This window comes from Cylas formicarius, unplaced genomic scaffold (genome assembly GCF_029955315.1).
Source record: "Cylas formicarius isolate icCylForm1 unplaced genomic scaffold, icCylForm1.1 PGA_scaffold_10__41_contigs__length_53128322, whole genome shotgun sequence".
In the NCBI taxonomy this organism is placed as follows: domain Eukaryota; kingdom Metazoa; phylum Arthropoda; class Insecta; order Coleoptera; family Brentidae; genus Cylas; species Cylas formicarius.
In genome coordinates, this window is record NW_026844214.1 from 33,822,524 (window position 1) to 33,884,086 (window position 61,563).

At 32.9% G+C, this 61,563-nt stretch overlaps 5 protein-coding genes and 1 long non-coding RNA gene across 9 annotated transcripts; 3 read left to right on the plus strand and 3 right to left on the minus strand.

The window, feature by feature from the left end:
• Positions 1-5,942: 5,942 nt before the first annotated feature.
• On the minus strand, positions 5,943-21,491 carry LOC132696361 (piwi-like protein Siwi). 2 transcript variants are annotated; one of them, XM_060661149.1, is made up of 14 exons: positions 21,454-21,491; positions 19,595-19,841; positions 13,429-13,498; positions 12,939-13,061; positions 11,957-12,202; positions 11,687-11,841; positions 10,155-10,440; positions 9,550-9,783; positions 9,059-9,373; positions 8,715-8,942; positions 8,257-8,356; positions 7,595-7,788; positions 7,195-7,444; positions 5,943-6,472 (listed from the first exon to the last, which is right to left on the minus strand). In XM_060661149.1, coding segments are annotated over exons 1-14 (2,715 nt in total). In that variant the 5' UTR covers positions 21,456-21,491; the 3' UTR covers positions 5,943-6,207. The 2 variants fall into 2 exon arrangements, with proteins under 2 accessions (XP_060517132.1, XP_060517141.1); XM_060661158.1 differs by lacking the exon at positions 21,454-21,491 and adding an exon at positions 21,042-21,186.
• An 863-nt stretch (positions 21,492-22,354) lies between these two features.
• On the minus strand, positions 22,355-25,768 carry LOC132697980 (lysM and putative peptidoglycan-binding domain-containing protein 2). The gene is made up of 3 exons (XM_060663792.1): positions 25,312-25,768; positions 24,646-24,956; positions 22,355-23,684 (listed from the first exon to the last, which is right to left on the minus strand). Exons 1-3 carry the CDS (start codon positions 25,510-25,512, stop codon positions 23,447-23,449), a joined length of 750 nt encoding a protein of 249 aa, XP_060519775.1. The 5' UTR covers positions 25,513-25,768; the 3' UTR covers positions 22,355-23,446.
• A 282-nt stretch (positions 25,769-26,050) lies between these two features.
• LOC132697988 (uncharacterized) lies at positions 26,051-35,525 on the plus strand. 2 transcript variants are annotated; one of them, XR_009618327.1, is made up of 3 exons: positions 26,051-26,337; positions 26,382-26,910; positions 35,111-35,525. It is a non-coding gene; the product is annotated as an uncharacterized LOC132697988 (long non-coding RNA). The 2 variants fall into 2 exon arrangements; XR_009618326.1 differs by having other exon boundaries at positions 26,394-26,910.
• Positions 35,526-39,744: 4,219 nt separating this feature from the next.
• On the plus strand, positions 39,745-40,689 carry LOC132699187 (large ribosomal subunit protein uL11m). The gene is made up of 2 exons (XM_060665765.1): positions 39,745-40,132; positions 40,191-40,689. Exons 1-2 carry the CDS (start codon positions 39,998-40,000, stop codon positions 40,644-40,646), a joined length of 591 nt encoding a protein of 196 aa, XP_060521748.1. The 5' UTR covers positions 39,745-39,997; the 3' UTR covers positions 40,647-40,689.
• Positions 40,690-40,712: 23 nt separating this feature from the next.
• Positions 40,713-42,090, minus strand: LOC132699174 (ribosomal RNA processing protein 36 homolog). 2 transcript variants are annotated; one of them, XM_060665753.1, is made up of 5 exons: positions 41,674-42,090; positions 41,454-41,615; positions 41,211-41,396; positions 41,036-41,153; positions 40,713-40,987 (listed from the first exon to the last, which is right to left on the minus strand). In XM_060665753.1, the coding sequence occupies exons 1-5, from the start codon at positions 41,704-41,706 to the stop codon at positions 40,854-40,856; spliced, it is 633 nt and encodes a 210-aa protein (XP_060521736.1). In that variant the 5' UTR covers positions 41,707-42,090; the 3' UTR covers positions 40,713-40,853. The 2 variants fall into 2 exon arrangements, with proteins under 2 accessions (XP_060521736.1, XP_060521727.1); XM_060665744.1 differs by having other exon boundaries at positions 41,211-41,615; positions 41,674-42,084.
• A 4,110-nt stretch (positions 42,091-46,200) lies between these two features.
• On the plus strand, positions 46,201-46,890 carry LOC132698665 (uncharacterized). The gene has a single exon (XM_060664888.1). The coding sequence runs from the start codon at positions 46,201-46,203 to the stop codon at positions 46,888-46,890; it is 690 nt and encodes a 229-aa protein (XP_060520871.1).
• Positions 46,891-61,563: the final 14,673 nt, after the last annotated feature.

A 61,563-nucleotide genomic window follows, 5' to 3' on the forward strand; every position in this document is an offset into this window, starting at 1 on the left:
TTAAATCCATTGGCGTTGATATGTCGTGTTTCCGTAATATTCGGCCGATTTTGTCAGTAACCCCCTTGATGTATGGCAGGACAGCGATCGATCTTCGTTGGGTCTCGTCCTGCACTCTCTGCTGCGGCTGTTGTTGTTTACTGAGTGCCTTGTTGATGGTGCGCCTTTGGTATCCGTTTTGTCGAAGACAGGTACTAATTTTCTTCAGTTCTTTATCTCTGTTCCTCTCGTTTGTGAGCCTGAAGGACCGAGCAATTAATGTATTTGCCACTGCCTGTATCTGTGATGGGTGGTGATGAGATTTAGCGTTCAGATATCTATTAGTGTGTGTTGGTTTTCTATAGACAGTGTGTTCCAAGTGCCCAGCTTCGGTCCTTGTGATGTGTACATCTAAAAAGGGCAGACTGTTATCCTCTTCAAGTTCTATTGTAAATTGAATCCTGGGGTGAATGGAATTCAGATGATCTAGGAATTTCCAGCAATAATGCCAGGAGACAAAGGAAATGCCACTGTCGTCATGAATACGCCGGATTATAATGCAAAATTGGAGGATATTTTGAACGACCCAATATACAAACTAGTCACCAGAGATCAGAGATGTCAAATCCCTCTACCCGAGCATTCCAGTAGAAGAGGCACACTTGCTTATAGAAGAAAACGAAGATCTTCCGCCGTACATAATAGATCTGTCGAGACATTGCCTGAAAAACGCTTACTTTACGTACCACGGGAAAATTTACCGACAAATAGATGGAGCAGCAATGGGATCATCTCTCTCACCTGTGATTGCCAACCTCTTCATGATTTACTTCGAAAAGAAAGCAATAGAGAACGCAAATCTGAAGCCAAAACTCGTTTAGCCATAAGAAACATACAAACAACATCTGCTATATATATATATATATATATATATATATATATATATATATATATATATATATATATATATATATATATATATATATATATATATATATATATATATATATATATATATATATATATATATATACATATACATATATTACAGAATTTGACATATTTTGAATTTAATGTTAAAAGTAACAACACTAACTATGTCTATCGATTTCATCGACTTCGACTTTACCATGTTTGGAGTTGATTTTCTTGTAGATCTGCATTGATATTTTAAAAATAAATAAATACAGAGGGGCCGAGAACTAACAAGTTTTGTGACACCTGGCTAAGTCATTTTTTATGGTTATTGTTCTTCTAGATATTGTGATTTTATTATTTCGATTTATTTTATTGTTATAAAATTTATACCCAAAAAAAACCGATACGCTATATTATTTATCAAGCAATAAAAGCCCAGAGATGGTGATAGAAGTTACGTTACGTTACTGTTACCTTTAAGACGTCAACCAGAAAAAAACTTACTACTTTATTTTATTTGTTTAACACAACAAATATCAACATGTTTTTGGTAAAGCCGGACATGATTTATAAAATTAATACAAAAAAATGTCGTAGGTACCAATTCGGCAGTGGTAATTTATTTTCGCTGTCTAGCTATCTGATATGGACAACTTTCGGATTTTTTTTTATTGCAAATAGTTTTGGTAATAGGGAACGTTATAAAAAGTCTTTTTTTTTAGATATTAAATAGGTTCAACTTATAGAAATATGTTTTTTCAGGTTGAAAAAAAAACTTAGATTTTTTCATTAACACTTTTATTGTTTAGTGTTTCAGTTCCCATAAGACACGAGGGTTGATTTAGGATATTTGTTACTGTGTCAAACTTATTATGTACATATATAAATTATTACACATTTATAAATTATTTAATCCAAACCGTATTGCAACATGCGTAATAATGGAAAAAGTTAGAAAATTCCAGACAATGGATTTCAGTAGTTCCAGAGAAACAAAACGTTAAATTTAAATGTAACACCCAAGATAAACATCAAAATCTCAATCGGATGTACCAAGTTAAACTTCCACTGCCTTTTTAAAATTAATGATCAAATAATTAATGGCCGACTTATAAAATAATTTAGATCCAACTTTACGAAATATGATAAAATCTTTTGTGCACTTTTGAGATATCACTGAACTCTACGCTCTTTCCAAAAATCGAAAAATCCAATATGGCGGCCATAAGAAAAATGAAAGTTAACGGTTTTTCGCTAAAAAATCCAAACCAATTGACCGATCTTAAATCTGAAAGCGATTATCAAATGCACTAAGTTTCCTCTAAAACTTTCAATATTTTATATTTACTGTAGGTATAATAGAAGCGGAGCACCCTGTATAGAGAAGCGAATCTGGGACACATCATTGTATGGAAACGTAAATGATTTAACATGTGCCTGCTAAAGACAATATCAGTGATTACTGATTTCACTTCAAGATCCAAGTTCAAGTTTTGAGGGTGCCATTCACCATCCCAAGAATTTGAATAAGCTATCCGTTCATTATCAGAGAAAAACTGTACTCGTATTAATATCCATGTCAAAGCCTCATCGACTTAAATATATGATGAGCAAGACCTTTCATCAACTCGCATCATCACAATATTAGACAAGTGAGAAACTTTTAACTTTGAATTTTAATATAAATACGCTTCGAAAATGTATTATTTACTTATCAAAACACAAAAGACTGGTTGAACGAACGAACAATTTTTTAATGAATTACAATTGAAATTAAATATTTAATTAAAAACACTGATATAACAGTTTAGATTTTGGTTAGTTACGATGTTTTCAGCTATCACTGAAATGTGCCCAAAATTCTGATTTAAAACATAACATAGGACACATACAAATGCTTCTTGCATTTAGGTGCCACTTATTGTGAGATATATATGATATTGTACTTGTTGCGTTTTGTTTGGTTTCATGTAAATAATGTGGGTAAATAAATAAATAATTAAATAAATGAGCAAAAATATGAATCGTAACGATTAAAGTCAGGATTAAAGTATAGAGATGTTAAAATCACGAAGCAGAAGATTTTCTAGAATAAAGCTTACCTTACTCTTTTTCTACTACTTTAATCCAGGGTCAATAGATTTTCTTACATAGCTACATAACCACAGACGTTCAACTAATGATTATATATGATATATATCTATGTAAATGACATAATAAATAAATGTATAAAAAACATAAGTTAATGAAGAAAAGAAACGAAAAGAAGAGAAAAATTCTAATAGCGCTGTATTTTTGCGATCTAGCTCCGTAAACATATAATACGCATTTTAAAATTTTCCATTCGAGCGATCAAGTAAGTACACTATATGGTTTTCTCAGGCTACAAGCAGTAAATTCCTATCATGCGAGATTCTCGAGCAGGATATTTTGTTGTTTGGGGTTCGTTTTGTTTCTATATTTAATTACTAATTGTTCACTATAAATTGTCGCCATGAGCTATATAAGTATCTTCATAACTCGATTAGGTATCTAATGTAGATTACCCCAGGACTGAAAGTGTCGACAACAGATTACGAAACTTGCTTAAACAAAAATTTAGGATTTCCTAGTGCTATATTATGGAACTGCCTATACTTACAACTTTCAGGTGAAGCAAACACTAGATCGCTTAACTTTTTTTAATCTACTAAAACCTTAAAAACGACATTTGACTCACGAGTTTATTTCACACGAGCGGAGTGATTGTTTAATAAACGAGTGACTTAAAAAGTTTACCGAACGTGTTGCATACTATACCTTGTCTACGACCGTTAGTTTTGGGTACATTTTCGCAAAACAACACGAATACATTCACTGACATGACCGTCAGAACTGACAAACATTAAAATTCAAAGCGTGGGAAATATCTCCGAAATAATCCGATTGCTCCCAAACTCGTGCGGTAAAATAACGGAAATGTCCGAAGTGGCTCGGATCCATGGGAAACGAAACTGACGTGGTAAAGTGACGCTTCCCTCACGCTAGATCGGTGTGTAATTATGTATTTTACAGACGGGAGTAGAAAATTAGATCCATTTCGTTTAGGGTTTGTGGCAACATTAGGCGTTTGTCGACATATATAAAGCATTTGGAGCATTATTTTGGAGGTAGAATATGCTAGTAAAATTTGGTCCTCTAATTTCGGGATATCCTATACTAGGGGGTACAAAAATTAAATTTGTCTACTCCCGTCTGTAAAATACCTAATTACACATCATTCTAGCGTGCGGGAAGAGTTACCGCACGGGTTTGGGAGCCATCGGATGTTTTCGGAGATATTTCCGACGCCGTGAATTTTGACGTTTGTCAATTTTGACGGTTATGTCATGGAATGTATTTGCACTGTTTTGCAAAAACTAACGGTCGTAGAAAAATTATAGTATGCAACACGTTCGGTAAACTTTTTAAGTCACTCGTTTATTAAACCCTCGCTCCGGTCGTATCGAGATACGAACATTACATCAAACATTATTAAAAAAAAAAGAAAAAACAAGGTACTGCACAGTGTGTTCAAAAATATACAGGCAATTTAAAACAAACACGAACCATTCAACAATATTCTTTACGGAAAAAAAGAAAATCCTGTATCTCTGTTCTAGTCCATAGAACGGTAATACCAAGTGAGAGCAAAATAAAAATCAAGAAAAAGGTGTGTGGAATAGACGAGTGTGTCATACAATGCACACTTAAAACGCGGGTCATCGACCAAAACAAAAGTAAGAATTTTGCCTTAAATTCGTCTGCAATTAAGTTTGAAATGGTGTCCGCATTGATGTTATCAGCGTTTTCCGGTTACTTTATAGGATAAGGATCGCGGCATTTTACCGTGGCGTAAATAGAATATGCTAATTGAAAAATTAATAGTCTTGGGCGCCAAAAAAATCTGTCCACACACACATAGAAATTAAATCAAGTTTTACAAATACTCGTTTACAAAATACTCGTACAGACACAAAAATTTTGTCACACCCTAAGACCTGCTGTGTAACAACAGTATGGAATTAGATTTTCGCGCAGCGATATACTAATGCAAGCAGCAAGTCTGTGATGTGCCATGCAGGCAATTTCATACAGCCATTACATAATATACTTGCATAACTACGGTAAATGATGCGCCGCAGGCGGCATCGATGTATTCGTAGAGAATACATACCTCTCTCTACATTTCACCCAAAACTGCGCACTTTGCGCCATTTCATTTCTAAACTGCGATTTCGACACACTTATCTAGGCATATTTTGACAAAATACTGCCGCAAAAAGAGAAATGAGTTCTAAAATCTCGCGCATGGCCATATTGAATACACCTTTTAAATTTTGTTTTCATTGATGCTTCGTAAGTTTCTGTTTTATAACACATGCAGGCCTCTAGTAGCTATATAGGCAATTCATATAAGGTTTGTCAGAAAGGATTGAACCTGTTTTTACATTTTTACAAAATCTTTAGAGTCTAGGACTTTTCCCAATTTTATAAAAAAGCAATAATATACCACGTTGCTGTTTTATTAATTTTGAGAAAGTTCTGTTAATTCAATGGAAGCCACTCTGCGTTTCGGAGATGAGCTTTTTAATCAGCCGTCAACTCTGCCAATATCTTTCCTGCTATAAACAATCACAGCAGTCATATGTGGTGCCTTGTTTTTATGTTTATCGCATTGACGTTCGATTGAAGTATATTTTGTCAATTTACGCCCACCGCTGGTTTCAGTCATTCTTATAAAAAAATAAAATGGCATTGACAAAGAAATCACTAAGACAATAAATAATTAAAAAACGTTGTCTAAGAATTATACCAATAAGCTACAGGAATGTGTAAAATCAACTTTTTGAATTATTTAAATTTTTGTAAATACATTTTTATCATGGATAATAAGGTCAACAGGTTCTACCAGCCGATTAGCTGTTGCCAACCACAATTACAACAAGTTAACATGTTGTACCAATCACGTGGAGGTTACAGATTACCACCACATTACAGTTAAATTAAAATAAAAAAACGTTTTTTAAAACTTTTATTGAAAAGGCTCTTAAAAAAATAACATTATACACTTTAACGTCGTATGTAAAAATCTTAAAACTAAAAATGCATCGAAACAAGATGCAAAGCAAAAAAGAAACCTTACTATCAAAAATAATTGATGAGTAATCAAACGAAATGAAAACTCAACACTATAACATAAAATATTTTTGTCTTGAGAAAAAGAAACTAAACTCTTATTATAGGAAAATATAAACTAAAACATTTTTTCGAGAAGATGTAACATGAGATTTAAAGATAATATAGGGTATTGTTCAGGGCAGGATTGGCGGCCCTGTGTAAGCTCTGGGCTGTAAGAAACGCCAATTTGTGGGCATATTGACATGGTGCTGGCACTCGCACGGTGCCCGAATAATTGTAGTACATATGGCACAACTTAAACGTAAATTTCTGCAATCTGTTTGCATCAATACCCAAAGAATCTTCAATGACATTGTAACTTGTTGGAGCAACAGTGCCTTGCCTAACACATTGAGATACAATATAGAAATCGTACCTGAAATTTAAAAAAATAGATAAGGAATAAAATTACTAACTTTGGACAAATTGAAATATTGCCAAAAAAATGAATTTAATCAGTTTGAGCGTTTAAAAGTTAACAATTTTTTTTCAAATTTTTATTTACGGTTCCTTGCCCCTATGCACTTAAAAATCCTTAGGTATTCTGAGATTTAAAACATACTTATTCGGTAAAAGTTACATTTCAAAAGTTAAGTTTCAGCCAAAAACAGTAGGTTATCTTCAGAGATATGTTCCATACAAAAAAAGTTAAAGAATTAATTGGGTTGATATAAAATATTATTTAAAAACAAATAGATAAAAGTCAATACATTTTTAAATCAAGCTTTTGGCTGAAATCTAAGCAATGTATACTGAATTAAAAAGTTTTATATGCCAGAATAGTCAGGAAAATTTGATTTCGTTTTAATTGAAAAAAACCTTAATTATTTAGAAAAAAGTGAATTAAAGAAATTATCTTTAAAGGATATTCAAAGACAATTTTGGACAAGATTTCAAACAAATTTGTTTAATTTGCAAAATAGAACTGAACTTTTTTGTGCAGCTGGCAACATTGACATAAAACCACGGCATTAAAAAGCTGGAAGAAAGGTAAAGGTAGCAATTAATAAGACTATATATTCTAAGGCGCTAAATATGCACAAAAAATCAAAAAGCGAACTTCTGACAGAATTTCCTAAAAAAAATTCTAGTCTTTACCTTTCAGGCCAAGTTATAACGTCATCGACAACAGTGCCTGGTGGTGGATTAAAATCGTTTTTAGGCCCAGCGCCTTGAAACCGGAAAATTTTGGTGTTTATTCGCTTTGACACAATAATAAATGCCATTTTGATAGGTTGGGACTTATAAACCTCAACTTCCAGCTTCTTCTTTATAATGTCCACCTCATGTTCTTTGACATATTGTATTTGACCATCACCAACACCATCCCGATATATAACTATGCGCTCTGAAATTAAATCATCATATGTGCATCTGCTCAAAAGAAAACGTCAGCAATAACAAGAACACAGAGAGTAGGAAACATTAAACTATACGGTGTGATGAATTCATAAAAGTGGCGCATCACATATTTTCTACAATTCGTATGTTATCATACCTGGAATTATTTTATTTCGTTCCTGGTAAGTTTTACATGCAAGCAACAGAAATGTTGAAATGTTGCTGCTTAGTTCTTGTTCTTGTTCATGCTCAGTTGTCAGACTGAAATACTGGCTACAAGCATTGTCCATTGAGGCAACCATCCCAGCAAAACTTTTTCCTCTATTAGCGGTGTCTCGACATACATCATACCTAAACAAAATGTGAATAGCAAATTTCTAATCTGAATTTCAAAGTTAAATAACGAGAAGCCTGTTTAAAAAAAACCAACAAGCATATCTAGAAACCGAAAACATAAATAAACTTGTCTTTTACCTTTAATGTTTAAACTACTAGGAGTTTTATTTTAATTAAGCTAAAAGTTTAATTAATTGTAATAGCTTTAAGTGTAACAAATCCTGATTTTAATGTTTTGGCAAATAACATTTGTATAAGGTTCTATACGCCTAAATTCAGGCGTTTTGGTGATATCTAAATTGCACTTTAAAAAAAATTTTGTCTGGTCAGGTCTATTATAACAGTATAACAGTAATTAAAAACTAGACCTACCAACTAACAGATTATTACTTAGCAAAAAATTGATGAAGGCAATCATTTTTATCAACTTAACTAACTCGATTATGTTAATGAAACATGGCCAGATTGCTTTTATAAACTCACCCAACAATCATTGTTGCTTTGGGCAGAGCTGTTCCCCAAGGAGCTCCTCCCATCTTACAATTCATTTGAATTGCAACCTTTGTAGCAACCGACATCAAGCCTGAAAAAATAAATATCCAAAATATGTCTTGTATCAATTAAAAATTATTTAAGGCCTTGTAAAATGTAATTTCCTGTGATTTGTAAATACTTAGTCAGAAAAAAAACTTCGCTTCTTTTAGAAAATTAGATATAGAATTGGATTCAGTTGAAGAAAACCAAGTGTTGTATTATTATGCTCTTCAAGCATACCACATCAATCAAAAGTATTTATTTTGTCAGGACAACTACAAAAACTTTCCCAACAACTACAAAAACTGCCGGCAATATTTTAGTTTAAGTACCAAATCAAAACTAAAGACTTTCAAATAACATTTTTGCCAGAAACAATTTTGAATTCAAAAAATTTAAATATTCACCCTTATTGCTTAATGTTTTCCCAACAATAACTTGGCAGGGCATGGCACGGTCAACATAACATTTCTTTTTTACTGCATTGTATCGGTCAGCTGAGTTATTTGGTAATATGACCAATACCATTTTTGGTGCCAGATTTGTAATGACATAATCAAGATTATCTAAGTAGGATTGCGCACGATCGTCTTGCATGTCAATTATCTTTGGACTTCCAAGATTAAAGTGCATCCCTGAAAAGAAAAAATAAAACACGATATATTAAAAGATACCAAATTGTGCTTTTAACATCTATTTTTGCTATTGGTTCTATTCAGATCCTATATTAAGAAAATACAATAAATAATACCTTTTCCCACTTTTATCAGGCAGCTTACAAACTCATTGGTTCCTTGTCTGAATCTTCCAGGACAAAGCACAGCCAACTTATCTATAGGAGCAACATTGAACATTGGCGCAGTCCTTAAACTTTTTGTGAAATCAGCTTCTGGACCTCCAGTTATTTGAGTGCCATTTCTTAAAATCAAAGTCTCTTCCGGTAACACTCGCCCAGATACTTCAACTAGATCGCGAGCCATTTCGAGGTCCCAACGTCTTATTTCTTCCATTGCTTCTCGACAATTCTGCAACCTCTGACTGAATTCCCTAATTTTCTGAATACGACCTTAAAAACAGTTAACACCTTGTTAATACACTATCAATTGGGATAGCAAATACCATATTCCATCAATTTAGCAAAGAATTTAACTGCATGTATGATATGAAGAAGCATATTCAAGCTATGACACAAATAAGTTCCGACCCTGGTAGCTGATACCTACTACTGTCAACACTCCTTACCTTGAGGACCCACTCGAGTATGTTCACCTAATGCTTTCATTAAGTGGAAATTTTCGCGCTGCTTATCGGTCAAGCCAGTCATTATACAGAGAGATGGAATAAGGACAACAGTTTCAGGCATGCCAGCCTTTATTTCACGCTGTTTGCTCCTCGAAACAAGCATAGGCTGTTCCATAACATCAATTGGAACCCTATATCGCTCTTGGAAGTATTGAGCATAACTGATTGACGATCCTAAAACATGAAAACGAACACTATGTATAAATCCCTAATTACAGTCATAAATACAATTATTGATGCATGGTTATTTCACACCAGAAGTCAACTCAGATGCTAAAATCCAGAACAACAAATAGACCAATGAGTTGATGCTTCAAATAAACAAGTGTTTTTAATGTGATTCAAAATTGTAACAAAAAAGATTGTTTCATTTTTATTTTTTTTTTTAAATCAATTAACATTAAAGTTAAAATTAATATTAAATGAAAATGTATATACTATGTTACACGCATTAAATTATTGAAAATAAAAAATATAATAAACAGGGGTTGTACTTGGCTGCACGTAGAACTTTGCGCAAGAGAAATTAATTAGTACCCGCTTACCATCCCTCTTCTGAAATGTTGATGCTGGTGTCTGTTTAAAGTCTACATCATCAATTCGATATGTTTTATTATTATAGTATGTCAGAACAATATTGCCAATAACTCTCTGGCGAAACTCGTTATGGGGATTCCTACTTTGACCACATTCAAGTAACAAGTCATAGACATTGTCTGTGCGTAAAACTTTGAACGATAAATCGGCATTTATCATGATACTTCTTTCATACTGTCTTATTGATGTGAAATATCCTGGCCAAAGCTCTAGATTATGTTCCGGTATGGAAATCTGAAACAATAAACAGTCATTAAGTGATTCAAATTACTAAAGTGCTGTTTCGGATTTGAGATTAAAACAGCAATATCTGGACTTGTAGAATTTTTTTTTATTCTAATGCTATTGTTTCAGAAGAAATACTACAATTCATGTATTACAGACCAATCAGCGACAATACATGATGGATATCTTTAGAGAATCCGCTATACAATGTCTAATTATTCTCATCAAAATACTTTATTCAATATGCCATTTTCAAAAATTTTTTGTTTATTATTCATTCATTCATTTGAAAATGGTGGAACCGCAACGTTAAAATGAGAAAATATAGTTTCATTTTAATATTTTATTTCATTTTGTGAAGACTTAATCTTAAACTAGGCAGCTTACCAAAACTTAAGATTTATTACAACTTATAATATTCTAAAATTGATATTTTTTATACAGGAAGCTAAATAATTTTCTCATTTACATGGAATATACAAACTAATCATCAAACATCCTCACTATTGTTATAACATCATCTTACCAAAATTCAGCGTAGAGTGAAAATGTTTTATTTTCATTGAAGTCATTTATAAGGAAAAAATGGATAAGTAAATGTAAGACAAGCATTAAATAACTTCAAGAACTTACCTGTAAAAGAATTGTACAAAAGCAAAAATAAAGTATTACAGCTCACCACTTGCCCCGATCACACTAGCAATCATGAAGCTAGCACCGTTAGCAAACAAGTGCATACGTTAGATTTTACATCCCACGTAAGGACCATTATTTTTTTGTAACATTTGAACACGAAGACCTAAGTGGGAAGCGTAAATTCAAAAGAAAACCAATTGAAACGAACTTATTATACGCAAATTTGCTCCTGGAAAGATCGCCAATTTTGCCATGTTTTTCGCAAACTACACACTTGTTCATCATTGTTTTCTACATTTAGGCATTTACAAACTTTAAAAAACCCACAAGAAACACTAAATACCGTTGAAAAACCATGAATGAACCTTGGACCAGTTCTAGTGAACCCGCACCTGATTGGCATAGAGATCAAAACAAATCGGCAGGTGTTGTGCACGTTTTCCTGCTCTATCTTATGCACCTTTCTGGGTATATATAATCTAAGGTGGAAACAAATTTTAAAGAAAATACCACAGCATGGAATCATCCCGAATGCCCAATATTAATCCTTACTGATAGAACATCGTCGAAATTACAGAGACGGGCGGGCTAGCAACTTGCAATGAAATAGCATACGAACCTTTAACTTTGGATCAAAGTAGTTTCTTCCCATCAATTTAAGGTCCATGAAGGTTAAGCACTTCCTCATTATTATATTAAACAATTGTAGATAGTGATAATCGCCCCATTTTACTTCCCCAACTAAACGCAATGTCACGTTAATATGAGTTCCATCTACAAAATATGAAATCATAAAGATTTGTTTGTGAAAAATTGGTCAGGCACTCAAAATACTGTAGTACTTAATTTCCGATTAGGGGCATAAAAACATTGATCAACAATTTCTTACCATCTGTGTCCACAACGAACGAAAGTGGATCCGGATGAATGCGGTTAGGAGTGTACAGAACAGTACCGTCAAATAAATAACCAGACACATTTTTGTTTTGTAAACCAGTTCTTACTAGATATTTTCGTGTCGATGTATTATCCAGATCTGGGGCAAAATCAACACGATATTGATTTAACCCCCAAAGACCTTTTGGGACCAATGGAAAATAGTTTGCCCTGAGCCTAATGGGAGTGCCATCTGTGCCTTCAAAATAAAATATATATATATTTAAACAAATTAGTTAAAAGTTCTTTGTGAATTTCTTCAAGTAGCCGATTTAGTCGACTTTCAGTAGAATTCTGTATGAATGTAATCACGAATCGGAGCGACTTCAGAATTACCACCTGCCACAAATATCAAGATAAACAGATAAATTAGTTCCCTAAAAATGCTTATCAAGACTTGTGAAAGTGTCAAAAATATCATTTTTTGATTTTGAATTTATCTAAACATATTGCTACTTCATTCATCCTTCTTATTATAAAAATATTGAAACACTCTTTATACTGTCTTTTTCCAAAAATCATCCACCTTAAAATCTATATGCAAATAACACTTAAGGATGTTATTCCATATTCAAGTATTCAAATGTTTTAGAATAAGAACTGTGATAGGATAACATGATTAAAGATTTAATTTGCAAACTTAACAAAATCTGGTTGAATTTTCAAACAACAGTCTATTATTACTGTTATTCGCGAAAACAAACTAACCAAAATTAAGAAATCATTACTGCATTAAATAATTTTTTAAAATAAAAACGTATGCAAATATAATTGAGCGCACAGTTTTAAGTTCTGCGACTCATTTTACCAAGCAGACGCCGGGCAAGCGTTTTTATGCACAAAGTTTCAAGCGACTTCAGATAAGGGTAACCTTGGTGTGTTGGTGTCGCGACTATTCATTTTACATATCGCATAATTATATCAAAACCGCTTACCCTTTTTAGATTTTATGTGGGCCGGTCTAGTGCTGATAATTTCATTTCTGTTAGTTCGGCCTCTAACTCCGTTTCCCCCACCACGACGCTCTTGTCCCAAGCCAGAATCGCCTCCTTGGGAAACTAAAGTTTCACAAAATAAGATTTATAAATTTGAATATCAAATATAGAAACAAATTTGTAATTAATTTAATTTAATAGTTATATAGATTACAATAATATACAATCTTTAATGAGCACTTTTTTCAGGGTTCAAATACTATTTTCAAATTACGATCGAAAAAGACTAATCTCACAAAAACTGAATGGGTTTATAGCGTTTATTGTTTCATATTTATTTGTCTAGATTAAGTAATATTAAAAAAAAAATAATGAAAAATTACTGTCACACAGATCACTTTGGCAACGCGTGATTACATCAAAGACTAATAGTCAAACAGGAACATTTTTTTATTCAGTTTGGAAAATATGCCCTACTTTGTAGCATTACTTTGTCTTGTTTCGCCTGTAAGTGATCGGTCATCTCCTCCACCTTGTCTTGATCCTCGACCCACAGTTTGCTAAAACAAAACAAAACCTTTTTATACAAGAAATCACACAAACCCCAATATATTGTTCCAGATGCGACGTATGCGTGGTTTTTACTTTATATGAAAAAAAGATTGAAATAAGGAAAACAACTGTACTTGCGATTTCGCCTCATATTGCCAAATTACTTGTAACCTGAGACGTAGCCCATTCGAACTAAAATAAATGTAAGGGAGCCCCTTAGCGCACACAATTTCTGCTATATTAGTACATTGCAACGCAGACATCTTTAAGAATATTATAATAATATACATTTCCGTAGTATTGTTAATCTGTGAGTTCCAGGTAAGTACTGTATTTATTCCTGACTTTATTTCAAAAGGATTTTTTAAATAAACTATACATTTAGAGTGCCAATTACACCGTTTTAACCAAGTACGTCAATATTTTTACAAACCAGCTACCGTAGTCCATATTCCAAAATCCCTTTTTAATTTCCCATTACTAACAGGCGAATATTTCGTGAACTGCTTGGTCTTACTGAGACGCTTTTCTTTGTAAAGGTTTCTAAGTTTCTACGTTTTGGAGTCGAGTGTTGAAAAACTTATCAAGTGGGTCGATTTGTTTGAATTTCGAGATAATGTGGAAATAAGTATCAAACAAACCCCATGGCTTGAAAGGGAACGTGCTCCGCAGAAACTATATCAACTAGGCGAGATATTATCGAGACCCAATTTTTTAAGAAGAGGTTGAAAGTCGCATTCGAAGTGTGAGATTCTCAAATAATTAATTGATAAATGCACAAAGAATACAAAACGGTTACGTTTTGTTTCGCTCGGATTATTTTTGTAGTCTTCGGATAGTTACAGTGCAAATTTTGACTACTGCAGCTTATCAAGTAAATATTGAAAGAGTTTAACATGTCTCCGTTGTATAATAAATAATTAATGTTTTATTCCGGCAATCGAAATGCGATTTACCACATCCGGAAAAAAAAAGACAAAAAACTTGTAACAGCAGAAATCGTTATTTTATCTTGACCTTGGCAACATCCGTTGCGGAAACGGTATCTCGAAAACTAAAAAAAAAGAACAGCAATAAGAAAAAATCATAACTTTGGAAAAAGAAAATCAAGAGCTGGTAAGGAGTCAACTAGAACGACTAAGATCGGAATCTATTCAAAACGTGCGACGTCACTGACAGATTTATTCACCAATAAATTAGAAATTAAAATATTAGACTTGAAAGTTATTTTAGAGTAGGTAAAAATGCCCCAAGGAGGCCAGATCTATTATCACCATCTATCTCGTTAAACGGTAGAGACCTCGTTACTACTTTAGCAACAAAAGGTTACAGAGGAATTAAACTGCTATAACTGAGGAAGTAACGGAATATAGATAAAATAAAATGGTTCTTGCAAAAGAAAATGTGGGCAATGGAAAAGTAGGGAATATGGAAATAAACCCGGAGATGTTCATAGAACCATCGACTGTGGTCGTGAATGGAGTGCCCTAGGCACAATCATATATCTGGTGCTCCAAAAAGGGTCGGCCGTAGGACCAGTTCTACTTTTAATATACATAAATAATCTACTATGTTGTCTTTGTCTATTAGATGGAAGGATAGCTTGGTGTGGGGCCGCGTGGGTCGGTATAGTCTTTGGTCTTCAGTGGAGGACCATCAGAACACTTGCTGGTTTGGGTTTTAGGGATGATTGCAGAGATGCTTTTTGTAAACTTGGTAGTATCCTTATATTTCACTGCACCGCATATATTCGATTGAATTGTCTATTTAAAGTCAAACAGGGAAGCTTTTGCTGCCCAAGGCGACATGCACCAATATCCCACGCGTGGAAGGATGTTGTCCTATTGTCGGCTAGGAAGGGGTCAGAACAAACAGGAGTTTGCTGATGTGAAAATGTCACTCACTTACCAACTTTTAAAAAAATCTTTAAAAAATGTTGGTGAAAAGTATCATAATTTTTAAATTTGGCAAATTGCTCAAGGCAGAAGGCAAGAAACTTAAGAAGAATTTTTAAATTAGTTTTTGCTGTCCATTGTAGTAATATTCCTCTACAAAACAGTTTTATTTTTTTTTACTATTAAAATGGTGATCTTAATTACATGGTAAAAAATAGTTTATTATATAATTATTATCATTTATTATATACATATGATCAAAGATCGATAGTGGAATGAAATTCGTCAAACTTCTTTTTCTATTGTATTACTGCATTTTCGAATTATTTATTATTATTACTTTGAATAAATTTTACTGATTGCGCAGATTTAGTTGGGTCTAGAAAGAGTATTACAAAATTTTCAATGGCTTTAATCAATGTAAGAACATTAAAAGGCCATTTTTTAGATATAAAAGATCACACAAAATATGTCAATGGCGCGTCAACACTTAGCTTGGGCAATCTGGAGATATCCTGGATAACATTCAGATAGATGGATATCGTCATACACCAGCTTATCATGCGGGCCCAAAGGTCAATAATTATAAGAAAATCGTCTAACATTATAAGCAAACCCTTCTTTCTTCACGTCAAAATAGTGTATGTCTATATTATTTATCTTACGTAGGGGCTGGTCAATTGACCACTTCTTAATTGACTAGTCAAATTTGATCAAATTTTTTAAAATAACATCTTGCCTCTACAGTTATAATAAACTATCATGCGTTTGTGATGTCCAGATTATCAATAACCCCCCTTCAAGGAATACCCGGATACAATTGTGATTCGGGGAATCCCGATAAAAATATCGCACAATATAAATAAATATAAATTTCGTTGTATTTTTAGAACTTTTTCGATCAATTGACCGGTCAATTGAGACACAAAATTTGACCTGTCAATTCTACAACCCTAATCTTTTAATTTTATTTGGAGGGTAAGATAAAAGAAAAACTAAGTTAAAAGTTTGTCATTGATAAATCGTAAGGCACGCTCGATAAGGCCGATTTTGAGTACGTAACTTCATTCATAAGGAAAGATCTTTCAAAGAAACTTTCACGGGCTACTGTAATACTATTTACGAAACTTCGGTTGTTGTTGAATTGAACGTTTCGCCAATCATCCCGTTGGCTTCTTCAGAGCTTAACCGAAAACGCAGGAGGAATCCAGAAGTTTTGTAAATAGTAAAGAATGATCTGTTGCCAAAACAGGAGGTATAGTGATATACATTAGAAATCATTTTAATTTTGCAGATCAATCCTCAGCAGGAAACTTAGGTAAGAGAATTGCAAATTTTCATCATAGGATTTTTTTTCAAATTTGGAGAACATTTTAGTGCTCTGGAAAATTGATTCTTACATTTTTGTTGGAGATGTAAATTTAAATGTATTATCAGGATATCACAACAAAAATTTTCTTCAAAATGTATTACAAGGTAACTACGATATATAGAAACATTACACCAGACTATTTATCTCATGGAACTGAGGAAATTATATTAACCAGAAGGTAGGTTTTCTGAACACAGTCTTGATCAATATATTCGAAGCGTTAAGCGTTAAAAAAAAAGGCCTTACAAAAGTGCAGAAGTTCAACTTTAACCAAAAACTCAAGAACTATTTGCAGTTAATATGGAAAGGAAACAATACTTTTCAGTAAACTCATGCCAGGAAACTCAAGACTGCTGTGGCAGAAATTGACAGAATCTAGAATATATAAAAGGTGTAAAAACTAAAGTCCTCAAAACCTGAAATTCCTGACATGATTAACTGTAGTTTCATAGCTTCATAAAAAAGCAACTCCGTCAATAGTATATATTATTATAGAATGTTATAGCAACAATCGAAAAGTTCAGTTTATCGGTTTCTTGCTCTTTCATAAAGTTGAAGAGAATGCAGTAAAAAAATTCCTTGAAATAAAATTGCAATTGATCGTGATCAAATATATCTCTCATATAACTACTAAATATTTAGAGGTCCTGCCTGTGCCAATAATACAGGAATTTATGACACAATTATAAAAAAAACTGATTTTTCACCTACTAACCAACAGATCATCAATAAGTTTAAATGCAGAATTTTTCTATGCTATGCTATGCTATGCTATAATATGCTAACATCTCGTTCATGTTCTGAAGATGAGTTATATGTGTGGAAATCGTTGTTTAGAAAGAAAATGCCGCAAAGTACAGATCAGTGGATGAACTGTAGAGGCATATGCGGAAAATTATTACCTTCTCTATGAAAGTATTAATGCCGATTGCGGCGCATCAACTTTTACCGTAGGGCCACTCTATTATCTAATACCCAGGGACGGTTGGTGCATATGAGTTGCAGTGCTGCAGGGCTACCAAAAAATTAGGAACTCTAAAGCAAAAAATCATAATTAAATAGTCTAAAATATTTTCTTTCATCAACAATAAAATTCGTAATACTTTTCATTCGCATCGTCATAATTATAAAAAACTGCAATGGAAATATTCTTTAGCTAGGTCACACGAACGTGTTCTCAGCGCTCTTTCGAATACCTGCGCAGCACAAGACGGTTATTAGTTTACCAAAGCCGTGATTTAAATAGGAGAGTTCGCAATAATAACAGAGTAAGTGTCCTTCTATTTCTGTGTATTTCTGACAATCAGTGCGAACTATGGAGATAGTCTTGAATTGAAAAAACTGGTGTAAGTAGAGGAAAAAGTTAATACATCAAAATTTAGTAAAGACGTTTACTCAAAAAATGAATGGATTTGTGCTACATTATTGTCCCTGCTTACTTTTTGGTGGCGATAGAGCTTGTGTCGAAATAGGGGTCACCGACCTAGAGCATTTAAGTTTGAAAATAAAAGAACATGAAAATTCTAAAAACCACCTTCATAATTGTATGGAATTTGCGTTGTTAGGGTCAACCAATATTATGGCTCAATTAGATTCTACCTATTGGGTAAATATACAGAAACATAATGAAAATGTGCGGAGCTTACATACAACTCTAAGCAAGCACCTAAAAAGTTTGTCAATAATTAAGGGCACTTAAGGTAAATTTTTCCCACGTTCCACCACTGCTTAAAGCTATATCGAATATGATAATCATGACACCATATTTAATATGTTATAAATATTATTAATAGTTGTTTATTGGACACGAATTTTAGATTCTAATTTACACAGAATGGCTAATCCCATTTCAAGATGTATCCGTATAAAAGCACACATTTTAAATTAATTATGCTGATACTGTTTACATCAGAAGAACGTCAAAAAGATCAAAGGAGTTCAAAAAGCTTGCCTTAGATATGCTGCCAATATTAAAAAATATGACCTAGTAATTCATAAACTTAAAGTGGAGAAAAACAGGAGTTAACTTCATGCAGTGTGGTGTGTGTGTCTCTACTACAAAATTATTCAAAATGAGTTATAGTGTTACAGTGTTAAAATACACAATATGTAATAGCGACAACAGGTGAAACTAAAAATTTCAATTATCGAAACATAGTATATACTATTAAAAATTTGATAAACGTCACTTAAACGAAACTTATATTTTGTGAAAATAATGCTGTAAAAATGAAGCATCAAAAACGCCATACGTAAAAAGCGCGATTTTAAATCTCGCGCATGCGCATGATGAATCTTCTCGACATTTGTTTTATAGTTGCTTCATAAGTTCCTGTATTATCGGCATAAGAAGGGCCTCTATATCTCTAACAGATGAGACCATCAAAACTGACAAATATCATTATACCATTAGCCCCACCTAATCCAAACCTTACATTTTGTAGGACAAGTAATCATTTTTAGAATCACATGTTTTAGCATTCTCCACATTTTTTTAAGAGGAAAACATTGGAAGTCTATCAACGAAATATTAGTTTATTAGTAATCAAAAATCAGAAAGGTCCCTGGACTAACATGTTTATGTATTTTTTGAAATAGATTTAAATTATTTTGCATGAATTTGCATGTGATATTTAGTTACCACAAATAGGTTACATCTTCAAAAAGTGTTAAGTTTAAAAGTTTTTGGTAAATCTTGGGGGAACTATTGTTTGTACCTTTAAACCAATCCGCATGCTCTCGCAAAACTGAATGAACTTATTAAGAAATATAAAGCAGTCCTAGAATAAACACACAAAATAAGCATGCTGGTAGTGAATACAAAAACTGGCACATACTGTTTGAAGAGCTTCAGGTGCAGCTGGTCTGGCTGCCCATTGTTGTGGCTGTTGAGATTGCTGAGCAGGCTGAGATCTACCAGCCCATGCTCCAGGATGAACCCCTTGTTGAAGTGGAACTCCACTAGGCCTGGCACTCCAAGCTCCTTGAGGTGGTCCAGGTCTTGGTTGTTGGGCCTGACCACCTGCTGGTTGCCCACCAGTACGAGCACGGCCTCGCGCTCTTCCTTTACCTCTTGGCTCCATCCTTCAAGAAAATAACAACTTAAATCAAAAAGTTTGGTTTTTACTTAGTTTCTGTCAACTTTTTGTATTTTTGAAGAGTATATTCAAAATATATGACACCAATTTAAGGTGCATCTAACAACTGGAAAAATATCTCAATTTCCTTTAAATTTAAATTATGGACACATTGAATGCAAATAATCAAAACAGTTATTTTAAAATTCTAAGAGAAAAACAGTTCAAAGAAAAACAATACTTTCGTAACATTTAAAAAAGGATACTAAATTAAAGGGAAACGAGTAAAGTTTTCTTAAGCATAAACTAAAATAATGTACACGAAACATTTTTTTTTAAATACAAATTAAAACTGAATTGAGGAAAGGGGAATAGTTTTGTCCTTTTCGTGGATTTCACAACAATACTGGTTTAAATACATTCAACCCCTGCACTGACCTAGTTTTCATGTTAATTCTAAAATCAAAGCTGAGTGGATATCTAAAAACGATGTTACTAAAAAACTCTAATTGCACTCTGAACTAAAAATGAGACAATTATAATATTTATTTCCTAAATCCTTTAAAACCCCAATTGATTTTAAAGTTTACCACTGCATAATACGTTAATTTTTTTCAACTATATGTTATGTTACCTATGTTACAATGTGCTCCGCCCTAGCGTAACTTTTTTAGGTAGGTTGTATGTCTTTCTGATATTATAATTTGAGAATAGTTTGGAAGATATTACAAAAGAAAGAGTCGACGGAAAAAACAATGGAACTGGAACCTACCTACCTAACCTTACCTAACCTAAACCTACGAAAATAAAATAATAGAAGGTCGTATATATATACGGAAAAAAACTACTCGGGAAAAGGTTCAATTTGCCTTGTCGTAACTGCTCTTTTTAAAATTTATAATATTGTTAACGTTATTTCCCTCTACTCTTCAAATGAGGATCACTCTTGATATATAAACCATTAAATGCAAAGAAACATATAAACACAAAAATGGTAAGCATTATGGAAACAAAAGAATAAAAGAATGCTATTAAACATATCCAAATACAATTCAAAAAAGATCAGCTCGTGTTAAGTTTGCAAGCGTTGAAGACTTTTGGCGCAAATGAAGATAAAAGAGAAAACAAAGGTCTGCCTAAATGACAAATAAAATCTAATAAAATTTCGAAAGACGTAAAATATTGATATTCCTAAAAATACAATTACCTTATTATTAAGACAAAATATTCACAGCACTCATCTACAAACCGAAAATAAAAATGGCTGCATAAATGGAGAGAATGGCTGTTTTAGCATAATCGATAAACCTCAAAACTGTCTTACCGACTGAGCACGGATAAAAGAGATAAATGATTTTTATCTGTGCGAATAAGCACTGCACAAAAACGGGAAATTAATGCATTGACAGGCAAAAAAACGACCAAAAATTAAACGGTTTTTTCTTCCTATAAAACGAACACAGAAAACTTGATAGTTTTTGCCTTTTACAGCGTCGGGTGAAAAGAAAGGGTTAAATATTTGACTGTCGTCCAATGTCAAATAAGCAACTATCTGAATAGTTTCTGCTAGTCTGTTGTTAAGCATATACGTATTTACACTATTATTTAAAAATACGTACATACAATTGAGTACAAATAAGGAACCATTTGGATAGTTTCTGCTACTATGTTGCTGAGCACGTACGTATTTATACTATTATTTATATACGAGAAACCATCGTCTTCTTTTTTACTCCTATGGCCAAAGATACCAAAATCATTCGGCCAATGAGGAATTATATATCGGAAAACCTTGGTAAGGACAGGTGCAAGATGCCTAATCTTCTCTATATCCACTATCATTCTATTCTATACTGGGTTTTAGGCAGGTGTAATTTGAATTTCTGATTCGATAGAAGTTCTGTTGTTGACAGTTACGATTTCTGTTTTGTATGGCTTTAGAAGTTTTTTTGTAGGTAGCGAATAAAAATATTTTAAAATCTTAACTCAAGGTTTCAACAAAAGTCCAGTGCAAAGTCAAATAGAAAATTTAGTCTAGTATATTTTCTTTTGCAATTGCTAAGCAATGTTTTCCAGGGAGTGGAAACGCCATTTTTTCTACGAGATTGTGAAAGACAAAAAAGTAAAAAAAAAATGAAGCTAACATTTATTTTTGTTACAATAAACAACTACTATCCTCATTTTTATTAATTGTAAAGGACCTTTAACAGACTTAGTAATTTTGTTTTTCCCATTAAGACTGGAAAATTCTTAACACTTAAGCTCTGTCATGTACGCGGTGAAGAACTCAATTTTTTTGGACAGTTTCATACATCCACTTAAAATTTATTTATTCAATGTTCCAATTTAAGATTTTAATTTTCCAAACTAAGGAAAAGTGATGATTTACTCGCGATTCTAGAAAAACTATTGAAATGACAAAAGATATGACTTAAGCCAGATAGAGGCGGTAAAAATATCTATGGTAGGAAACTAAAGGAAAATTAACTAAAGAGTTCATTTACCCACAATAAACTCAATAAAACCACAAAAAACAGTAAAATACTGGATTCCAGCAAGCTTTAATTAATGACAAACTCTTAACATTTTCTTATGATTTACTGTCCATATTACACACAGTTTCTTTTAATAACTATACAGATCTACATAACCGCAAATTATTTAGGTACATTTAGCAGAGTCACACTTAAACACATGTAATAAAAACATTTACTTTGGATCCCTGATGTTATCGAAAAATACACACTTGCAAAATAAATAAAGTGTATCCAATGAATTAACTATATGACAAAGAAAATAAAGTATTTGCCCAAAAAGAGTGTTAAATACTTAAGCCAATACTCTTAATAGGCAAGATGAAGGCCATAGATCATGTGCATTTTTACTGACTGGTTTTTAACACTTAAATCTATTAAGAGATTAGTTCCCAGCATAGGATCCTATTGACTGCCATCAAGATACCATAATTAAACAAAAAAACACATACAAATTCAGGAAGCACATTTTATGGATTCAATTATTATTATAAGAAAAAATTCACCTGTACCATTCATTTAATATTTCTTTTAAAAAAATATTACCCAAGGGAGTATTATGATGCTAAATGGAAATAAATTTATGTATTTATTCAATTGTCATAAATTTATACATACTTAATACTGAATCCTTGTCACTGATGTTGCACACAATCTAGTACCATATATTATCCTAAATCCTTTTTATGATTATTTTTATCAACAATATTTTTTTCAATAGCTTTTTTTCTTTAACAAAGTTATACTTTCTTGCAGAGTGATTATAATATCAGTTGAACTATAGTGTTAATCACTGGTGATTAAACTGTTTCCGAATGCAATAAAATTGGCAAACAGGTATAAAACAAGAGCAACTTCTTTTTTTATTAAATGATTAGTGAACATTAAAAGAAAACAGTCATATGTGATGCAGACTTTCGCAGTTATTGTGTAAAATACAATATCTGATAAGTGCGCCATTCTAATGATAATTATTTTTAACTTAGCGTGAAAACCATTGTACTTTGAAGGTCCTTTCAATTAAAACAAAATTTTCATATCAAACACACACTTCCCACCAAATTAGTAACTTGTTATGCTACAATTCAAACAGCTCATCTTGCTGAGCTTCGTGTAATTCAAGTGATGTCCTAATCTTTTTACCTTGCTGTTTTATGGTGGTACAGGGTGTCATCTGTACAGAATGGACATCATCGGAAGTGTGAAATTCATGCAGAGGATTATGAAATTCATTAGATGTATTGTTGTTCAATGTTTGTTTCATGCGCGATACAACAGGTTTACGACGCTCTGTAACCTCATTGTCCAAACCATATCTAAAAGGAATGATTTTCGTGTTAGAGAAATACATAAATATGTAGTTGTGAATGAAAGTTATTCAAATTTGAGAAGCATTTATACCTCAAGGATGATTTTAGTGTCTTTCCAAGAACTAATTAACAAAATTAATAAAAAAAAATCTTAAAAGGTAGTAATAAAAAATAAATGGTAGCGGGCAGTCTTTTAATTGCGATGATCTTGAGGGGCCACAACAAAAAAGTTCTCAAAAAAGAAACGTAGAATCTGGGATTCACATATTCTATCCTTACAGATAAGATAGAAATAGAAAAAAAATTTTTTTACAAAATAATGTTCGAAAACATAGATAATAACAATATCAAATACAAAGTGTAAGAAAATTCATACCAAGTTAGACAGCAAATCTGGACCCAACATTAAATTTAAATTTTAAAGTTTAGAATAAAGAATGTACTTGTTCTGTTGCCTTATCTAATCAAAAAGGATGACTATAGTCGCCACCCTCACGATCGCAATACCTACAAAACAATGAAATATTGCCAAAGAATATCCAAAGAAATATTATAAAACTGATAATAGATTCAATAGTGGAGGTCAATTCTTAAAACTAGGAAAGTGTCATATTTTTTTTACAAAATAAATTGTATCTGAGTAACATATTGAAGTTTTCATAACTGCATTTAATTATACTGATATATAATTAAGAATTTTAAAAAGGTCTATTAACTCGCATTAAGTCAAACATTCTAATCTTTATTAAATAAATTAATATGACAAATATTTATATGTGAGTATTCATTTGCCCTTAAAATATTAATTATTATATTATTATTAATTGGTAATATTCTAAGTAATTTGGACTTTAAACGAAAGGTGTGTGGTGGAAAAAAATTAGGAAGATTGTTATCATAATATTATGATGTTAATTGCTTTGTGATTAGTTTTAATTGGTTGCTGATTTATTAAAATTAAACTTACATGCTTTTTGTTGTAACCTTCTTTACTACCTCTTTAGTACTAGCAATCGAAGCATCAATTTTACTCAAGAAGTCACTGATATTATCTTCATCAAAACTACTTTGAGCGCTATGCTGTGAGCTACATGCCAAATTCTTGCATTGGCTTTCTACCGATGAACTACTTAAAAAAGCTGAGGACTGAGATTCGGTAAGAATAACCAATCTATCTGAGTCTATATTAGCGTTTTCCATAATTGGAATGAGAAGAAACTCTCTAAGAAATAAACTGTCAGAAGCCCATAACTTGTTGGCCCTACGAATTTGCTCTATCTGAAAGAAAAAATATATTGCTGCTAAATTATACACTACATAAAATATTTGTAATGATTCTTTCACTAACATTGTGCATGGTTCCATTTCCTAATATTTGCTTTTACAAGGGTTCCACAAATGAGGTTGGTCTAAAGGATGTTTTAATGAGGATTTTTTTAAAAGAAATTCTAGAAAACAATAACCCAATATGTGAATTTTTAATCTTTTTATTAAACCAATAAAATTAATATTATTTTACCAAAGCAAATGAAACCCATCAGTTTATTTTATACTGGCATTTTAATGACAGAATAGCTTGACAGTTTAAGTCTATTTTTTAACAAAAATGAACAAATATAGTTTACACACTCACCGTAACATTATACTTAAGTGCTATTCCCTGCAATGTATCACTATTGCTAACAAAATGTTTAACAAACTTCTCATTTCTTGTAATCATTTTGGAACTGGTGCTTCCATATTTTTTTAAAGATCTTGCACTGTCTCTAATAGACAATTTCTCGTAGGATCCTCTTTGTTTGTCCATATTATTAGCAAGTAATGCAAGCGACATTAAATAATATTGAACGTCAAAAACTCACTTTAAAAATGCAAAATTCACTGAATAACCAATAATTCAAATTTTCTAAAATAGTTGTTAATTTTTTATAATACGCCATCAAATTAAAAACACGCCTAAAGATAATTTGTTAAAAGGATATCCATTCATTGTCAAGAACACAATTCATAACTTTTTTTGTGGCACTCAGCCACTGTAAAGTAATCATGTCAATCTTGTCATTTTAAGTTCGAGCGATTGTGAGATCACATGATTTAACCACAAAAACTGTTTTTTTTTTACTTAAATTAACCACAGATGCACTAGCAAAATGAACGTTTAATATGGGCAAGGTTACTCTGGACACTCCCCCACTACCGACGCCGTCCACGAAAATTTTCAAACAAGTGTATACATTGACTTATTTTCAACCACAATTATTCTTTGGTTCCAATAATATACTTTAACCCATATTACCAGTGTATACTTTAACCAAATAGCTATGAGATAGTATAGTAGCCCTACTACGGTAAAAAGTGATGCGCCGTAGGTGGCTATGATATTTTCGTAGAGAAGGTGTGGATCTTATGCGCATGCACACTGCCATAATTTTTTTGCAAAAGTTGACTAATTTACATAAGAACGCAAAATCAGTCTCTGACATTTGAATATAATTGGCAACACCGAGCAAGGAATTGCTATTGGCAGAGAACACTAACAGTCTGTGACATTGTTGTTTGCATTTTTGATGGTTATGATTCTCTCAGTCCCTTTTTCGTGTTTTTGTGAAAAACTTGTTTGTGATCAAAACTCTAAGGAAAAGAATGTGCCTATATACGGGTAAGTGTTGCATTATGTACAAATTAATTTAAAAGATTTAAAAGTGGTTTCTATAGGACTCCCACTCACAAACTTGTATAATTGGTACAAGTGTGGCAAATATGAGGAACTAATAGACAAACCCGAGTGATTTAGCAAACTGCTAGGTACACTTAAATAGCTACATAGGAAAGATGTTTGGGTAATATGTTTTAGTGTACCAAGAATTACAAGAAATGTAAGAAAACAATTTAGCTACAAGTTTTACTAGAACAATCACAAGAAATACTCTTTGATAATTACAAATCCTTGTAAACCTCAATGTGGGAAAGTTTTCGTTTGTCATTATCATGCTTGGAGAAAACGAAATTGCCTTTCGGTTGGTCAAAAATTACAGATATTATTACAGCAGAAACTGGGGAATTTCCAGAATCAGTTCAGCTGCACCAGGAAGAAATTACGTGATAAATCTGCAGGATATTTTTGGGAAGTTTGAAGACATTACAGGAAATCTTTGAGAATTACCAGGAATTCTAGGCAACTATGAAAAATTTTGGGGTACTTTATTTGTAGCTCACCTCTCTCCTTAGAGAGGTAAGTACACATGATTTGACACTGACTAAATAGAACCACTTCTATCAATAAATACTGATTTTGTACATCTGCTTGTTGTATTCGGGACAACTTGAGGAGGAAAAATATTATATGCAGAACTTGGGAGGAAGAGATATTTATTAGCCTCCGACTATTTTCCTCACCCTTGCTTAGCTCCAGGGTAAGCTATGTCCTTGACGCGTAATATCACCTACCTCCCTTGTGTGAATAAATATTTAGTAGTTTTCAGACAAGTTATGAGACTGATCCCATGTTTGCTATCCCACTTTTTTTGTAGACTTTCATATTGCATATGTTTATTAGTTTTGATATAATAATCACTTATTGTCATTCCATTTACATTTGATTTTTTAGTTTACCAAAAGATGAAATTGTAAGGAAACAATGGATAAAATTTCTTGTCAAAAATGGAGCTGCCAGTGAGGCTTCCTCAAAAATATTATTTTATTATATATAAAAGAAGTTTTTGTTGATAGGGGGGCGTTTTTAAGCTTTATTTCCAACATTTCTATAGACCCGCGGATTTTTCGTTGGTAGAAGAACTGATTACATGCAAGAATTTTAGTTTTATCAAATAAAATTTTATTTCCGGTTTCATGAGTGTGTTCGGCAACAGCTGATGAGTTTATTTGTCTTAGTCGTAAGCCTCTTTTGTGTTCTTTGAGCCTAGTTGATATTTTTCGTCCGGTCTCTCCAATGTATTCTTTGCCGCTTATGCATGGAATGCTGTATCAACTCAAAAGACGTCGAGAGATTTTTCGAACAAGTGGTTAATCTGGTTTTGACGTTATAGTTCTTTCGAACTTTTGATATGTGGTCAGTGATGTTTTGAATGTAATATATATATATATATATATATATATATATATATATATATATATATATATATATATATATATATATATATATATAATAATATATATTAATGTGGAAATTATTAGAGAGAATAGCAGAGGTAAGGTGTTTTCATTCTGTTTTCAGTGACTCAGACTGAGATACTTTTACGGCTCTGTAAACAAAACCATAACCAATGATTTTTGGGCCCATAGTGATGTGACCATGCATTAAGGTATCAGTCTGTATGCACATAGGTTTTCTGTAAACACAACGACCCAATGTTAGGTCTGGTTTTCTATTGATAAGAATATCTAAGAATGGAAGGTTATTATTAGATTCCAACTCAATGGTAAAACATATGTTAGGGTGTATCGAGTTTAAATGTCTAAGAAAATCTACTAGGGTTTCTTGACCATGAAGCCAAATAACAAAAGTATCATCGACGTAGCGTTTCCATAATTTTGGTTTTAGATGAAAGGATTCTTCTCAAAGGCTTCCATAAATATATTCGCGATGAGAAGGTTTGGTTCCAGATTCTCGGGTTTTATGAGTCTACATTACAGCCCTTAGTAGTTTTACTTGTAGAGCGTTATTGTCAAAATTGAAAGATAGAGCTTTAATTCTAATCGGTTCACGTACAGATGAAACGAAATAAAAGATTTATTAAATCTAACATTCGGAGACCAACGTAATATTGATGGCCTTATTCAAGATTCAATAACTTTATCCCCACGTAGAGATAAATCGCCCTATAATTTCGGAATGCATTTTCAAGATGCAAGAAGTCTGCTTTTGACAAAATTAAACACAATTCCCATAAACGAATTCGAAACCGAAGCTGTAACGAAAGTTAAACGATCTAGCTGTAAAGATCTCGCTTTGAAAACATTCATTAGAGGTTTACCACCCTCCTTACAAACTATGATCAGATTACGTTCACCAACATGCCTTGAGCATGCAATGAATCTAGTAATCGAAGAAGAAAATTTCTTGTATACTACCCAGAGAACACATAACTTAAATACGCAAATGCATTTTAAACCACAGCAAAAACAAATTCCTATGTCTATACATAAACCGCAAATTCTTCTACAAAAACCAAACATTTTCCAGCAAAGACCAACTTTTCCTATGAGATCATTTACGAATACTCAACAAAACATTTTTCAAAAACCTCTCAGATTTAATAATCCGAATTTATTTCAACAAAAACCTCCACTTTTTCAGAATAGGACACCAATATTCCAAAATCAAAATCAAAGACCTATGAATTTATCATATAGCTTATCCCAAAGATCAAATTTTACTCAAAGGAGTAATCTTCCGAAACCCTAATTTTATTAATAACCAAAATACTTTCGGTTGGAGAAAACAAAATAATCAACCCTCTAAACCAAAACCAATGGACACATCTTCCGGTAACACTGGTATAAACAATCATGCCCAACGTATTTTCACAAACGATTATTATCAAAATCACCTTTATGAAATTAACGATAATTTTGAAAACTACGAATATTCCCACTACCCTGACAACTATCTTCTACAAAACCCTGTAGAATATGAAAACCCATATCCAAATACGTCCAGTTACCACGAAATGCAAGAAAATGTCGAACCACAAAACTTATAATTTAACGAAAATTCAAATTTTCGATCGGACCAGAATACATGGGACAAAACATAGTATTAAATGCTATTAAAACAAATCTACCCTATATTTTTATTCCTCAAATAAATGCTAAATTTCTAATTGATACAGGTAGTTCAAAAAGTTTAATTAATCCCGAAATTGCTTATAAATTTTACTATCCATATATATTCAACGAAAATTTTAATATTCAAACAGCTCATAATACTACTTACCATGACGAAGTTGCACAAATCCCTTTATTTGAAATTTTTAAAATCCAAGAATTTCAGAAGTTTTATTTATTTAAATTTAATACAAAATACGACGGCTTAATTGGTATTGATATTTTAAATCAAGTGAGCGCTTCAATAAATCTAAATTCCTATAATTTTCGAAAAGGAAGAGGAATGTGAAACTTTCAATACAAAAAATTTTAATTATACTTTAACCATATCACCAAGAACACAAGTTATAAAAATCCCAGTAAATAAGAAAAATGGAGTAGGAATCTTAAATTATCTAAACTTCGAAAATGGAGTAGAAATGCCTAAAGCATTAGTTGACATATTAAATAATTTTGCTATAACCTGCGTTTTAGTTGAACTAATAACCCTATTAGAGGTAAATATGTGTGAGAAAATCGATTGCGACTATCAAAAAATAACCATCGAACAACCACTCTCTTAAAACAAAATTTAAAAAATAGTAGAATCAGTCATTGTAACCAAGAAGAAAAAGACGCAATTAAGAAAATTTGTTATGAATATAGAGACGTTTTTTATTGTGAAGGAATGCCATTAAGTTTTACTAATCAAATAACTCATAAAATTAAATTAAAAAATTAAACCCCCATTTTTACAAAAACATACCGTTTTCCCGAAATTCATAAACAAGAAGTGGAAGAAATGGAAATTAGTTATTGACTATAGAAAACTCAACGACCAAACTGTAGATGATAAATATCCAATCCCGAACATCATCGTTTTTTTAGACAAATTAGGGAAAGCAAATTATTTTACTACATTAGACCTTGCTAGTGGTTTCCATCAAATTGAGGTAGATCCTCAAGACGTTTCTAAAACAGCATTTTTAACGGAAGGAGGACATTTAGAATTTAAACGAATGCCTTTTGAATTAAAGAACGCCCCTTCAACATTCCAACGCGTAATGGATAATGTGATACAAGGTTTACAAAGTGAAACATGTTTAATCAACTTAGACGATATAATCACATTTAGTACTTCATTACATTTAGAGCGTATTAAACAAGTATTTGATAGACTTCGATCTAGTAATTTTAAAATTCAGCTTGACAAGTCAGAATTTCTTCAAAAAACAGTGCACATGGACATGTTATGAACGGTATGAAACCTAACCCAGAAAAAATAAAAGTAATAAAAAAATTTCCAGTGCCAAAAAACCAAACTGAAATCAAACAATTTTTAGGACTATTAGAATACTATCGAAAATTCCTCAAAGATTTTTCTAAAATAACAAAACCATTAACTAAATGTCTTAAAAAGAACGCAAAAGTCGTTCATGATAAAGAATTTCTAGAAAGCTTCGAAACCTGTAAAAATGTATTAACTAATGATCCAATATTATAATATCCTGATTTTTCAAAACCATTTATCCTTAGTACAGATGCTAGTGATTTTGCACTTGGAGCTATATTATCCCAAGGTTCTGTACCAAACGATGGTCCAATAGCATATGCATCTCGTACACTTAATGAAAGCGAAACTAAATATTCGTCAATTGAAAAAGAGCTATTAGCCATGGTTTGGGCTTTTAAACATTTTAGACCACATTTATTTGGTAGGAAATTTTTTATTTATACCGACCATAAACGTTTAGTATGAAGTAATGAATGATTATATATAATAATATATATATAATATAATAATGAAGTAATACATAAAAAAGGAAAATTTAATTGCAACGCCGATTGTCTATCGACAATTAAAGTAAACGCCATAGAAAATGAAAATGAATCAGAATTCAAGAATCAAGAAATTTTAGACTTTCTTAGAGATTTCGCAAACACAATGGAACCCTTATCTTCATGGCAACCTAATACGCAAAATAATGAAACCCCGTCAATAAATTCTGAAAATAAAAAACAAAATCCAAAATTCGGTAAAATATCCTGTAATACTTTAAAAGGACCTAACTAATGTCCTACTCAACATACCACTGCAAAACAACAAATGAAGGAATTAAAATATACAACGAAAATATTAACAACAAAGTAAACCAAATTATTGTCTCAGTTAATGTCATAAATTGGAAGTAACTAGGGAAACATGAAAATCATAAAATAATATTAGTTAAAATACCGGCTATTAACAATGACGAACTCATTTTAAAATTTTTAAAAGAATATACCGACTCTAAAATAGTTTATTCAGTTTATTTCCAAACAGATCAATTATATAATGAGTTTTGCAAAATATATCTAAAACATTTTTCAGAAAAAGGCCCAAAATTAATTCGGTGTACGAAAAGAGTAAATACGATCACTGACCAAGAAGAACAAATATTATTAATAAAATCTCATCACGAAAGTAAAACAAACCATCGCGGAATTAACAAAACTCAAGGATATTTACAAAAGAATTATTATTGGAAAAACATGAAATTAACAATCACCAATTATATTAACAACTGCGACATTTGCAACGTGCAAAATATTCAAGAATGACAACTGAAACACCTACAAGACCATTTCAAAAGGTTCACGCAGACATTTTTATATTAGACGGTGGAAATTATTTAACAATAATAGACCTTTTTACTAAATTAGGACAAGCATAATTTTTAGAAGCCAAAACAACAATTCACGTTAGTAATGCACTAATAAAATATTTCACAGCATTTGGTGTTCCCCAAAATATAACGATCGAGAGAGGAACGGAATTCAATAATGAAGTAGTTAAAGAAACACTTAAAACGCATAAACTTAACCCTCATTTTATTACAATAAACCATCACAAATCTAATTCTCCTATCGAAAGATTGCATTCTTCACTCATAGAACATCTACGAATTTTAAGAGAAGCTCTAAAAGATCATAAAATTGATTTATTGTATTATGCTATTATTGCATATAATATTATTCATAGTGCAACAAAATATACACTTTTTGAATTAACTTTTGGTCACACAGACTTAAGAGCAGCCACTGAAATATTTGTATCCGACACTTTCTATACAGATTATGCTGAAAATCATAAAGAACGATTAAAACACGTATACCAAAAGGTTACTGAAAAATTAGACAAAAAAATTAAAACGGTAGAAAAACACAATACAACAAAACAAAATAGCAAAGGTAGAAATAAAAAACTAAATAAATTTCTAGGACCATTCGAAATCACAAAAATACTCCAAAAGAAATAGAGAAGAAATAACTAATAAACAAAATAAAGAAATTATTCACATTAAAGAATTAAAGAAACCATCTAAAAATGAACCTATTGTTTCAGATTTAGCGTCTACATTATCGGAGTAAGATTAGAAGAACCAAAATTTCATAATTTAAATAATAATCCGCGACTACTACCCCTTAAAATAGGAAATGTACAAAATAAAGTTAACTCTTGAAATTTTATACAAATATTTGATATTACGAAACTTATAGAAGAATTCTCAAAATGAAAATTTAATTATTTGCAAACCAAGAAAACTTTTGGTAATATTTCTGACCCAAATCTAAAGGATAAGATACAGACAACCTTCCAACTCGTTCTGATAAATAAAATATTTATTCAACTGTCCCAACTTAACCCACTTTTGAATATAAGAAATAAAAGAGGCATTGTTAATGGACAGAGATCGTTTATAAAAGCAATAACAGGTAACCTTGACCAAAACGATGCCGAAAGGTATGATAAGGCTATTAATATGTTGACGGAAAACCAAAGTAAAATTAAAAAGGCAATGATTAACCAAATAACAATTTTGACAAAATCGATTACAGAATTCAATAATGTTACAGAATTATTAATAAAAATAAAAAGACCCTTTTAAATCAGATCAAGGAATTACAAGAATTACAAAAAGGAATAAATAAGTACTTTCACTATTTTCTAATAGAAACATTAATAGTAAAATATGTTTCTAGCTTCCAAATAATTTTTGATACCCTAGAAAGGATAGAAGTCGAAATTAGTTTTGCTAAACTAAATACATTTCATAATTCCATTACTGAACCTACTTATCTACTATTGGAAATTCAAAAAGCTAGTAAATAAATTCCCTTTTGAAATAAATTGAATTGAGGTGGCTTTTACTTGATGAAAATCCATTTATCAAAATAAATAAGAACTAAAAGTTCAGATTTTCACGAAATTATATATTATGACATGACAATTGTTTCGACAACACATTTGATAAAGACATGGTGTTGTCGAAACAATTGTCATGCCATAATATATAATTTCGTGTAAATCTAAACTTTTAGTTCTTATTTACTTTGAAATAAATCTTAAAAATATCGTATATTTTGAAAAAAAAATTAAAATAAAAAGTTACTCTAAGAAAAATCAAATTATCTTTATAATAGAGATACCTATCGTAGAAAAGAATACGTATGCCTACTACCATTTATATTCCTTACCTACCCCGAAAATTAACACTTTTGAAACAATTGTCCCTCGTTCAAAGTTCCTTATTCTAAACGAGCAAAACTATGTATTCTTTGATGAAAAATGTAACGAGATTGTAACAGAAGAATTTGTATATGAAGACAAACGTCAACCATAATAGAAGAAAATATGCTTTGTGAAATACAACTTTTAAAATATGTAGTAAATTCTACTAACTGTACACCTGTGCCTACTCTGATAAATAATATCAAGATACAGAAATTGGAAAGGAACCAGTGTATCCTGATCACACCCGAAAAATTCGTAATAACTAAAAACAACTCTAGAGAAAATATTCCCATTAACGGAACGTACGTAGTGGAAGTAAATAATTAATGTGAAATCTACGTCGAAAAGATGATACTAAAGTCCTTTGAAGACCTGAATCTAAATTTCAAAAAATTGGAACTGCCCTCGATACCAGTTTCACCGTACTTAGACGCAAGAAAAGGAAATTTGAATCAACTCAAGATCGACGAAGTCAACCTGGATGAAGTCCGAAAAATCTACCAAGACCTCGATGTACAAAAACAAGAAGTCGAAGAATTATCTACCGGAAATTTAAAACTCTATGAAACTATTATATATACAGTGCTTTTATTTATCATTGGACTTTGTTTAATATTAACAAAATGTTTTATAATAAGCTTTTGTAAACTGATGTTTAAAAACCAGAAAAATAATAACAAAGTTTCCCTAGAAGAAAAGGATGAACAAAGAAGACAAAAAGATGCCGAGAGGAGACCAGTTTCCCTCTCGCTGACTCCGAACTATTAGGTATACCCTATAGTTCTCCACTAAGTCCGGGGGAGTTATATGCCTATAAATGACTATATCGTATTTATTAATCTCTGTGCTGTATGCTCACTTTTAATATATAAATACAAGCGCCGTAATATTTGTCAGGCTCTTATGTTGTATCACACAATTGCAAGGTCCCAGTGACCGAATAAAGTTGATTTAAAAAAAAAACTGACCCTGCGTATTGAACCTTTAACTAGCGTGCCATTTACCGCACATGTTGCATAATATACTATTTTCTACGACCGTTAGTTTTTAGGTACTTTTTTGGCAAAGCAACACGAATACATTTACTGACATGACCGTCAGAATTGATAAACGTCAAAATTCAAGACGTGGGAAATATCCCCGGAAACATCCGATTGCTCCCAAACCCGTGCGGTAAAATCCCGGAAATGCCCGAAGTGGCTCGGATCCGTGGGAAACGAAACTGACATGGTTAAGTGACGCTTCCCGCACCCTAGATCGGTTTGTAATTAAGTATTTTACAGACAGGAGTATTTAGTTAAATGTGACTCGGTAACTCTAATATGAATAACGTGAATGTTTTTGTTTTTAATGTTTTGTTTATATACCCACAGGTTTTATATTACATTGTTTTGTGGCAAGGTTTTATATACATAGAATTAAATATAAACGTAATATAGAACACATGACGTAAATATAATTGTAAGTTACCTTTAACAAAAATGTTTTATTTTATTATGTTTTTCAGTTTCATTTTGAAAGTATTGAATTCTTTTAAAAATTAATTGTCTAACTCTCTACACCATGTGATTAAGCTAATACTACACGCAGTGAAATTTGGGCTATTCCTAATCTGTCAATGCATTTCAGTGTGTGGGGTGGCTCCAACCAATATATTTGAGTAAGATCACGTCAAGTGGACCCCCCATTTACCACTTGATCATAAAAATGTAATCTATATATATTTGTTATAAGTACTTATGATGGAAAATTGATCCCACAAACGATTTTTTAAAATTTTGATTTAACAACTTTTTTTTATAATGAAAATTTTAAGCACTTTTAATTAAAAAATTGATTAAAAATCAACCGTAAGAGAGCATCCATGGTCAAATGTCGTTACTTTAAGAATATATTAATGACTTAAAATTATTTGTTTATTTTCGTATTATTAACTAACTTTTAAGTTAACAAATGAAAATTTAACTGATTTCATGGTTATACCGATAAAAAAAATCCTATTTTTGTGAAAAAACTTGTACATCTGACACCATATATAACGTTCCGGCACCCACTTTCGGGTGCCACAACGTTTAGCCATGAAAATTTCAAAATCAGTATCCCCTCCTTCTGTAACGAATAATGAGAGATTTTTTCCATATGGCTCATTTGTATCGCCTTTTATACGCGAAGGGGTTCACCCGCTTTAACGCTAGGAGGCGCACCGCAAAAAGTTTGAATCTAAAGTAGATAAAATCTGTATTATGTTGCAAATAGATAATATTTCGACGTTTAGACACCCAAAATTTGGCAACGCCGATTTGAATGTTCCATTATATTTTTGTGCGATATTTTTCGCGGGTGTGTTAGGTGATGAAATGTCAAAATGAGTCAAAGGGCTAAGAAAAATTTAGTGTATGATTGGATTTCCCTATATATTTATTCATTTCTAAATTATTGAAACAGATTTCAATAAATATTGAAAAAATATTCAAATACTGTTCAAAACTGACAATAGCAATTTAAAAAGAGATTATACCTTTATCTGTTACAGCAAGCTTCCTAAGATCATGAATGGTTTTCCAAACTAACTTCTTTTAAGTTTTAAGATCATAAAAACGAAAATGTTAAGAGCGAAGTAACAGATTTAGACGACACTGCATCAAGTTCTGACAACGATGTACCAGATTTTAACGATATTTTAAATTTAGATAACGGTTGCTCAAATTGGGATATTATGACAAATTTAAATGCCTACGCACCTCATCTAACAAATGATCCACCACATGCGAATATATCAAATTTGGTTCTAACATCATCATGTTAGAACTGATTGGATATCCCAAATAAATATGTAACAGAGTTGAATGAAGGTGCTTCAAATTTAAATTACATATCCAATTTAAATTGCTATACACCTCATTTTCAACGTGACGCACAAAACCACTAATCAAATTGGCGTAATGTTGCATAAAACCGAAATTTGGATTTGGGTAGCCAAACAACTCATTTGAAAGGCGATGCATCAAACATATATGACCATGCGAGAAATTATCAAATTCTGTATACATTGAGTGAGAAGATCTCAAAAAAAATGCTGCGCTCCGTGTAAATTGCGAGAAAAAGCTAGATTTTTGTAAGAAATTAGAAAGCTCGGTAATTATACCGATATGCATTCAGCACTAAAACCAAAAAGCTCCGATGATGTAGTTGAAGCAGTAAAAGCCATATCTTGGTACGACGCAGATACTAAAATGTTTGGAGCTGATTCCCCGGCATTACATTTTGGAACAACTATAATTATAATCCCAACAAAAACCAATATTGAAGAAGTTCTAAAGAATTTAGACCATTTTAAAGCTTTGATTGAGTCGCAATGGACCATCGAATTCGGAAGTCTGACAACCAAAAATTTAAAATCATTCACTGCGTTAAAACCCAAACTAACAGTGTTTGATTGTGCGTAAGTTTGTACAGGAAAAAGATCGTGAAACAGTTGCAATAAATAAATAATAATAATAAATTATAATAAAAAATCAGACCGACTGAGAAATATTAGCTGAACCAGTACTAATAGAGACAATTCTTGATAATAGGAAAAGGTGAGAACAAATAGAAAATGAAGTGGATCTGTCAACTCAAAGCGAAATGACAATGGCTCTGTCTGAAAATGAAAAATTGCTGACTAAATATTATAAACGCATGACTGCTATACGAAAGGGTAGTAGGCTTATAAGTATTGTTACCGAAAACATTGCAACAAAAGCTTTATTAAACTATTTACAAGATCAAAACAAATACTCCTGAATGGAAATACATATTTTGTTACATTCCCATATTCATCAAGATAGATAGATGGGTGTACCGCTATACGAAAGTACCCAGAACTGAGTGGAATACAAAACCCCCATTATTAACGTCTTCCAGACTTAGAAAACAAATAGCACCTGTTACACAGGTTTTTAATAATAATGTTATTCCACAAGACGTTTACCCAATTGCTAAAGTAACGAAAATTCTTCAACTGGTGGAGCAAGGAAACATGGATAATTTTAAGAATTACAACTTGGATAAAATTGACAGAAAGATGTCCCACACCACAATTTAGACGCGGAAAAGAGAATGTATCTTCAACATCGGGCACACAAAATTGCTTTAGTGATGAAGGGATGAGTAGTTTTCAACTATGCATTTTAAATACCCAAAGTTTAAAGCCATATTTTGTCCCTTTCCTCGATAATAAAGGACATTGCACACGAGAAAATTATCCCTGAAGTTATCAACTTTCGAGTTCATCTCAAATCACTTATTTCTTCATTCCTGTCGGATATAGAAATCGATTCAGATGATGAAGTAGCTACAGCAAGAATTATTTCTAGGCGAAAAAAGTTTAAAAAGAATTTTGGTTCATCAAAAACAATTTGTTAGATCATATGATTTCACCCTTAAAATATATTTTAGCAGATACATTTTAATGATGCTATTGACAACAAAAAAGCTCTGAGGAAGCAGCAATGCGAGATATTTATTAAAAAACATAATTCTTTCGAAGGTGTTATTTGGTTTCGTGTTAAAACATTCCTATTTAATACTTACCTCTACGTTAAAAAAGAGTGTGAGGAAAGAATAATTTTATTTTCATACTTGCATCTTGTTATAATTAAATGGTCGGATTTGAGGGATTTAAATATGTGTTTCTAAAAACTAAGAGCTAAATGGAGTGAATAATAACAATAAAGTGAAATGAATTTTTATTTACCTCGAGTTTGCACTAAAAATCACAATTAGAAACAATAATCACTGAACTGACTTCAGCGTTTACTAAGTTTTATGTTCCTCGCTATCTTAACGGCGCTAAATTGTGTGTAAGCTAATACAGAAATTGGCGTGAAATATGGCAATACTGTTGGGTGCTAGATAAATCTGGTTTTACTAATATATATATATATATATATATATATATATATATATATATATATATATATATATATATATATATATATATATATATATATATATATATATATATATATATATATATATATATATATATATATATATATATATATATATATATATATATATATATATATATATATATATATATATATATATATATATATATATATATATATATATATATATATATATATATATATATAATTATTCCTCGATTTTCAGGCCATCTGATGTAATTAGGCCAACTAAAATTAGAACAACTTATTTAAATATTAAATGGGCTGTGCTAAAACATCCAGAATGTAGAGCAGTTTTTGGCTAGTGATACTTGGTGTGGTCTTAAAGTTTGAAGATTTCCTAGACACAAAAAAATTTCCTACACAAACAATAAATGAGTTTAGTTATTTTTTGTTAAAATATTGATTCATATGTAATAACCATTTTTAAATTCTAAATTAAAACCACCAGTTTTTTTCTTTATTCCGATGGCCACGTTTATCAGGGTCATTCGCCCAACCGCCAGTTTTAAGTTGGTATATGTATAAAGTTATGTAGCGAAAGATGGAAGGGCTTTATGGTACAATTTTGTTACAATCCCGTTTTAAGAAATTTTATTTCCAAATATTTTTATTTCTTATCGAATCAATAATTCAGCCGGTATTGCCGAGGCATCACCAAACAGTTGTGCACGGATAAACACGCCCAATATTTCAACAGGAAAACTAACCAACTCTTAACTACTAACAATAGAATTTTGCTAACCAAAAATTTAAGCTAATTGGCAAGTCTCGTGCAAAATCAAATCACGCAAACTGAGCCAAGTGAGAACATAAATATAAAGCTAAGGAATACTCAGCCATAGAAAACTTCACTGCTCAATGTTCTCAGTTGACTTTTAATTCATTTTGCTAATAATTGCTGCGATAAATTACAACTATTGACAATATTTTGATTCCCAGAAAATAAAGAGAATTTTTATATATCATAATTTTGAAAAATAATGTCTAAAGCTGCTGCCAGACTGAAAAGTTTAAAGAAAGGTGTGGTCGAAACCGTTACTCATGGTCGATTGAAAACAAATATACCAGCTGGTTTAGCTGCAGCAGGCCCACCCTTAGGACCTATGTTGGGTCAGGTAGTATTATTTACGATTTGATTTAAGGATGTGTTTAGCAAGGATGTTTCATTTTCAGAGGGGCTTGAATATTGCAATTTTTTGTAAAGATTTTAATGAAAAAACCAAAGACTTTAAAGAAGGAATACCTTTACCTACAAGAATCCATATTAATCCAGATAGAACATATGACTTAGTTATACATAAACCTCCCATTGTATATTTTCTTAAACAAGCTGCAGGTATACAACGTGCTGCTATGTATCCAGGACAAGAAGTTGCCGGAAAAGTCACTCTAAAGCATGTTTATGAAATTGCAAAAATTAAAAGTGAGGATCCCACACTTGAAACAAAATGTTTAGAAGAATTGTGCAATATGATAGTTGGGATTGCTAAGAGTTGTGGAATTGAAGTAGTAAAACATTTAGACCCTAAAAAATATGGTGAATTTCTACATGAGAGAGTAGGAATAGTTGAACAACAAAAGAAAGAATTGCAAGAGAAAAAGGAAGCCAAAATGTTGAGGACTGGTTAATAATTGTATCTGTATCTGTAGTATATTGTGACAATGATTTTCATATCCTTGTTTTATTTAAATCTATGAACATGTTTTAATTGGTGAAGAGGGAATGTCATAGAGAGCGTAAAATAATAAAACCAATTAATATTTAACATCATTTGCCCCCAAAACCACATTTTTATTTAAAATTTAACCACTCTATGCTTTATTCTACACAAAAAGTTACACCATTTCAATGAGTTTCTTTCTATTTTTTGCTGATAATTTCTTGGATCTCTTCTCAATATGTTTTTGTAACTTGTTATTCTTCTTCAATTCTTCATATTTTTCAACCAGATTCTCAATTTTTTTTACAGCTGCAACATGATCCATGATAAGGTGAAAAATACAATAAAAATTCTTACATTTGCTTTTAAAAACTGGTTTTTTCCCTCTTTTCAACTGCTCCCTGATTTCCAGTTTCTTTTCACTTTTATTGTGATTTTGCCTGTCAATTTTTTCCTGTTCTCCTATCTGATTATCCTAGAATTCACTATTAAATTCAGAATTTGAAAAAATAGAAACTATATATTTTCTTACCAGTCTTTGGATTAAAAGTTTTATTTTTCTTTTTTTTTCAGAATCAACACATTCATTATATTCCTTCTGTAGCGTATGCCTTTCCTTTTGACGAATATTTTGAATAAATTGATAATTAGAATTAAATAATTTCTTGTCATAAGAACCACATAAAGGGTCAAAGCGGGGATCTCTTGGAATATTTTTCTTGAAAGGGACTGGTAGAGCTAAACTGAGCTTCGATGCTTTTGTTTTTGAACTTACTTCTCTTGGACGATTTTTATTTGCTCTTTTTATTAGGGATTTTGGAAATTCTGTATTGGTAGATCGAAAAACTGCTTTATTGTACATCTTCGACCCTACTGTCTCCTTGAGTTTAATTAACTCTTCAAAACTTAATGACTTTAAATTTTCACGTATTTTAACCTAAAATTCGTTTTTATTTTTGAGAAACTAGAATAGTAAAATGGGTTTAGGGGCTCACTCTTTCCTTGTTTTCATCACAGTCGTCAAACATGATAATTTTTCTTATTCAGTATTAGCGGTCTGCATTAATTACCGACATCTAAGTTCTATTTAACTTTTATTTCACAAGATATGAAGGTTAGTTTTGATTAGGTTATTCTGCGATTTAGTGGACTTAAAATTTCTCATATACTGGCTGCGTTCTTTTCAACGAATGCACAGAATAGCAGAATCTTAAAAATCTGGCCTTAACTACTTCCACAAAATTATCAATGTGTGCGCTATTTTTACTCTATATCGGCTCGCAAGGCATCTAACTGCCAATTCATGAAAAATAAATTATCTTCAACAGTTTAGCGTGCTCACTTTTTCATCCTTCGTGTTCTGTTAGTTTCCAACTTTTATTCATTTAATATCATATTTTGAGAAAGTGGTCGCTGTTTATTGTAAGAAATGGATACTATGCCTTTCGGTATGGCTACAGTTTAGTTTCTAAATGGGGTTCTAAGGGTTAAAAATTGATGCGAGAATAACAACATCCAGAAAGTATAGTTCCCTCTCACTCCCGACAAAGATTTTTACTATTTTGCATAGCATAAATATTCAACTAAAAAAATTCTCAAAACGAATTTCCTCCCTTTGACCAATGACCGCAAAGCAATATTTTGAATTGACTGGTGCTTTAATAAAATAACACTTTTTTTAGTCATAAATATTAAGAAATCAAATCTTTATAATAGGATCGTCGGGAGGACATACACAAACCATAATTTTAAACAAAATGTTTTTTTTTAAACACTGATGGAATACGACTTGCGTAAATTACAAATAAATAGTCTTTGTTAGCATTACATGGGCGAAGTCGTGCATTAAGGCCACTCACACTTAACCCATTTCTAACTACAACTACATATAAATTACAAATATGTATGAAATATTTGAACAAGCTTACAGCATTATATGTAAAAGAACTTTGAAATTTTTTTGTTTTTTGCAATGGCACAGTGAGTATCTTAGATTCAAGACATACTAATACTACAATACTAATTTGTCATTCAAATATTTTGGAATTTATTCCACGTTTCAAACACCATAGAAAGTTGCATTTGAAAACATCTTTGATTTTTAGCCAATTCAATCTTTTGAGAGCGGCGGGTATGTGTTCAAACTTGCGTAGGTTAAAAATAAAGTGACAAGTATTTTGGATTTTTTGTAGACGATAAGATGTAACCGCGTCCAAACAGGGGTAATACACAATGTTACAATAAGACAAGCGAGAAAGGATAAGTCTTTGACACAACTGTAGTTTCATATCGTAGAACAATATATCTCTATTTGAATATAACAATTTTAAACTCATATAACATCGGTTGGAGATGTGCTTAACATGATTCAAGAATTTCATATTCTCGTCAATATATAGACCCAAATTTTTAACAAATTCTACAACTTGAATAAGATTGTTGTCAACGTATAATTTCATTTTGGACTTCAAACTGTTTCTTTTCCTCTTAGGGGCAAAAATAATGACAATACACTTTGATGGATTTAAACGTAAATTATGACCTTCCGCAAAGGTGACTATATTTTTCAAATTCTTATTTATGCTGTTCACTGCCTCCCCGCAACGGTCGCGTTCGAAACTATGGGACAATTGCGTATCATCGGCAAAAAATTGTACTTGGCACTGTGCAACTACACCACCCAAATCTGCTGTAAAAATCAAAAACAATAATGGACCAAATACTGAACCCTGTGGTACCCCTGATGGAATATCTAGAGTAGTTGATAGCCGGTCCTGCAACAGAACTTTTTGACGCCAGTTATATAGATACGACTCAAAAAAGCTTAACGTTTTGTCATCAAATCCCATACACCGACACTTGGCAATCAACAGTCTATGATTGATAGTATCAAAGGCTTTTGAAAAATCCAGTAGCACCAGAAGCGTCGCCATAGATTTGTCACCCGCTCTCAGGATTTCATCATACAAGTTTAATAGCGAAGTAACCGTGCTATGCCCTTTCCAAAAACCAGATTGGTAGGCTGGGAGTATGTCCTTTACAGCAACATATTCATTTATCTGTCTGTATACCACTTTTTCTAGAATTTTAGACAAAACTGGCAACAACCTTATCAGCATGTATTAATTGTATAAACTATAATAAAACATTAAAAAGGGAATTACCAGTGAAATTCTCAATCTGGACAATAATGTTTGCAGTCAGATTACAGAACTTGAACACCTATGGTCGGAAGTCTCTTTTGGTCGTACATCTATATAATTCTACGTTATTTATCGCCCTCCTGGGGGCGCTATTGACAGAGCTGTGGACGGCCTTGATAATGTAATGTCATCTGTGTTCCCGTCCTTCGATAATATACTTATTCTTGGAGATATGAAAGGAAATTTTCTCAACCTGAATAACAAGGTTGGGGCTGAGGGCATATGGTTTAGAACAAATATTGAGTGAACCTACTCGAATTACTGACCATTCCGAAAGTTTAATAGACACGTTCTTCATAAATCGTCCTGAAAAATGTAAAAAACTTGGAACATTTAACGTAGATCACCTATCTGACCATCGCCTAGTGTTTGGTGAGATATATATCCAATCTCCTAAACCTAAACCGCGTATAATCACTTATAGGGACCTAAAAAATATAAATATGGAGGAATTCAACACTGACTTGCATAATGTTCCATGACACAAAATTCTCCATAGCCCCGATATAAATGAGAAAGTCTGCTATTTAAAGCAAAAAATTGTTCAACTTTTCGACGATGTTCCTCGAGCCTGGCTGAAATCCTTCTGTTGGTCTGTCCCGCATACGTCAGGCTGCTCGATCGGCATGCTACACTGTATACTCCTTGGTTTTCCAGAGTAATTTTTTGTTTTGGGTTTCTTAGTATTGCTCCGATGGTATGATCAAGTTTGTATGCCGTTGATATGTCGTGTTTCAGTAATATTCGGCCGATTTTGTTAGTAACCCCCATGATGTATGGCAGGACAGCGATCGATCTTTGTTGGGTCTCGTCCTGCACTCTCTGCTGCGGCTGTTGTTGTTTACTGATTGCTTTGCTGATGATGCGCCTTTGGTATCCGTTTTGTCGAAGACAGCTGCTAATTTTCTTCAGTTCTTCATCTCTGTTCCTCTCGTTTGTGAGCCTGAAGGACTGAGCAATTAATGTATTTGCCACTGCCTGTATCTGTGATAGGTGGTGATGATATTTAGCGTTCAGATATCTATTAGTGTGTGTTGGTTTTCTATAGACAGTGTTTTCCAAGTGTCCACCTTCGGTCCTTGTGATGTGCACATCTAAAAAGGGCAAACTGTTATCCTCTTCAAGTTCTATTGTAAATTGAATCCTTGGGTGAATGGAATTCAGATGATCTAGGAATTTCAAAAGCTCCTCCTTGCCAAAAGGCCATACAACAAATACGTCACCTACGTATCTTGTCCATAGTTTTGGCTTTAGATTTGCCTTCTCTATTGCTTTCTTTTCAAAGTAAATCATGAAGAGGTTGGCAATCACAGGTGAGAGAGATGATCCCATTGCTGCTCCATCTACTTGTCGGTAAATTTTCCATTATGCAAGCTGGAAAAACATCTGGCCAGTGCACTTCAGCCCATAGTGGAAAAGGCAGATATATATATATATATATATATATATATATATATATATATATATATATATATATATATATATATATATATATATATATATATATATATATATATATATATATATATATATAGATATCCCGGAATATAGTGTCATCACATTTTTCCATCCGTGAATCAATACGTGAATATATATATATATATATATATATATATATATATATATATATATATATATATATATATATATATATATATATATATATATTCTCACGTATTGATTCACGGATGGAAAAATGTGATGACACTATATTCCGGGATATCATCCGTTCGCTCGTTGAACTCCGACTGGAATCCTGCAAACGTTTCGCCAAAATCTCACTTGGCATCTTCAATGCTCGCGCTCCGTTGAGTGTTGGAAGTGTTTTCGGAGCGCGAGCATTGAAGATGCCAAGTGAGATTTTGGCGAAACGTCTGCAGGATTCCAGTCGGATGCAGGATTTGCAGGATTCCAGTCGGATGCAGGATTCCAGTCGGAGTTCAACGAGCGAACGGATGATATCCCGGAATATATATATATATATATATATATATATATATATATATATATATATATATATATATATATATATATATATATATATATATATATATATATATATATATATATATATATATATATATATATATATAGGTTAGGTTTTTGGAATTTGGGGAACAGGAAAAGTGTTGTAAACATTGTAAAAAGAAAGTAAATTCTTCATTAGACTGTGAATTTTGTGGCTCTAGTTTTCACAAAAGTTGTGCATTTCAAGCGAAAGTTGCATATAAAAATGGAAAAATAATATGTTGTAAGGCGTCTAGTACAAGTGAGGTTAAGAAGCCAAAAGAAATTAATATAGAACAACTCGATATAAAAATGGATGAAAGAAGGCTGAAAAACATAATTAAAGATACTTTAAATGAGCTGCTGGCCCCATTCAAGAAGCTAATCGAACAAGAAATGAGTAACTTCAAAACATCTGTGCAATACATGTCCGACTCATTTGATGAACAAAATGGAACATTTGCAAAACTCCTAGTAGAAATAAAAGCGTTAAGGCAGGAAAACGTCGACTTAAAGCAGAGAATTAAACAGCTGGAAACCACATTTGATGAAATAGAACAGAAAGAAAAGGCAAACAATATAATCATTGCTGGAATACCAAAACAAAGGGATTCAAATACTAATAATATTGTACAAAAGATTTTCACTATGATACAAGTGCCTCTTCCGGATAATGAGATAAGAACTAGCTATAGACTTAACAAGAATGAAGATAGTCCAATCCTCGTAAAGTTCGATAAGCAAGAAACGAAGAAAATTGTTCTAAATAAAATCAGATTTATTAAAGGGACTACAGTGAGTAAATGTAAATTAGAAGGTGAAGATAAGAAAATATACTTAAATGAGGATCTGACCGTGAGGAAAAGGATGCTATTCAAAAAAGCCAGAGAAATCAAGATCACGAAGAACTATAAATCTGTATACTGCCGAAATGGTCAAATATTCCTGAAGAAAAATGACCATGAACCACCTGCAAGAATTACTTCCGAGGACGACTTTTAGATATTACCCAATTAGTTTTTATGAATCTAAGAAATTTTTCATATTCATTCACGGAATTAAACAATGTCGTAGATGACTACAAGAATTCTGAAGTGGCTATGCGTGATAATTTAAACCACATTACCTGTTTTGATGATTTGGGAGGAATTAACTTAATCCATGTCAATATAAGAAGCATCTACAAGAATTTTGATAACTTTCTAGTGTTCCTGCAATCAATCGGTAAGGAGTTTGATGTTATAGTTATGTCTGAAACGCATACGGTTTATAATGTTAGTGACTTCAATATATCTGGATATCAAGCAGTTTGGAACAATAGTGTTGTAAATAAGTTTGACGGATGTATAATATATGTTAAAAACCAGTATTACGAGCAATTTTCTGTAATAGAAGATAACAGTGTCAAAAACCTTCATGTTTCTTTATGTAAACAATGTATAAGGATAAGCATATTAGGTCTCTATAGGTCACCTTCAACAAATGTAGATAATTTTATACATAGTTTGAGTAACATCCTGCAGGAACACACTAGGGACTCTAGACGAATATATATTTTAGTTGGTGATATTAATATAAATATTTTGGATAAGAATTCTGTGTCAGCAAACGATTATCAAACAATGCTTTATAGTCTAGGATTTGCAAGTCTCATTGATAAACCAACTAGGGTGCAGGGCGAATCAGCAACATGCATTGATCATTTTTTCATTAAGTGTAAAAATCAAATGTACAATAATATTAATCCAGTAATTTTAACTAGAGACTTCACAGACCATTATCCTATTTTGTTAAATATAACGTTTGACGTTAATACAAACAAAGAATTTGATAGTAATTGTATAAGAAAAATTAATTATACCAAACTCTCTAAGGTCTTGTCGGAAACAGAATGGGAGGATATCCTTGCCATTAGTGATGTTAACTTATGTGCCAGTACTTTCATAAATCAATTAAAATTGAGCAGAAGAGAGAAGAGTTAGTGCTAAAAAAGCGAGATTAAAGCCTTGGATCACAAGTAGTTTATTGGTGTCACTTCGAAAAAGAGATCGTCTTAAAAAACAGTGCACGAAATATCCTCAAGATAAGGACATTTTAAATGAATATAAGCAATATAGAAGAAGTTTATCCAAGTTAATAAAAAAGACAAAATATGATTATTATAGAGAAAAATTGAGAAAGACCATACATGATTAAAAAAAAACATGGAAAGTAATTAAAGAGGCTACCAACGAAAAAGAAAATCACCATGAGATTAAAAAAATAATTGGCAGAAATAATGAAACCTTAAGTGAATCATCACTGATGGCAAATGAATTTAATTCTTACTTTAGTGGCATTGGACAAAAATTGGCAGAAAAAATAAGACGCCCAATTAATCCTAATTTTGTTCAACAAAGCACTAACCAAGAATCCTTCTTCCTTGCCCCTGTCACAGAAAGTAACTTATACATCATATTAATGATCTAAAAAATGGAGTTGCATGTGGGGAAGACAATATCGCATCGGAAGTAATTAAAATGAATTATAAAGTATTATTAAAACCTTTAAAACATATTATTAACCGCATCTTTGGTACTGGTGTTTATCCTACGGTTCTAAAAAACTCAATTGTTGTACCCTTGTACAAGCAGGGGAATAAAGAGCTAACTACAAATTATAGGCCGATTGCATTAATAAGTACAGTAAGCAAATTAATAGAAAAATGTATTAAACAAAAACTAATTGCGTTCCTAGAAAAGCATAAGCAAATCAATATGCCTTCAGGAGAAATATCAGTGCAGAACATGCATTAGCTAGAGTTACTGAACATGTATTAGAAAGTTTGAATACCGGGAAAAAGGTTGTTGGGATATTTTTAGACTTGGCCAAGGCCTTTGACACTGTGGCACACCAGATCCTACTTGACAGGTTGCAAACGGTAGGCATAAGGGGTATTCCACTTGATTTATTTAAGTCTTACCTTACGGGCAGGACCCAAAGTGTCAAGGTAGCTGATTACGTGAGCAGCCCAATGGGGGTGGGATTTGGTGTGCCGCAGGGTAGGGTACTTGGGCCAGTACTATTTAGTATATATGTCAATGGTATATTGTCGATCCTTAACGAGGGAACTGTTTTCTGCTTTGCAGATGACACCGCTTTTATTATAAGTGATAGCACTTGGGACTCAACTGTGAGAAAAGCAGAAACTGCAATTGTCAAATTGAAACAATGACTTGTTTTTAGTCTTCTGTCACTGGATGTAGATAAAACAAAATTTATTGCTTTCAGCCGGACTCAGAAAATCTTACCGGGCATACAATACTTAAAACTCCATGACTCTGAATGTAACGAGGAGAGCAAATCATCTAAATGTGAAAAACAAATTGAAAGAACAAAATCACTGAAATATTTAGGTATCTTTATTGATGAAAACTTGTCCTGGAGAAAACATGTTGAATATGTTGTAGGAAAAGTCAGGAAGTTAATTTATAAATTTTATGAATTGAGGCATATCCTACAAATAAAAACCCTTAAAATGATTTATTTTTCACTGGTTGAGGCAATAATCAATTATGGTTTAGCAGTATAGGGAGGGGTTTGTAAAACTATTACCGCCCCATTATATATAGTGCAAAAGTATATTATAAAAATCATGTACTTTAAAAATAAGAGATACTCAACATTACTTTTATTTCAAGAGAGCAAACTACTTACCTTGGAGCAGTTGTACATAAAATCTGTGATAAGATTTATGCTTAAAACATCTTATTATAGGCATGACCTTCATCATAATTTTGACACCAGAAATGCAGCACAACAAAATGTGTTATTACCCTTAGTCAAAAATTCAGTTAATCAGCGGCATATTAGCTTTGTTGGGCCAAAAGTCTACAATACCTTACCATTAAGCTTAAAAATACAACCGTATAGAAAAATAAAAAAGAAGCTTGATCAGTGAAAAAGCCACTTCGCCCTGCAGCTTATCTAGCCTTACTTGCTTTCGATCGATTTGTGGATCAACACTCATTTCATTTCATTTCATTCCATTATATTACTGTTTAAGATTTCTTTGTAAACTATTTATTTATATGTATGATATATTTTCTTCCAACTGTTTGAGAGTACAAACCTTATGTAATAACTAGTTATATCTCTGCATACTAGGTTGCACACACAGATTCTTGTGAATCCATTGTGCAAACCGAAATTATTTAAGTTTAGAATATTATCATTGTTGATTTTTTGTTGTTGGACAACTTTGAGTTTTTTGCTCAAATTATATGTACTATATATAGTTCAATAGTTCAACAAACGGTATATATATATATATATATATATATATATATATATATATATATATATATATATATATATATATATATATATATATATATATATATATATATATATATATATATATATATTGTGAAATCCTGTCATATTCTAAGCGTTTGTTAGCGTTTTGTCATTGGTTAACATTGTCAAATTTGACATTTTTATAGAGAGAGGCAGGTGGGCCAATAATATTCCCGTTTAAAGTATTTCCCAAATTCTCCCTAACCACAAGGGTATTGTGGGAGGGACAACCATCCAACTGGTACCGGATCTCCTGATCTTCGCAAACAACTACTTCTAGTGCGGATTCAGTTTTGTAAGGTTGTAATCTATAAAAAATGGTCCAATAATTTGAAGTGCACAAATTCCCACCATAACTTTTATTTTTTGAGAATATTGGGTTCGAGTCTTTGCTCCGATAAAGACAGTTTTGAACATTGTTGTTGAGTTGAGTGTGAACATTCATCAATGAAACAAATATTTATAAAAAAGTCCACATCAGTATTTGGTTTTTCTAACATTTCAAAACAAAATGGTTTTGTGGTTTTTTAATGTGCGCAACACTGTGATTTGATGTTTATTTACAACTTGTCCAAGAATCCTCCCACTAATCATTTTGTTTTCCTTCACATGCAGTAAAATGTTCAAATCTCTATTGTCCCTTTCTTCTGCTTTAACATTTGCAGTTGTTTATTACGGTGGTTCTGGACTCGAATTGGGTAATAATACGTTTAATTGTTGAAATCGAAGATATTTTTTTAGCAGGAAAATAAAGTGAAAACATGCTCTAATACTGTTTAATGCATAATCCCACTTAATTATGGTTACTTCTTCAATTGAATAACGCTTGTTAGCTTTACTTCAATCACGTTTACACATACAATTACAAATATAAATATTTGTTACTGTCGTGAATTTTCGTGTTGTCATTGACAAAATGTATTTTACTGGTGATTTATTACCTAAACTATAAAAATTGTCCAATTTTGCCATCATATTTAATTCATAACTGAAGATTGGCAAATTAACATTTCTTCAAACTCGACACATGAGTTAATCATACCGGCCCCTCGAAAAAGTTATATTACAACTTTGCTATAAAATGCACACGCGAATATTTGGGCACCTAAAAATTTACATGGGATTACCATTCGGCAATGCATCACCCGGTATAATAATTCCTAAAATGTATTTCTGTTTGATTGTCGAAAATTCGGTATTAAAATGTATAATTACGTATTAAAATTTATAAATTAACTGTAATTAATTAATAATTAAGTAATATCCACAGCTTTCTCTGATTAAAGATGCACAAAAAAAATTATTAGACACTTTTAAATGGGTAAGATTTCTGAATTTGGTAAAGCCAAAAATTATTTCACACAAATTCAAAAAATGTGTAAAGTATATTATGCAACGAGTGCGATAAACTGCATTTAAGTCACGAGTTTATCTGTCACGAGCGGAGCGAACGCTTAATAATTAAATAATAAACAAATAAAAGTTTAACAAACGTGTTGCACACTATAATTTTGCTACGACCCGACTATTAGATTTATGGTACATTTTTGCAAAACAACACAAATACATTCACTGACATGACCCTCATAATTGACAAACGTCAAAATTCAAGCCGTTCGGTAAAATCTCCGAAAACATCCGATTGCTCACAAACCCGTGCGGTAATATCCCGGAAATGTCCGACGGGGCTCGGATCCATGCGACAAGAAATTGACGCGGTAAGATGGCACTTTCCGAAAAGCTGGATCGCCGTATATTTAAACATAAACTATAAAAACTCTTTGCATAATGCAGCAGAGGGTGTTTAATTAACCAATACAAAAAACTTGGGGGTGATTCCTTGCTTAAAATAAAGGGTGGTATGATATATAAGCGTTGAGTCAAAAAACAACTATTAAGGATGTATCGCGCTACAAATATGACGGAAAAAGAAATAGATAGTACAATAAAATATTACAGAAGCATAACCATTATTGAGTCGCACTTTTTGAGAGAGATTGAACTACAGTGCGCATCAGTCTTTATAACTAAACATAAATAAAAAAATACGCAATTACACCAAAAAAAATGTTTTTTAATATGTTATTTAGAATCTATTCCCTCCGACAATTTTAAGAAAAATGTACTTCGTATCATTTTGGATTTCGTTTCAAATACAATACGCATTTTTAAATATAGACCCTTCATTTTATCTTTTCGCGCCAAATGTTAACAAAACTATATAGCAACAGCGCCTAGTTTGGTAACGTGGGTGCAATATGTGAATTTGTGTTAAAAATGACCTGAAACATAAGTTCAACTGTTTGGTTGAATAACGTTTATCAAATACGCTAAAACTTAGATTTTTAGTTTTATTTTCCCCTCTTGGGTTGCTCAAGAAGTTATAATCATTTATAGTATTTTTTCATCTTATATACTCCATTTTCTCATTTATTACTAGGTGGTCTAAGATTGCCCCTTACACCCTACTGGTAGAAAGGGACTAGATTATATATATATATATATATATATATATATATATATATATATATATATATATATATATATATATATATATATATATATATATATATATATATATATATATATATATATATATATATATATATATATACATATATATCTAGTTTGTGAGTTCTTGGATCCTTTTAATTTTATACATTCTTAAGAAATGTTTCTTGGGTTTTTTTTTGGTCCTTTTTTAGTGAAATTAAAATAAGTTTCCGTTACTTGTGAAACATTTTATTTTTTGTGACGTTTCGGCCTTCAAGACCTTCTTCAGACATTTAATTTTAACTTACAAAAATGTGTTTTTAAATAAAATTATTTATAGCATTGTTTTCCTGGTCATAATTAAAACATAGATAAAAATTTGTATAGGAGTCAGCATTGAAATGATTAAAAATTACTAGTGCAAGTCAATAGAACAAACAAAGTGATTAAAAATTGTATAAAAATAGATGCACAACAATAAAACATACATAATTTTTTATATTACGATTACATACATACCTTAAGCCAAAAATCAACGGTTCACTATATAGTTGTTTGGTAATTTACAGTTTTACAACATTCACAACAGACATATTGAATATGTAAATCGACAAGCCACATTGATAAGACGACGAACCAAAACAATAATGCGAAGCCCGGATGTACGTTTCTTCACAGTAGAACAACGGAGTTTTTTTATTTTTTCTAAAGCTTTTTTTTTTGTTTGTGTGAGATTCACGGTTTAATGTGTCTCTTTATTTAATTAAGTTGTGATAAATTTTGCTGAGATTTTTTGTGTCAGTCTTAGAGTTTATGGCGTTTGGATTTTTTTGGATCTCAATCATTTCATAAAATTCCCGTCTTTTTGTGTGCCTTTCTGAGCGTAAAATTTTCACACTTTGAAAGTAAAAAAAAAAGTTTGTGAGTTCTTGGATCCTTTTAATTTTATACATTCTTAAGAAATGTTTCTTGGGTTTTTTTTTGGTCCTTTTTTAGTGAAATTAAAATAAGTTTCCGTTACTTGTGAAACATTTTATTTTTTGTGACGTTTCGGCCTTCAAGACCTTCTTCAGACATTTAATTTTAACTTACAAAAATGTGTTTTTAAATAAAATTATTTATAGCATTGTTTTCCTGGTCATAATTAAAACATAGATAAAAATTTGTATAGGAGTCAGCATTGAAATGATTAAAAATTACTAGTGCAAGTCAATAGAACAAACAAAGTGATTAAAAATTGTATAAAAATAGATGCACAACAATAAAACATACATAATTTTTTATATTACGATTACATACATACCTTAAGCCAAAAATCAACGGTTCACTATATAGTTGTTTGGTAATTTACAGTTTTACAACATTCACAACAGACATATTGAATATGTAAATCGACAAGCCACATTGATAAGACGACGAACCAAAACAATAATGCGAAGCCCGGATGTACGTTTCTTCACAGTAGAACAACGGAGTTTTTTTATTTTTTCTAAAGCTTTTTTTTTTGTTTGTGTGAGATTCACGGTTTAATGTGTCTCTTTATTTAATTAAGTTGTGATAAATTTTGCTGAGATTTTTTGTGTCAGTCTTAGAGTTTATGGCGTTTGGATTTTTTTGGATCTCAATCATTTCATAAAATTCCCGTCTTTTTGTGTGCCTTTCTGAGCGTAAAATTTTCACACTTTGAAAGTAAAAAAAAAAGTTATATATATATATATATATATATATATATATATATATATATATATATATATATATATATATATATATATATATATATATATATATATATATATATATATATATATATATATAGTAGTAGTACTGACCCAGAGGGACCGACAAGCTCGATCCCGTTGTCTCGCAATACGCTCCAGCTCCGGCCAAATCTCCCATTCTGCCAACTCTGCCCTCTCTCCAGTCTTCCCTTGATGGGAAGAGAAAGTTCAAAGAAGGTTATCTCAGGGATCATGACGTCATTCGACATGTCCATGACACCTAGATCCACGGCCAGCCCTCTAAAATGTCGAAGGTTCCCTCGTTCCAGAGCCCGCAGCTCGCTAGTCTTACGACAGGTCAGTTTCCGGCCCTCTGAGACCCACCACCAGTTCAGGTCCCCTCGCCGCCGCTTGCGCATAGGACTGAACCCTCCTGTCAGAGCCCCCATACCCCCCGGGATGGCCCGCCTTTCCCGGGTCCAGCTTTTGCCGAGCCGCGTGTCGGCCGCTGACCCCCGGCAGGTGCCCCGACCTAGGTCTCCCATCTTTCTCTTTTGCTTTCCGCCTACCGTTTCCAGTGTGCCCCCCATGGAGCCCTCTGTTGACGGCGTGGCGGGATTCCTGGGCGCCGGAAAAGAGACGGTCCGCGGTTCCGGAACCGTTACCGCGAGTCTCTTCTTCTTTGCCCTCCTTTTTTCTGCTCCACTCCTGTGCCTGGAGCGGTGTGTTGACAAGGTGGTGTTCCCGCTTTGTACCGAGCCCTCCCCCTCGACCTGGGGATCCCCCTCAGATCGCCCTTGTAGGGAACCTTCGTGAGAACGCCCCTGTTTGCTGGAGCCCTCTTCTTCTTTATTTTTTCTTTTTCTGGTTCCATATCGGTCCCACGAGCAGCTAGGGAAAAAACGGTCGGCCCCTACAGAGGTAAGGCTTCCTTCTCCGAGGTGCGCCCGGTGCCTGGAGCTTAGAATCGGTAGAGACTGATCCAGTCATGGATCCCCTAGGTCCGCCCCCCCCCCCCCGTAGGATTTAGGATTTTTATTGAAGTTTACTCCTCTTGGTCCAAGTGCTTAAGCTCAGATCCCCCGCGTTGCGTGCCCACTCGTAGAGCCGGCACCCAAAGCAAAGTTTATCAACCGACTAAGAGCCACTTGGCGCCGTTATAGCCTGTGCAAGCCCTTAGCCATGACACGACAGCTGGGCAGGGTGAGCTCGTGCACGACTCGTTATTTGTTAGCCCTATTCAATTTTTACCTCGTCATGCTTCATTCCCAGCCACCCATGCCCGTGAGAGCCTGGGCTCCCCTATCCGCCACCTGGGGACGCGCCTCATGGATTGCTCAACCACAGAGGGATTTGAACCGTAAAAATTTGATTAGCAATACTAGCAGTATTTTACCACACTCACATTTTGCATAAATTGACTGAATTGGTCATGCAAAATGAACACTGACGTATGCTCTGTACATATTGTGCACACTACTTTATTTCGTTCGCGAGAATTTTTGGCCTATTGCTGGGAAGTTGGGAACTTGGTCTTAGTCACAGGCGAAAATAGGACCTTAGAATATATATCTTATTTAGTGGGAAACTGGGACGATGGCGACGACGTGATTAAAGTGGTTACTGTAAGACTCTATTGAAATTGTGTATTTGAAGGTCGGCGTGAAGAGTAACGACATTGGCTAATAGGTGGCATTATTGTCCAGCTCATCAGTCAAATCCGGAACGGTTTTACGCTCCGTCCTACTTTGACGACCAAAGCGCCAGCATGACTGCGTATGTATGCGAATGACGAAAGCGCGATGTACGCATAGCTTACCACGCCATGAGGAAAATTATGCCTGGCTGCCGTGCGGATCTGCTATTCCATTCCGTTCTCGAATGCGGCGGCGTTTTCTAGTTTTAAAATCATGGAACTTTTTAGAACAGCTGTCTGCCGCTCTTCTTATTATTAATCATAATATCAAATGCAAGAAAAATAAGAAAATTAAAGGGATGAAAGGCAACAAAAAGAGCAATTTTTTTCCAAAATGACAACATAAACACCCGTTTTTGAGCTAATTTCTGTAAGACGCATATATTTTTTTAAGCTACCCTATAACATTTTTACCACTTCAAAGCCAGATTTTTTCTTAAAACCGCATTTCTCGACACTCGCTCTGTCAAAATATCGATTGGTAGAAGGGCGTCATTTATAATAAACATTTCTCCGAGTGTTGCGGGCTAATGTTTGCATTACGTGAAATTTCGAACACTTAAAGGGGAGTGTTCTCACTAGTATAATGTACCTTTGCAACTATTATGTATAAGTATTATTTTCCTATAGCCGTCTGTTCCCAAAAAATATTTACGTTAAGTTCGTCATCCTAAATTGTAAGAATAAATAACGTAACGAGTAACGATAGTTTAATAATTCCATTAATGTAATTGTAATTGTATATTTTAACTGTTCCCGAGCTTGTCAACTATCAACTGTTTTGTTTGTACATGCATTTCAGAATTCTATTCAAGAGGATCAGAAACTACTCATAGATGGTATAGATTCAGTTACAGTACTGTTATTGTACAAATTGTCAAGTCATGTTAAATTAAATAATGAAAAAATCTTGCAAGTATTTAAATCCACCAATCGATCGCCGGAGTTCCATTACAAGACTGGTGTCAGAAGTGGGATTTTGAAGTCCTGACAAATTTAGAAGAGGGTACTGCAGCTAATCTTTGAACTTGTAGATCAAGCTTGCGTCAAAAAGCCTGTGTAGACCTCCTTAAAGAGCAAGCTCTTAATGTTTTTATATCTGGTCTACGTGGGGATTGGTCAAAAGTCAGAAGCCTACTTCTTTAGAAGAAGCCATATCTATTGCACAAAACGAAGAACAAGAAATAAAATCGAAATTCGAAATGAATAAATTTTAAAACTTAAATTTATCGTCTGGGAAATTTTGCACGTTCTGCAATAAATCGGGGAATATTTTTCAAAATTTTCCTCAGAAAAATTCACAAATTGGAAATAACAGTTCTCAAAATCCAAGCTTTTGTAACTATTGTAAGAAACCAGCTCAGTTAATTAATGAATGTAGAAAAAGACAGTACAATAATAATCGACAAAAATACAATACGAAGCAACAATCTTCAGGTAACAATAATTATTTAAATTCGCAGGGCCCTCGACAATCAGCGACAGTGTCGAGAAATGCCCATCTTTTAAAAGTCGCGTATCAATAATTAATTCAGCTCTTACTACTTATTTTAAAGTTCCAGTTATCGGTTTTCTAGCAAATCCAAACTCTTTTTTGTTAGATACTGGAGCAGATATTTCGCTAGTAAAGTTAATTAAATTACGTGACAATATACCATGCAATGAAGATAAACCAATTACTTTAGAAGGTATCGCGAATCCGCAAAAACTCTCGCATAATTTAAATAATAAATTAATTGAACATTGTTTCCATGTCGTTCCAGGCTCATTGCCCATTCCGTTCGACGGTCTTATCGGAAACGATTTTATAATAAATAATTTTTGCAAAATCAACTATAGCACTAATAAATTTCAAATAAATAATTCAGAATATATTTGCCTAAATCACATCGAAAATCCAATTTGCTTAAACATTTCAAATCAAGTTCTTTTCAATCCTAGGTGTGAAACTATTATAAAGGTTAAGATTATAAACTCCGAATTAACTAAAGGCATTTGCCCTCAAATGCAACTTTTAGACGACGTTTTTGTCTGTCCTAGTATCTTAAAAGTAGTAAAGGACTATGCTTTAACTTCAGTTCTTAACTGTTCGGAAAAATAAAGATTTCTCAGCTCGAGATGTGGACCACCAGGAAATAAATATTAAAAAACTTTCATGTAATCCGGATACTCTCTCAGATCGACTTTCCCAAATTAGCGATTTATTAAAAGTCAATCACATTAATCGCGAGGAAAAAGATTCAGTTATTAAAATATGTCTTGACTTTAACGATATTTTCTATTTAGACGGCGATACTTTAATCTATGCTACTCCGTTATGCATGAAATTCCCATTAATACAAAATCGTATAGATATCCTGAAATTGAACTGAGGAGGCTTTTACTTGATGAAAATCCATTTATCAAAATAAATAAGAAATAAGAACTAAAAGACACGGTGTTCTCGAAACAATTGTCATGTAAAAATATATAATTTCCTGAAAATCTGAACTTTTAGTTCTTATTTATTTTAATACATGGATTTTCATCAAGTAAAGTTCAATTTTCGTAATGTTTCACTTTACTCGTATTGATACTGCTGTATATATATATATATATATATATATATATATATATATATATATATATATATATATATATATATATATATATAATTTCCTGAACATCTGAACTTTTAGTTCTTATTTATTTTCGAACTATATCAATGTCAAAATCGGATTACTCAACTTATTCAGAATTTTTGAACAAATTAAAAACTTCAGTCATAACCTGTCAAAATTTCACAGAATCCAGCGGAGACTTTTTTCGAATGATGTAATATTATTTGTTCCATTAGATCTCGAACAGCTTGTTACCTCGCTTCCTCACTAGTACGTCCAAGAATGCAAGTTGTTGGTCATTTTCAGTCTCCATAGTAAACTGGATGCTGGGATGCTGACTGTTGAGATGCTGCAGAAAGTTGTTGAGCTTGTCCATACCATGTTTCCAAATCACGAAGGTGTCATCCACGTACCGGAACCACGTTGCTGGCTTGTACTCTGAGGTCTCGATCACTTTTTCCTCAAAGTGTTCCATAAATAAGTTGGCTATAACCGGGCTTAGTGGGCTTCCCATTGCCACTCCGTCCACCTGTTCGTAGAAGTTTCCCTTCCACACGAAATAGCTACCGGTCAGACAAACTTCAAAAAGTTTGCAAATATCGACAGGAAATATCCTGTTCACCAGGTCCAAGCAACTCTTCAGAGGTACTTTGGTAAACAGTGAGACAACGTCGAAGCTCACAAGGATGTCGTTTTGTTCAATATTGATATCTTGAATCTTGCGCACGAAGTCGGTGGAGTCCTTGATGTAACTGGTGCCGTGTCCTACGTGTGGTTGAAGCAGCGATGCCAAGTGTTTAGCCAAGTAATACGTTGGTGATCCAGGTGCGCTAACTATTGGTCTTAACGGGACATCTACTTTGTGTATCTTAGGTAGTCCATAGAGCCTTGGTGGAACAGTCTCCGTCTTCACAATGCGCTTCTTGATTTCTTCTGACAGTGATGATGACTTGATGAGCCGGTTGGTAAGACGTAGTCTAACTTGCGTCGGATCCTTTTTCAGGGGTTTGTAGCTTCCCGGGTCCAAGAGTTCCTCAATCTTCCCTTCGTACTCCTCGGTCTTCAGAAGAACGGTTGCGTTTCCTTTGTCCGCTGGGAGTATGATGATACCCTCATCCGTGTTCAGGCTACGCAGTGCCAGTCCTTGCATTCTTGGACGTACTAGTGAGGAAGCGAGGTAACAAGCTGGACCACACAGTTTACAGAAAACCAACCCATACGGACACATACCTGCATGCTCTATCCAACCATCACCCAAATCAAAAGTATCGGGTTATCAGAACCCTGACAGAACGAGCCCGAAGGATTTGCGAACCGGAGAACCTCCAGATGGAACTTGAACACCTAAAAACTGCGTTCGAGGCAAATGGCTACAGTAAGAGGGAGATCGAGAGATCAATGAACTCAAGATCATTAAGATCACGGGATACCGAACGACGACCCTCCACCTCCCACGCATATCTGCCGTATATTCCGAGTGTCACCGACAGGATTGGCAGAGTATTGAAAAGACACGACATCAAAACAATCTTTAAACCTACAAAGAAGATCCAGCAGACCATCAGGTCAGCGAAGGACAAGAGGGGCTCACTTTCAGCTGCGGGAGTCTACCGCATTCCGTGTTCATGCGGAAAGGTCTACATCGGAACTACCAAGAGATCAATGGGAACGAGACTTAAGGAGCATAAAGCAAGCTGCAGGCTAGGACATACAGAGAAGTCTGCAGTGGCTGAACACGCACTGGGCAGCGGGGAACACAGGATACACTTTGAGAGCTGTAAGTTACTAGCATCGGTCAACGGCTATCACAACAGACTAGTCAGGGAAGCCATTGAGATTCAAAAACACCCACACAATTTCAACCGAAAGGAGGAGACCCTTAGACTCAACCAAATCTGGAACCCGATCCTTAGGAACGCCCGAGCAGTACCGATCGATATCCCGAGACCAACCGAAGCGGAACAAGCGCCGCCCTCCACCAATCGGCATAAATAAAACCTGCGCAGGAGAAATCGTCAGTCTACGTCCAACATCGGAGATGGAAGGACCTCTGAAGAAGCTCGCCACTCGTGCTAGCGAAACGTTAGGAAGTAATTCCAATCGACGACGGCCTTTAAACCCGAATGAAAATAATAGCCTATACAACCGAATTGAAAAATTCTTGTCTTGAACATATTTTTTGTAACGGTGAAATTTATGAACAGGACCATCTGTGAGATCTCCAGGATGGTTGGCGAAACTTCAACAAGGTCGATTTATCAACCACCGACGCAGGTAGAATGCAGAATATTTGTAAATAGTCTTACATTATTCTGTGAAAGTTTCCTATAAAAAAAAATTTGTTGAAATCTTTTGCTAAACAAGTTTGATAAACGCCAGATTGGTTTATTTGGCACCAACGGAGGGAGTGCTTAATAAAGGAATGACTGAAGAAGTTTACAAGGTGTTGCATGCTATATGCGTACCTTGACCATCAGAATTGACAAACCAAAGCCCTGGCTAATATATCACCGGAAATGTCCGAAGCCACTCGCAGCCCTAGGTAACGTCTTTAACCCACACTGTATAATGGGTATTTTATAGCAGGAATCTGAAAGGGGGATTTTTTTAAATCAATTTGGGTAAAAAATTTATATGGTATCCAAGGAGCTAAAGAGACACTTTTTATCCCGAGGCAAAAGTTTATAGAGAATATGTTGAAAATCACCTAAACAGATACTTTAGTTCAGAGGTTTATACACTAGTTATGCATTTCAAAATAATAATTTTTACTAAAATATAGAAATCTTACTTTTCACATTTATTTTGGTTTGATTAAAAGCAAAAGTCA

What these genes read in the sequence shown, in the direction of transcription:
- LOC132699174 (XM_060665744.1), bottom strand. Translation starts at nt 41,706, where the DNA reads ATGTTTGACGACTGTGATGAAAACAAGGAAAGA. An exon ending in GTGATGAAAACAAGGAAAGA is followed by an intron (nt 41,616 to 41,673) that starts GTGAGCCCCTAA and finishes AACGAATTTTAG; the next exon opens with GTTAAAATACGTGAAAATTT. An exon ending in ACCAGTTTTTAAAAGCAAAT is followed by an intron (nt 40,988 to 41,035) that starts GTAAGAATTTTT and finishes ATCATGTTGCAG; the next exon opens with CTGTAAAAAAAATTGAGAAT.
- LOC132698665 (XM_060664888.1), top strand. Translation starts at nt 46,201, where the DNA reads ATGGATGAAAGAAGGCTGAAAAACATAATTAAAGATACTTTAAATGAG.
- LOC132697980 (XM_060663792.1), bottom strand. Translation starts at nt 25,512, where the DNA reads ATGTCGCTTGCATTACTTGCTAATAATATGGACAAACAAAGAGGATCC. An exon ending in CACTTAAGTATAATGTTACG is followed by an intron (nt 24,957 to 25,311) that starts GTGAGTGTGTAA and finishes TTTTTCTTTCAG; the next exon opens with ATAGAGCAAATTCGTAGGGC. An exon ending in AAGGTTACAACAAAAAGCAT is followed by an intron (nt 23,685 to 24,645) that starts GTAAGTTTAATT and finishes CATTCCTTTTAG; the next exon opens with ATATGGTTTGGACAATGAGG.
- LOC132699187 (XM_060665765.1), top strand. Translation starts at nt 39,998, where the DNA reads ATGTCTAAAGCTGCTGCCAGACTGAAAAGTTTAAAGAAAGGTGTGGTC. An exon ending in TAGGACCTATGTTGGGTCAG is followed by an intron (nt 40,133 to 40,190) that starts GTAGTATTATTT and finishes TTTCATTTTCAG; the next exon opens with AGGGGCTTGAATATTGCAAT.
- LOC132696361 (XM_060661149.1), bottom strand. An exon ending in GTTCGTTGTGGACACAGATG is followed by an intron (nt 11,842 to 11,956) that starts GTAAGAAATTGT and finishes CATATTTTGTAG; the next exon opens with ATGGAACTCATATTAACGTG. An exon ending in CCTGATAAAAGTGGGAAAAG is followed by an intron (nt 8,943 to 9,058) that starts GTATTATTTATT and finishes TTTTCTTTTCAG; the next exon opens with GGATGCACTTTAATCTTGGA.